This window comes from Melitaea cinxia, chromosome 17, assembly GCF_905220565.1.
Source record: "Melitaea cinxia chromosome 17, ilMelCinx1.1, whole genome shotgun sequence".
In the NCBI taxonomy this organism is placed as follows: domain Eukaryota; kingdom Metazoa; phylum Arthropoda; class Insecta; order Lepidoptera; family Nymphalidae; genus Melitaea; species Melitaea cinxia.
The window spans coordinates 4,929,695-5,001,783 of record NC_059410.1 but is presented as its reverse complement, the minus strand read 5'-3'; the positions used below and the strand labels follow the sequence as shown (position 1 = coordinate 5,001,783).

Here is a 72,089-nt window from a genome sequence, read left to right as displayed (position 1 = left end):
TTTGCTATTTAAAAGTGCATAATTAAGCGGATGAGATATGTGGCCATTGCTCAAGTGAGACAGTATCTTTCCTTACTCGCATTATAATATAGCAGTTGAAAGCCAGCCATGCCCCCAGCATTTGCATAAAAATTTGCCGCGTCTAACTTTTCTACGCAAACGATTTATTATTTTATATTCTATAAAGCCATTAAGTAGTAAAAGATTCTTAAAGAATTGTGATGAGGTTATATAATAAATGTAAATTACACTAACAATATAGCAGTTTGATTCATTTCTAATCATGTGTCATGGGAGGGGTAATTGGCCGAGTAAACTCATTTAATTCAAATCGAGGCTGTAATTAGCTCGTCATACATTAGAGACCGACACGACAGTGCGCAAACGTTGATTCCAAACACTGCCAATGTTGTTACATGTAACTAATTTGCAAACAAGCTATTACTGGGCTGCAGTCAAAAGCGGCAATAGAATTAAAATACTATTACGCCAATACAAAGTTGATTGAGTCGGCGAGGGGAGCGCGGTTGGCGCGTAGTGTGCAGGCAGCCGCCAGCCGCTTGCTCCGCTCGTGTAATTTGATTTGGAGTGGTGTGCGGGGAGAGGGGCCCGGGATCGATAACGCGCGGAGTGCGGGGAGACGCGGCAAAGGGGAGCGGGCGGGGTGCCAACCACCATGCGCGTGTTGTTATGGAAACCGTAGCTACCCTCGCCTCCAGATTTTGTCCCAGTAAATTAAACAAAGGATTTCGTTTCAGGTCCGACTTTGCGGTTCTCGTTCGGGTGACAATTGCTATCGGGGAAATCGGATAGAGCGATAACAATAAGTTAAATAACGTCACAAGAATCTTGATTAATCGCAGGAAGTCTTTGTCTCGCGTTCAATTTACTTAACTGGAAACTTAAACGATTGTTTAATCTTTGCAGAGATTTTGTCACGGCGTCTGTAAAGAAGGCAGGAACGTAATATTAGTCGAATATGCCGGTGAAATTTCAGACACAAAGGCCTATAAGTCCCTTTGGCGATGTGGTTCAGTGAGCAGCTTGCTCGTATTAAGCCCATCTATTGTGTATACAGATTGAATATTAAACAATTGATTAGACACTGCGTTTATGGTAGCATACGTTATAAGTAACCCATTGTTATGAATTATTGAAACACATATTAAATTAGTTACATTTAATCAATGTAAATAAGGTTTATACTTTAGCAGTTAATATAGTATTAAATTTTTTAATGTCTAATTATAATTATTACAAAACAAGATTTGAAATAAATGATAGATACGAAAAAGTATTTAGAAATAGCGTGTAATTCTGTTTATGTCGCAATACTTGTTCGAAAACTGGTAAGCGGGGCATTAACAATAATTAATAGGACAAATTATTAATGACTGACCTTTCTGCTAAAGTCGCAGTATTAATTAAATCATTTATCATACACTAATACGACTGAGTATATAATAAATGTTTGGTTTTCTTCACTCAAGCTTCACATTTAATGAAAGATACCTCAGAATATTAAGATTCTTAATCTAAATTATGTGAGCGGGAAAGCTCTTCTCCCCTATAAGATTTTTTTTATATGCATAAAAAAACTTCTGCCCGGACAGACTTCGTTCTGTCAAAAGTTCATAGTAAAAAAATTTTTAAATTTTTTTTAGTATTGAAACCTTCCGTGGGCCTTAAGGAACATACAAAAAATAAATTAGCCGAATTGGTCGCGCAATTCTCGAGTTATGCGCTGAGCTACATTCATTTTTTATTTATAAAGATTTATTCATAATATTACAATACACTGATGCGTATAAAATATTACGTCTATAACTGACCTTTTGAATATTTAAATTTGATAACAAAATACTTTAAGTAATCGTTTATAACTTCCATTAATAGGAGTAATCAAAATCAAAATATTATACTGCATGTAAGTCGACTTTTGAAAGCACTATTAAATCAGTTTACAAGCTTTTAAAGTTAATGAGAAGCTACCACCGCCGCGAAATACAGATTATGTTGAGAAAAGTAAGAGCATAATAAATTGTACACGAATATAGGAACTTATTTACTCTTTTTCAATAAAACTTAATGAAAGGCAATTGTATATATATAATTATATACATTATTGTGAAATTCTGTTATGAAAAACAGATCCATTGCTTCATAAGTGAAATATTGGCTGCGAAAAAAAATGCATTAGTTTTTTCAAAATAAATCTGTCTTTATAGATGTACATAACGTTTCTGTTAATAGTTATTCTACGAAATAGATATATTTGACTAAAACATTCCCTCAGGGAATATCGAGTTAAAAGTTTTATTAATAGACTGAATAGCTTTTTTGTTAAACATATTCAGTATCAATAACAGTAGCGTTACCCTACATAACAGTACAGTCAGTTTTACGTCTCGAGAACCATTATCTTGTTAAGCGATACGTGAAGTGCCGTTTGTGTTGCGTCACTTGCGACATGTAACGGCTGTCAAATCAGTTTCGTATTTTAATTATCGCCACTTTTATAAGAACATTGTTTGCTTTTATTTACAGTTGAACCGGTTATTAGGATTATAAGATTTGTGAGTTACTTGTTTAAATGTGTTTATTGATAAAATGTATAAATATTATAATATATACAAAAAAATATTAAGGACCATTAAATCTACCTTAACGATCTTACTTACCATTTGACTAAATTAAAATATTTTATTAGCATAATAACACAATATAATAAAGGTCATAAAACGTAAAAAAAAACAAAGGAATTAAATTAAAATCTTATCGTTAATTTCATCGTGTATAAAATTATATTGTTCGGCACCGTAGACCGTAGTACTAATGAGTACGTCGCGTTCAAGTCAACATGTAAAGAAAACGCCTAAGGCTCTCGTTGTACAATTGAATAGGCTCATTTAAATCGCCTAGACCGAAGATAAGCAGACATGAAAGGGCGGGCGATGATGCTAATACACTGAACTTAACCTGGCCGCCGGCACCTTGCGGCGTCCCGCCAAACTGGTTCTACCGACCTTCGCATCGTCTCACTCCTACATACTCATGTTACCCTGGTCTCTCTGATCGAAACATTCGATTGATTTCTTTAAATATTGATCGATCGAAGAATGCATAAGAATCATCACAATACGAGACCTACTTGACTTAGGAATTTAGTTTGTTTGAGCACTAAAACATAATTGAGGATAATAATAATTAATATGTATAAATTTTATGACTAGTTACTACGTATGCACATACGAATCATAAGGTCTAACTATAAGTATAGAAGTATCAAGTCCGTATAGCGATTTCAATGCTAATTAATAGAACGTTATTTTTGAACTTTTTAATCCAATTCTTTAATAAAATATGAGAAAGTTTTAAAAGCAATCTTTAAACGGAAAAAAAAGTGTTGACGAGTTAAAGTCACGACACAAAGCTCTGAAACGAATCATAAATTACAACACATTTGAAGTTAAAACTTTCTTTTAGAGCTCGTGTTAGTGTCATAGTCGCTTGAACAATACAATATTTTCTATTTGTTTGAAGAAGCGGCGGGTTTATTTGTTCTATTTTCTTCACAAATGTTTTTAGTTTCTACTCGGTAGTTTCGGTCTCAAAATGATCAGATCGTAGTCGATTTATATCCGCATTGTATGCGATAAGTGGGCGTATTATCGGTACGATCGAGCCCTAAGCCCATACCGCGCTGGTTTCAAATGGACTTGAGTAAGTACTTACATATAAAACACGCTAAAAATTTGTAGCTAAATAAAAGTGCTTTTTAAAACAAAGTGTAGATACTTGGCATGAATTTAATGTATGCCATTTATTTTTATTTTCATAACTTTGCTATAGGAAATTAGTAGATGTATTTGTAAATTAAATTGAAATACCTTGAACAATAAAAAATGTTAACGTACGCATAAAATATACAATACATTGTATATAATTAAGGATTAAAAAAGGTTTCTTTTTCGTGAGAAATTCTAAGTGTCTCTTTTACGAAACAAAGCTTTTAAATTTTGAAAAGACGCCACAATTCGCATGGTAATGAAACAGGCTTCGCTTTAAATGGAAGGGTTGTTCGAGAACGGCGACGGTAATCGCGTGAATGCCGTAATTGGCCTTAATCAAGCGAGATGGTGTGCGGCCTGGGGCTATGTCGCTTCTATTGAAACTATTAGTAATCTTTATTGCTTGAATAATTTCATTGTGAATTCGCTGGAATCTGAATTATCATAATAAAATTGATTTACATGTCTAAACTTAAAATACAATGTTAGTTTGAAATACTTGTTAAACAAATAGATGAACGTTACGAATATAATTTATAAAGTTTACTAGAATTTATCTGATTTTAAAGTTGTGTTAAAATTAATTTAAATTTTAGAAACGTACTATTCTTTAAATAATAACACATTTAAATGTAACATAAGTATATAGTTGCTCATCAAGATAAAGTTCATATTGATAGGTATCGGTTATTTACAGCGCTCCTAAATAGCTTTATTCATGCGGAGATAATGATTGTCTTTTGTGTTGAGTACAAAGTGCCATAGCCGAAACTTACGATGTTCAAAGAGACGCTCGAATGCGTTACGTCAGGGTCGTCAGTCTGCTAATGCGCCTGAGAAAGTTAGAGATAGGGAAACAAATGAGAGAGCTCTTATCTACGCATTACCGCGAACAGTGATTTATGAGACGGCTACCTATTCCACACATGCTCGCCGTGTACCGGTTCCGCGGAGCGAAAAGACAAAACCTGCTTGTGAAACAGACGTGAATTGAGTGTTAAACATGCGAGTCGAGACATTGCATAAATGGTTCGACATAAACAAGATTCGACTGATGGATGTCAAACGAACTGTAGTGATGTAGTCCGCACCGCGCTCGTGATTGACTAACTAGAACGCTCAAACGATAAATCGCTTTTGACAAATAGCGTTTACAAACATAATACAGTCATTATTTATTCGAAACTTGCATAATTTTAATTTAATTGAAGCATTATTAACCGACTTTAAAAAGGAGGAGGTTACTCAATTCGACTGTATATATATATTTTAATGTATGTTCGGGAATGACTTCGTCCTTTATGAACCGATTTTAATAGTTCTTTTTTTGGAAAGAAGGTTGGTACCATGGTAAGGAAAGGATCTGATGATGGAGTCCCAGAGAAATCGAGGGGAACCCTCGAAAATCGTAGTGACGACTAGTGCCTTTGTTAATTTTTTTTCGTCTACTTACGTTGTATTACTTGTCGGTGTAATTGAAGTCGGTTTTGTTTTCGTTTGCGAGCAAACACAATTAATATCAAGCTTAGTCATCGACTATATAAAGCAATAAGAATAAACAGTGATTCGCCTTTAAAAACTAAATACTTCTAAAAGGATTTATTGTTATTTGGTCAGGTAAACGTTTATCAAAAAAGATGATAGTCCTTCTGACTCATAACTTTGACTAATGACACTGAGGTTCGAATTTAGGTTTGCCATTATTAAAGGATGAGAAAGATATTGTGAATTTAATTCAATCACAATAACACATTCATAAATGCTTTTAAATTAAAATTATTTGCTTCATAACATAATCTGAACTAATTCACTATTTACTATTATTGCTATTACAACAATGAATCAGTCCGTGTATGTTAATTTTTGTTTCGTGAATCGAAATTGCAATTCCACGGGGAAATGCTGCCAGCATTCTTGCCACCATTCCAAGCGGACATGATTTATACCATAATTATCTGTTATATTAAAAGCTGACATCTTTATAGATATTGTATATAGTTTAATATAAGTAGAAGTTTAGTATTTTAAATATGATACTTAAAGCAAATTGTCTCTATAATACAGGTTACGTACACGGTTTTTATGAAATATCATTTGTTAACACTAATTGTAAGTTTCATTTATACATTCAGGGTTTCTTGTTTCAAATAAATAATGAAGAAATAAATAGTCCTAATAAGTTAATTTGTAATTAATTAATAGACAGGTTATGTCTATTAATTAATTACAAATTAATCATCATCGATTTTCCTCGAAGATATTTGTAGAATTAAGTTTAAGTAAATAACACTAGCACAAACGTCTCATTGAAAATTTGAAGTTACCCGTGGGCTGTGATTAAATGGAGCCCCATTACATTAGCATAGCGTTTAGTTGGAGAACACGTCTTTGAGTCGAGTATTCAATGCGGCGCGCCGCGGGCAGACGGCAAATTGCCAGTGGGCGGCGGCGTGATCCCGCGACCCCTCGGATAAATATTCCATCTATTGCGCTTGTATACCTCCCACCGGCAAAACATTTCAATGTCGAGAAACTTAAATCAAGACAAAGGCTAAAAAAAATCTCTGAAAAGTCTTTGAATCGAAATTAAAATTAATCCACCCGGAAAACAGAAGGATATGAAAAGTTCAACAAAAGAGACAAAAGAAAGAATTTAAAAAGGAATCACGAGAGATGAAGAAGCAAAAAGTTTTAAAATCGTTTGTAGAGAGAGCAGAACGCCCTCGCTCGGCGGCTGGCGGGCGGCCTGAACACCGAGTGTACCAGGAGCGCATACTGCGGGTGGAGTGTTCAATTAAACCGCGCCGAGATCTAATCAAGTGTGATTTTAATAGAGTGCTGCTGACCGAACAGGCGGAGGTTCGAGAACTGACAGGCGAGCAGATAGCGGCAAACTACGTGGAAGCACATTTTTTTAAATATCCTCACAAATCCTAATGAAGTCCGGTATAATATTAAAAACTTGGAAATAATCTAAGATGTGATAGGTAGTAAGTAATTCAATATTCATTTAAAATTTGTATACTTAGATGTTAATAAGTAAAAAGCTAACTTCAGTTTAGTTTTTATTTAACGGTTCTATTATTTTCATTTTCATTATATTGTTTCAAATTATAAATACTAAATATATTTTCTAAATGTATAATTAAAAGACGTAGCTCATTACAATTTTCTCTTATGATCATTTAATTATCGCAATAAACCATATTTAAATAATTAAATTTACTGAGCAATAAACACTTCAATAAACATTTAAGACTATCGAATCGTATAAAGACATGACAAGGCAACGGTTGTATCGGTAAGATGGCCGGCAATAAGTGCGCCTCGACGTCAATAACCCATTCCGAGCAAGGAATAGCAATCGTTTGTACACAAAGCCAGCGTATCGGTTTCGAGCTCGCCCGCAGCGCCCCCCGCGGCGACGACCGAAAAATCTTTAACAAAATGCAAACGGATTGAAGCCATCGTGTCATCACTCGCTGCACAGACACGATTCGAATTTTTCTCTTGTCTAGCCGTGATTAATTTACTCTGCCAATTCAGTTGGTTAGAACTACTTATCTAGTCTAACCTCTCGGCGTCATAACTTTCGTATTTACCTAGATTTACGACCAGATTAAGTACTGTATAAAAAAAAATAACTTTAATTGTTCCTTTTAAACAAAATAAAATTAAATTACAATTCATGACTCTAAATGGTAAAAAAGAATAATAGAATATTTCGGTGCATATACGTGTGTATTTTTTTACTCTTTACTTTCGTTAAACAAATTACTTGCTCATCACCCCATCATCTATAACTTTATTTGTTGGTATACGTCAACACATCACAAAACAAGAATCGTTAGTCGTGTCGTGTAGAAAGTTCAAGTGGCGCCCGAGGCGCGTACTAGTCGAACTGGCTTGGCAATACTTAATCAATTTCATACTTAAAATGCAGGCGAACGCCTCGAGTGATTGCTATCATAATCAACCATTAGGCACGGTTTAGGGTCCTATGTCCAGCGATACTTGGTCGAAGCCTCTTTATTACTCATTATGATTATTATAAAACTAGCTTAGAAATAAAGTTATTTTTTCGTGTACAGCAAAAAAATATAAAAGAAATAAAAGGAACTATTTTGGATGAAAAAGTATAAACTACACGTGTAGAGATTTAGACAATGGACCGTGTAATTTATAATTTGGGTCTTTTTTGCTACCGTGTTACATGAATAGAAAAGGAACATGTTTTTTTCACACATTGTTAGAGATTTCTTAGGAACTGAACTTCGTCAATTAATTAAAACAAATGTTTAGTAACAACATAAAAGCTTTAAAATGATATTGGTTGGTGGAATTTCAGCTTAACTACTCGTCCGTTAAATATGGTTGTAAACGGAATCCGGTTTTTTGACTTGTCTTACCATTGCGCGAAAATAATATAAACGATTTGTCAAATTAACATTATCTTATATTAAGATATGTTTACAGATTGTGCAAACAAAATCGTTAAAAGACATTTGGCACGATCATAAATTATAATTTTTTTATAGTCAAAGAATTTTTGTCACTAATTTTTCATACATGATGTAACATGTATGGGAAATTAGAAATTTGCATGTTTAATTAACTAACCGTGTGTAAATATTAATACATCATTTATTTCTAATTAATTCATCAAAGCTGTACGCTTAAAGGTGACTATAAAAAAACAACAATTATGATATCCTCTTAAAAAGTTTTTTTTTCGGACATTATGATACATTAGATATTTACACATTTGTCTTGATGTAGAAATTTCATTTTTTCAACAATCAAATTTAATACTTTTATATTTTATTGTTACTTTGTTATTTATCTTCAAATTGTTATTATTATACTGAAAGTTGTGTTACCTTAAAAGTAACAATCAAATTTGGCTGTGATTTATGCAAATTTTCCTTTGAATTATAATTACTAGTTTTAATATTATTATATTAAAAGTAAATAATTGTGTTTGCTCACAAACGAAAAAAAAAAACGGCTTCAATAACCGACAAGTAATACAACGTAGGTAGACGAAAAAATAGTCAAATAAAATACGCGTTATCGAAGTTACTCAAAAAGTTCTTACAAGCACCAACTATCGAGTAAAAAAAGAGTCATTGAAATCGGTCCACTAAATAAAATGTTATGAAATGTAATACAACAACGGTCGACGAAAAAATGGTCTAATAAAGCGTATTTAATGCATTATTACAGATTACTCAAATATTACATACTTGTCGCTACGCTACGCGACAAGTACTCAAAAAGTACTTGTCAGCAGGTCACAATTTAAATGGGACCATATGATACGCGCCATCTTTCGAATAAAAAAAAAATCGAAATCGTAGCCAATCAAAAGTTCTGAGGTAAAATTACATTAAAAATACAATCGAATTGAGAATCTTCTCCTTTTTTGAAGTAATGAAAGAAGCCAAAATCATATATATAATCATATAATTAATAGCCACAATCGTATAAATATTTAAAGTAGATATTATAAATTGCTATCTTTTAGATAAAAAAAGTCGTTTTTATATATCAAAACCAAAAAGATGTTTTAGTACCTATTCATAATCTCAATAGATATTAGAATTTTTAAATAGTAGACATTATATGGAATGTTATTAAACTACTTATATCGAATAAACTTGAATACTTGTATGAAAAAATACTAGTACACAAAACAAAACCAACTAATATTTGAGTGCCACTCAAAACGGTAATAATAATTTATTATAGCCCCAGCTGCAAATTGCTCAACGTTGCATCTCACTAAAGCCCCCTTATAAAAATTCAATTTAGATTTTCAAAGGGCGAGAACTAAACATTTTAGTTTAGAATTTATATTAATGCTAGTACTGTTGCTTTGTATCATAGGATGTACTACATAATATTATATTATATAGCATAAATTACATTTCATTCTAACTACGATAAATGTGAAGAATTTTATTTACAAAGTAATTTATATCAATGACTTTAGAGCTCACAAATCCTACTTAAATTACAAATACTTAAGTTATTTACTGTTTAAATGAGTTGCTCGAATGTAACTAATATAAGCTAATTTATCAAGTTCGCCTGGCATATTTTTACTAAACCCTAATTCTAAGAAACAATATTTAAAATAATATTACATATTACTTTAGCTAGTACATATTTGGAAAGTTAATTCAACTTGCAATATAAATTACCTAATTAGTTTGTTAAACATTAAATCACTATACAATAAACTTTGACGTCATTGAGAGCCAAAACTTGAGTGTTTGACGTTGAATAATGAACACTAAGGCACATGTTAATCCATGCTAAATAATCCTCTCGTTGTTGCTAGTCATAAAGTAAATTCAAGCACTAATAAATCGTAGCCGTATTGTACTTTCAAGGCAATATAAATGTAACGAGAGTAACATCTTGTTATGACTCCATTCGTTAGAGATATTATATATTTTTATTTCTGTTTTATGTAGCGTAATGTACTTTAGTTTCACAGAAACGACTCGAGTGTTTATCGTACATGTATGTATTTCAATGAGCTGCAGGTAGGTAATCTTCTTATCAATTACAAGAGCCATTGAAATCGACAGCCAAGTTTGAGACCCTCGATGCCCTCGACGAATAAATCTTTTTTGAAACGACGACGCCTTAATGTTTTGTGAAGATTCGGAACGGTGTTGAGGGTTATCTTTTAATAGTCTCAAGCTTCTTTTACTGAGACTTTTTTGTAGTATAAGAAGTGATTTATGAAATTTATTCTTTTTCTTTTTTATATAAACGTATTTACAATAACGTGTTCATTTAAGAAAACTCTTGTCCGTAAAGAATTTATTTACGTGTTTAAGTTTTGAAAGTTAATTTAAAAAATCGAAACATTATATGTAATGCAAATTGATTAACATGCTTAACTTACTTGAGTATTATAAATATACGCAAATATAATGGTTACATACAAATGTAATCGTTTAAGCAGTTTACGTAAAATGTTCAATAAAAAAGGAAACGCAAAGTTATTATTACTTATATTCTACAATTTAACTTCAGCTCTGGTCTTGAAAGTAATGAACATCTTCTAAGAGGTTGAATATAACGACTTAAAATTAACATACCGTTTACAAAATGGATGAGTTCGAATGAAAATGAGTAATTACGATGTCACAAATAGTAAGTTACGGTATTTAAAAGTACGTTGAAAAATTAAATTTTCGTAAACTAATATTTAATCTATACTAATTGTTAAGACTTTTTCAAGAGAAGTAAATATTAAATATGTTTTAAAATCATTGTGAGTACTATTATAGACAATCTAAGTGATTACAAAGTCATATTTATTTATTAAAAATTATGATTAACAAGGAAATTAACAAGTAAGTTCTATGTTAACAAAGGCTTGCTCAAAAAGATGGAAAGTTTTTTTTTTTTTACAACGATTATAAGACATTTAAAAACGGGTGTCTCAGTAAGAATCTTTGAGATCGTTGTGATTTTGTTATTGGATTGTAAAGAAGACATGTTCCGAATAATTTTGAAATAAAATTTTCCGTGATTTTCCACCGACACCGATGACGCCTTGGATCTCGGATTTAAGCTCAGGTTTTGTTTTTAGTTTATTAGCGGTAAACCCGTTTTTACAAAACCCCAAAGAAAAAATTCGAATGGCATTATTTTGCATGATTGCCAATTGACGGTAGTAATAGAAATAAACGACAACAAACAATAGACGGTAGTACCAAGTAATATCAGAATTTCTGGAGATAATTTTGTCTGGAAATCCAATCCCAATTGATGTTTTCGGATTTTCGGCGACACTCTCGCTTACAGCAGCAACGTTTTCAAGAGATCGACCCGTAAATTGACCCTAATATCCATAACCTAACCAGTTTTTTTAAATTTTTGACCACTCTTCGAATGGTTGACACATTGGTGCACTTTCTCGACTGAAAATTCTTCGAAATTTGCGAGTGGTCTCAGCATAACTTTCCAAATTTTTGTAATAAGTTTTCAAAATTATAAGGCGCTATTCTTTCATAACGTGCTCCATTTTCAATAATCGGAATAAACATATGTGACAGCCGCCAAAGTTCAAACTTGCTACTTGCACAAAAAAAATGAGACTAAATGTAAAAAAGTGCATTCTCTATGAGACACCTATTACTACTGTGAGATCTTCTTCCTAAACATTCTAATATTTTAATAATTGTTTTAGTATTTATACGTTACTGGTTATTTTATTTTATCTTAAATCTTATTACAAATTTACTTTATTATGTGGGTATTTTAAGTTATATCAGTAGGTTAACATTTTTCGTTCACGATTTTTAAGAATATAAAAATTATATCATTACTAATGTTTGTCATTTTGCAAGTAAACTGTTAATCAATAGCTAACCTTACCTTCGAAGGTAACTCCATGTGATCTAAAGTTTAGCAAACTGAGGACGCAAAACAAACTTCAGCAGAAATTGGTGTTTTTGTATTAAATTTTCAGATAATAAGTGCTTATGAAGTTATAATTTTTTATAACGTTTTGTCAAAACATTTTATTAAACAGAAACCCATAATAAGAAAAACTAGTGACTAATTTAAACATAGGATTGTAAACGCTATTCATAATTCGTCTATATGCCAGATAAGTTTAAAAGCAAATATTTGACAAATATAATAAACTTTTAAAATTCCCATATTTAATGTACAGAAAAAGTAAACCCGCGTATTTCTTTAAAGAATCGTAAATGTTATCTGGAAGGTTTTTATTAACCTATCCTTAAGTTTATATTTAAAACCGACCGATCGCATTACGGAATTTCTCATCTTATCACCCCCACAGCCCCTTAAACTATTGAGGTAGGTAACAGGTAACAAACCAGAAAAGAATTTACTAATGACGAAATTAACAATAATTAACAGCTGTTTAGTAAAAAATGTTTGTGAAAAAAAACATTAACAAGTATGCCTGCATTGTGTAATGTTAGTCTTATATTGATGTTAAAAATATAATACAAGATTCGGTTTAGATAATTATAATGGTTAAATATTTGAATATCATTGGGTTAAATAGAATGTCTTTATATTTGACCGGTTTATTATACGACATAAAATAATAAAAAGTACGTAGAAGAAACAAGTGCCAACCCGTAGTTGCTTCTGTTTCTTTTGTTCATTTATGTAATAAGCTTTTCCGTTTTCCTTTGAATAAAACCTACCGTAGTCTACGCGGTTGGCTAGCGCTCCCGCGTTCGAGCGGCGGTATCCATTATGAAGTTAATGATTATTCAAATAAGATCGTAAAATTAATAAGGTATCTATTACGGCGCAACATAAAGCGTAATAAGTGTCGTGTTAAAAAGACACTAGAGAAATTAGAACCGAAGACATCTTCGAGATATATTTTATTGTGACAATAAAGTATTTTCATACCTGTTATAAGTATTAAATAACATAAGATACATACAACGTTATTATAACATTTTGTGTGACCATCTTTCGACTCGATACCATCCTTTAAACGCCGTGGCATACTTTTTACGAGATTGTGGATTAGCCTCAGGTCTATTTTGCCCCATGTTTCTTGCGTAGCTAAAAAACAAGTCTTTGTTATGTCGTCGCCTTTATAAAAATTTCGGTTAAAAACAGACCACAGATTTTCATTACGTATAAAATCTAGCAACTTTGCTAGCCAAAACGAAGGTTTTATTTGCGAAGATGGGATTTTTTTTTTTTTTTTTTTTAACTATAACTAGCCGTAACTCTATTCTCTAGCTCTCTTTTGTAAAGAATCTTTATCTTGTTAGAAAATAAAGTTACTCTGGAGACCGATCCTTAGACTAATTTTCCTAAATTTTTATTAATAATGTAAATACAAACATCTGCGGCGGTTATTATGCCGTTTTCAAACTCCTGCTTACGCAAGACACCGTCACACTGCCTTCTCCGTGCATAACATTTTTCTGTATATTTTTATCGAGAAACCGGATAGGCCTTCATCCAGATGTTTTCTTATGAACCATTGATAACTATTTTCCAAAAAGGCTAATCGACGTGCTTTTTATGCGAAATTTAGACGCTTAAATGTGTTAACTTTTTGAATAAATGGGCGACATTGCTCAAAACTTTATTTTTGAAAATTATCCGGCTAGTAATTGTTGAATATTACTATCTTGCAATGCGTCTGTTCTCTTTTTTCTACCTCATATGTTTTTATTTACCACTACATATTTCCAATTCTTTAAAGTTTTTGGTTCTTTTTCTAACAACGCCTTCTGTTAATTATGTCTACTGAGTCCATAATTACAAGCTCGCGTACTTGGATAGAAATTTTTTACATTATAACCGTCGTATTTGTATACAGAAAATAGGCAACTGGCTAAACAACGTCAAATTTTTAAATATTACCATTGTTTGCTTTCCTCAGTTACATTGAAAAAAAACGGTGCGTCCTTATTTTTTGTTCGGTACTTATTTTATTTTTAGTTTTATTCGCAAACAAATACGACGTAACTGTTTATAATTTACTAGGTACTTATTATATTCCAACAAGGCTCTAATTTTGTGTGCCCACGGCCTTAACATGCCCCAAGACGACCCTGCGACTAAAGTATGCTTTTGTACTGTGATATAGCTATTAACATGAGCGGTACAACCACAAAAGTTTTAGAATCTCTGAGCCGTATAAATGCCGGCTGTCGAAGTTTGCCTTATCGGCTCGTCTAAATGGGAAGGCAAACAGCCCACCGTTTGTTGACACGGTGCGATTCGTCCGCTTTATAAATATTTCGAGCGCAACGACCACCAGAGCCAATATCCCATTAGGAAAGGCATTACTCTCTTTCAGTATAAAGCTATTAGACGAAGCCGATGCTCACACCATGCCGCTTAATACTAATATCAACTTGCATAACGAGATAAAACACCACATTAAAAAAGTATAACTGAACTGAAATCCATAAAAGCTTTTGAAGTGCGGAGCGATGCCTCCCCGCCCTCCCCTAATCCCCACATGCACCGGTTGCGTGCGACGTTAACACGATTCCTCGGAGTCAGATCCATTTACTACACACCATTATACAAAGAGCGCTCACCTCAAGCTGCACCGGTCTCCTCCACACCGCCAAAACAATCCTCGGCTTTGTTTCGATTTGCGATCGATACGCACCCACCGACCCTCTACACCGTAAAAGCGAAGTAATTTACTTTTAATCACCATTCAACACATAAATGAACACGGCCGACCCGTTTCACAATATTAGTCGCTTCAACTTCACATAAACACGTACAGTACACTTCACTATCGACAGTCAATCCTTAGGGCCATGTAATCAAATCCATAGTAGGTATAAACAAATAACAGTGGTGATTTCACGGTGGAAACACTAGCGTATCGCACGTCAGCGCCGCATCGAGTCGGCGGACGACCGCGGAACTCGATCGACGCGAGGAACACTACGTGTCCCCCGGCCGCGAGGCTCTGTTCGATGTGAGAGCGAATGAGATACCCTATTCGTAATGCTCTATGTTAAATAAGGATAAAAGATCTTTTGGCTTAGCACAAAAATGTGAGAAGGGCGCATACTGATTATGACCGGTGGCGTCGTCTGTCAACTCTACGTAACGCTATCGTAATTTGTACACGTACGTGTAATAATGATAGTATTAGTATATGGGTACCCGTAAAGCGGTACTTAAACTGTAACAAGTTATACGATAATTCGCGCACAATTAAGGTCATTAACCTAAGCGCCATGACAGGCTACAATAACTCTTGGTGTATTTGAGTCACTAGTTTAATTAACTTTTAGAATTAGGTTTTCATTATTATATTTTAATCATAATTCTTTTGTAATCTATATATATATTTATCGCTTCATAAATAGGTATTAATATTTATTTTTATTTTATTAGAATGTTAATATAATGAATATGAAAACATTTCGTGTAAGAAATCTTAATTTATTATTAATCTTTACACCTCTTTACTAGACAATGTTCTTTTATCTTAGTTGTTTGTGAGAGATCGCTGTTCAGCTACATAACTATATGGCCCCCTGACACAAATCGTACTTTTTCTGTAAGGTACAATTTTTTCCCTTTTTAATGTCAATAAAGAATAAACAAATAGTGCAATTTTTGAAATGAAAAAAACTTAAATAATATTTTAATTCATGCCCGACAATTTTTTGTGGACCCGAAGCCAGTGCTCAAAATTTGCGTGCAATTTTTTATTTTTAGGGACTTCTGTTCTACATGACGCGCCAGTCCCATTGTAACTTTTACAACATAATCGCAACACGTACAAAAAACTCAATTACTAAAGTGGTATAAAATAAATCAATAAGGGCTAATTTATAAAAATCAAATATTCTAGCTGATTCTGCTAAGAGATCCGATAGAATACTTTGCACCGCCCAACAACGAGCGAAGTTTTATATTACTAAACAATAATGGTCTCTGATTCTGCAATTTGACACATTTCATAAACAAGTTAGGTCTTAATTATTTTCTTGTTAATTTTACTCTAGAGATATAAATATATATTTTAAAAAAATTGCTTACTTTCTCGACTCAAATAGAAATTATTTTTGTCTTGAAAACTTGTCTCGATTGTTTAGTCAAGATTTCTTATTATTTATTGCAAAGCTGATTCATTGCTGCTTCGCAATTATTATTTTTAAAGTCTGTTTTACTTTTGATCTCTAGATTTTTACAAACATCGTTTTATTGCAATCGTTTAAGTAGCTTTGCATGAAAAGAAACAAGCATAAAACCTAATTTATATTTAATTATTATTAAATAACACAAGTAGGTCTTTTCTGGGAAATTATAGGAATTCAATTATGGGTGTAAAAAAATGCCATATTGATATTTACATTTATTGTTATTCTACATCATCTTATGCTTTATTTTATATTTTGGAAATGGGATCTCTATAAGTGTAGGTACCTCACAGACATTATAATACAATTATAAAAGTTATCCTATTTCTTATATTATAATAAATTAGAACAACTATTTTTATGGGATGATTTATTAAAGCTAAGAAACTGCTTCTCCGAGGATTTTGGACACGTTTTATGTATAAAAAGATAAAAGAGATAGCTTCAGAATTCTCCATATTTATCATCAAAACGCTAAATAACATCAAATACTTTATTCCATTTTGTTGTGAAAACGTATAAAGTAATATGAAAGAATCACTACCTCTGTATTATCAAAATTTCAAAACAGAAGTCACTTCTTTCTGAAAATTTTAATCAAATGTCAAATATTGTACAGTATTGCTATCATATGCAACTCTTATGTAACTAAATGCATAAAATAGATCTTTGTACATTACACAACGGAAAAAACAAAACACAATCTTTAAAATTAACTTACAGCAGCTTACATTTTCGTACAACTTAGCGCGAAATTTCAGATCGTCTACTACAAACAAAATAGGTGTTACTCGTAACAATATGAGTAACATTGTGGTAGGAATTTTTCGAAAGTCACAAAACATATTCTACAACACTGATTGTGATTGATGTTTAGAGTTATTATTTGAAACAATTTCTTTTGCTTTTTTGATGCACTTAATTAGGAATGTGCAATATGTTCCGAAAATCTTTTATGAAAATTTTGTTGATGACTGCTCATTGTCCTAAGTTTTTTCCTTCACGACACCATAACTCCACCATAGTTCTGCAACGCCGCGTGAGTCTTAAGGCGGTAGAAGTAGAACTTCTGGATATGAGGGCTGTTCGTCTTCAGAAGAATGACCGCTGGCATAGGATGGACGGTCACTCTTCTCCCTTAGTCAGTATCTGATAAATAATAACATGTTTAGTAAGTATCTAATTTTAAAAATAATTCTTATAAGTTACTTTTCAATTATTAATATAATAAAATAGGAGAAGCTAAAGAAGATTTCAAAATATGTCCATTCTAAAGAATAATAATAAAACCTTTTTATAGACAGAACTATCAATGTAAGCACGTAGCGGTATATCTTATTATCAGCTGGTACCCGTGACTTTGTGTGCGCAGGATTAGTAAGTACTTCTAGTAGCTTATTATCTTCTCAACGTCTATCGTTATACCTAAATTCATCAAAATTGTTTCTGCGATATGAAAATTCATGGAACTACCAAATGTGCATTAGAAATATATCAACAATTTATATTGTATTTATGGTTTCACTGTTTTGGCGATAATGGTTTCCTCATAAAAGATAGATATATGCTATCGCGGACTTTTTCGTAAGACTAATTAAGATAAACATTTCTCTTATACATTATATGTGTATACTCGACAGTTTTTGCAGCGTACGCCAGAATAGCTTGCAGATGGCAGATTTTTCCGAGTTATTTTACAATTATCGTTATATTATGGAACAATTCACACACTTTCTTTAAAAATTATTGACTGTGTTATTTTAATGTATAAGCTATATTATTATAAGCTTTAATTAAAATCCATTCAGTAGTTTTTGCGTTAAGAGGAACAAACATCCATACATACAAACTTTCGTGTTCATAATATTAGTAGGATTATATTATTTACTAGCTTCTGCGCGCGACTTTGTCCGCGTGGAACAGAGGAGCGCGCAATATTTCATCATTATTTTGCTGCGATGTTATTTTAAAACTGCGATATCTCCTAAGATACTCATTAAAACCGAATTATGTAAAAGGCTATTTTGTTTTAAATTAAATACTTGTGATGAATAACGTATTTATTATTTAGATAACCATTAATATCATGTTTATTTATTTATTTGTACAAAAATCCACAGCTACATTTTATGTTTCTTAAAGCAATACAGAACATCCAAACAAAAGCCAATTTCGGATTTTACATTATTTAAGTTACACAGTTAAAGTAGATAAAGTTGAATTGAGGTAGTAAAACACAGATACAATAAAAATGAGAAATATATAAAATGGAAAATATCCATGGTCAATAATGTGTAGATGTGTATGTGTAATTTTGTGAGTGTGTATGCCTGTGTATTTGTATGTAAGTGGGTGTGGGTATGGGTATGGATAAATGACTTTCTAGTTTATATATGTGCTAGCAAGTTTCTCTATTACAGCCCTTTTAAAGGAACTTCTAGATGTGGAAAAAAGGTCAATCTCAGAAAACAACTTGTCGTGGCAGTAGGCGACATCTTATTGAATTTCTGCTATAGTTTGAGCCACAACGGGGAACATGAAAGAGATTCGTGTGCCTGGTACGTGTGCTAGGAGTATAAAACTGTAACATATCTGATGTTAACTGAATGCAATTAATAGAATTAGAACAGATGTCATGTAATAACATCATATCCGCTACGTTACGGCGATCTTCCAAGGTGGTAATTTTATAATGAGCACACGAGGTATCATATTTCGAATCCCTATGTCCAGTGCGAAAATTTAAATATTGATGAACAAATTTACGTTGAATTTTATAAAAACAACTTCGCAAATAATGCATTATTTTAGAACAAACTTGGTAAGCATAAAAAAGGTTATAGTGAGCCAACCTTAAAAGATAGATATATGCTGTCACACTTTTTTTTTGAAATTTTAAAGAGGTTCAATTCGATCATGCATGATTTTTGCGAAACTTTAACTGTTTTCACAGCGCACGCAGCGGAAGCTTTCAAAAGGAAAAAAGAACCCCGATTTTGAAACATTCTTCATTGGTGCTCCGCTCCTTTTGGTCTTAGCGTGATGATATATAGCCTATAACCTTCCTCGATAAATGGGCTATGGGCATTCAAACAAACAAACAAACTCTTCAGCTTCAAAATATTAGTATAGATTTGTATTTTTTGAGGATTATTTCTATTCAGCTGTTTATAACTACCACTTTGTATAAAAAGTATTTTTATCTAGGACGATTTTAAGATAATAATAGTCAGGAGAAGATCATCTAGTGAACTATCTCTTATATATGACATTTATTTCGCCGCCTACCTTCGGTATGCATCATGAGATTCCCTTTCCGATTCTGCGTAGGGCGCCCAGTGTGACGGTGTGGCATCATTTTCTTCCGTATTATTACTTGTGCCTAAAAATAATATCTATTATAATTAAGAACATAAAATTACGTTTATTATGTGTCAGTATAGCCACCATCATTGTGTCAGTATAGGTATTATTAGTTAAAACACAAAGATATCAATAGAATCACAACAGAAGAGAAACGAAGGGGGAAAAAAAGAAAGAAGGGGGAGAAAGAGAAGAAGAGAAAAACAGACAATAGAAATATCAAAGCCGGAAATCAGAGGGGAATATGATAATAAATTCTTTAATGGGCTTTAAAAATTATAAAAATACAGTGTTATTTTTTTATTGTGCTAAGACAGACTTATCTCTGGAAGAGAATTCTTCCAGCTAACATGCGGTCATCATCATGGTAAGGCCAAAAATGGCGTGAACTCATGCGTTTTGCCCATAATCACTATGCTGGGCAGGCAGGTTGGTGACCGCAGGGCTGGCTTTGTCGCACCGAAGACGCTGCTGCCCGTCTTCGGCCTGTATATTTCAAAGCCTGCTGGCTGTTGGATGGTTATCCCGCCACCTGTCAGCTTTTTAAGTTCCAAGGTAGTAGTGGAACTGTGTTATGCCTTAGTCGCCTCTTACGACACCCACGGGAAAGGAAGGGGAGGCTATATTCTTAATGCCATAGCCACACAGCAGTAGTTAGACATAATATCATAAAGTAGGCTAAAGTGCAGTTGTGCTGTGCTTAGGGGGTAAGTGAGAGAAGTTTGTATAAATAGTTCGACTCGGTCTTCAATGTGATTATGTGTTCTTACACTGTAGCTATGCAACATTTATTGGTGTCAGTGGTCATCTGAGTAACACCCGTTATTTGTTTGTTTTGTTGTGGAGACAATCATTGACAAAAATGTCTAGTGCTTACAAACATGATTTTATTTTTCAATAAATAATAGGTTGCAATAATTGTCAGCTTGCTGTAGTTAGTTTTGAACTTATTTATGCTCATTTGTAAACAGGTTTTAGTTGTTTTTTGTTAATTGTTGTGCACACATTTAATTGAAATTAATGCCAATCAAGTGCTATTATTAATGTTTAAGCTTGTAGAATTAGTTTAACATGTATTTAGTTAGTAAAGTAAATAAATTAAAGTAAAAACAAATTAGGTTGATATTTTTTTTATATAAATGTGCAGTTCTTAGTTCTACTTGACTTTACCAATTGTCACGCACAGACATTCGTCGATTCTCTAAAAGCTTTACGAACACATGATCGCGCGCAAGACTAATTTGTTTAGTCGCTATTTGGTAACAGATTTAATATTTATCTACCAATTTTTTTTTAATTTATACGTATGTGGTGTTTACCTACATAAGTTGTGTACTTTGACTGAGCAGCATGTATGGTATGTTTTGTAATGAACGTTTTAGTGGCAAAGCAATAAATAAAGGAAAAGAGAGAGAGGGAGATAGAAAAGTGGAGATAGAGGCGTGTAGTGCTCACAGTGGTCGGAGACGGAGGAGCGCGGCGAGGCGTCGTGCGCGCGCGCGTGCGCGGCGGGCGGCGAGGCGGGCGCGGGCGGGGACGGGCTGTCCAGCGAGATCACCGCGCCGCCCGGCGAGCGGTAGCCGCTCGACGACACCGCCTCCGCTGCGACACGGCCGTCATATGAGGTATTATAATACACTTAAGCTATTAATTTTAATAAGCACTCGGACCACAGCCAACATCTGTATTGCCATTACAAATGTATGCCATTAAACCCACTACCGCCAGCGCAACAGCTATGAGCCAGTGCTGTTAGAGTTCTCATAAGCAGATCACTAGTGTCACAATTAGTTTCACCTATCTATGTACTAAGTTTCATTATAACCAGTTCGTTAGCTTCTGCATTTAAGAAGAATAAAAATATACAATTTTTATAAAATAAATTCAAACAGTATATAGGCAACATATACGGGAACTTGTCAAGTTATTGAACACTAGCTTCTGCTCGCGACCTCGTCCGCGTGGACTCCACTCCGTATAAGCGTGATGATATATAGCCTATAGCCTTTCTCGATAAATGGGCTATCTAACACTGGAAGAATTTTTCAAATCGGACCAGTCCCAAGATTAGTGCGTTCAAGCAAACAAACAAACCAAACTCTTCAGCTTTATAATATTAGTATAGATTCCACGATACAAACAATTATTTAAAAACATATATATATCTCCATACCACTTGATGTTGTATATGTGTCGTCTGATTTTATGGTTGTTTCTACAGAAGGTGGCGAATTCTTTGGCTGTGGAACTTTTCTCTTGAGAGGCAGCTCATCTTCAGAATCAGATGTGAGGTCCACTAGTACTTCCGACGGTTTAGGCGTTCTTCCATCGCCCACGGCCGCGCGTTTCGCTCCACTGTTACTGTTACCGTCCACAGGTATCACTTCTGTAACAACATAAAATTAATATTTTAAATTTATAAACATTAACTAGCTGACCCAACAGACGTCTTTGTCTGCAAACTTTTAAAAGCGAGCAGTTAATATAATCATAATGTTTTCTGAAATTTTCCGATATTTTTAAATTTTTGTTCTGTAGGAAACTAAGAACCTATTACAAATAGACCAGTGTCAATAATTCTTGAGACAAAAAAAAAATAAGACCAGGATAAAACCCATTAGAAAAATAAGAAAATATAACGAAAAAGGAAAAATAATTTACGGGCGATTTGAGGTCGAGAAGTGGGGAGGGGGTGAGAGGGGGTATGTGGGGTGTACCGAGGTCATCGGAGATGAGCGTGACGGGCTCGGCGGCGGCGGGCTGCACGGGCGGCGGGCGCGCGGGCGGCGCGTGCGCAGACCAGCTGCCGTCCGCGTGCAGCTGGATCTCGTTGCACTCGCTCGCCAGCCGCGGCGACGTCAGCACCTCCTGGAAGTACCTGCGGGGACACGGGGGTTATTAGCGTGCGACGATGCGACATTAGACTGAGAGATTAGTTGCGACATTAACTTAGGGAGGCCTATATCTAGCAGTGACTGCGATAGGCTCTTACGAACGATTGAGACCTTTTGCTAGATGTGCTATTCTTAATTACACCCAACACGCTTAGCACGCCGAAAAACGATGGTTATGTAAAAATGCTCAGCAGTTGATGTTTCTGGCTGAATCAATCAAGCAATCCTGTAAATGGGTAACATACATGTGATTGTACTAAAATTTGTCAAAATTCTGGAGTTGCATAGTGCTTTAATTCAATTGGGTTGTTAGTATTCAATGTGAAGTTTAAGGTTTTACAGTCATCTAAAGTGTTGTTCTCAATAGTAACCACATCACAAAAATTCAGTGGAAGCCAATAGTTTTCTGCTTTCTCTGAAATGTTGACATTAAAATGTTTATAAGTGGCCAGGATGTATTGGACTACATTATATTAAGTAATATTTTAAAAGGCTTCTTTATATAAAAGGTTTCAATGCATTTGCGTTAGGACAATATTGGAATTAAAATTTGTGGAACCTTTATAAAAGCTACATTACAATGTGAAATAATTTATTTGTGTAACCACTACCACTAATGTTAGGTTTTGTTTCAAAAACCTCTATATTCATTATAAACCTCTTACCCGTCAACTACCAAGGAATCATAAGGCGCGGGACGGTCACAGACAGGACAGAGCCAAGTGGGTTTTCGCTCATTCATCTGCAGGAACAGCGAGGCATCAAAACACTGCAAGTGAGGGCAGTTGGCCGGTCGGCACGGACACGACATCCTCATCTTGCCCAGCGGACACATCAGAGATACCCTTAGTGACGTGGTCGCTATTTCATTGTCATAATCTTCTGATAACTTTTCCTTAACTAGAAAAGAAAATACAGAATTACTTCTCGTGTTTATGTTCAGTGTTTTTCTTTTTTTGCACCATAGAATTTTATAGTATGAAACTTTCATTGAAAACAAGTTGTTGTTGTTTTAAAATTTATCCCCAATAGGAAAAGGCAAAGGACTATAATCCATACAGCCTAGTTTGAATTTGTAAGTTTCGTTCTGATATATCAAAAGGCCGGAGCCAAGTCTGAAGTAACTTTATTTTTCTTCTGATTCGATGACAGGTAAAGTAAGGCCGAAGCCAAGTCTGTAATTTCACATTGAAAACAAGATTAGTGAAAGTCATATTTTCTTTTAAACACAACAAGATTGACGGGTTGAAATAAAGAAACAAATAAATCCGCGTATTAGTATGTATTACATTGATATTTATACTAAATATTTTATGTAATATTTTAACTAGAGATGCCAAAAAGTAATTTGTAACGATATGTCGAATCGTAATGTATCGCAAGCGTTTTTACCGATACACAATATCATCGAATCCTTTTGTATCAATTATATCAATACATATGAATAGTTTTGATAAATTGTTTTTGTGATTACAAAATGATAAAGATATAATTGTATCTTTTGCCAGCTGCGACACAACACCAAGGTAATGCACCAAGAATATTGGACAAACCTAACTACCTTCAGGCAGACCAAGGAAGCTCTTCCGGCGATCAACCCAGGATTGTCCCGCAAACTTCGCCGTTATGGGAGAGTTCAGCTACGACTACCGGTCGGGGCTCTTACCGGACATGCCTTGCTTAACAAGCGCTTACACAAATTAGGTGTTACAGACAGCCCGCTATGCAGAGCGTGCATGGAGCAGAAGAAATGGCGTGCGAAACGGGTAGTGTGGCGAACTACAGGGCACTGCACCTCGGGGCACCAAGGTCGCTCCAGGAAGTCGTCGGCAACGTGAAGGGTCTGCTAAGCTTCCTCAAGGAGCTTGGCTGGCACGAATAGTGCCCCCAGCCAATCACGCAAAAAAGGCGCACTAAGACGTCGAGTTGCGGAAAAGAGCCCGTGCAAAACAACAACATAATTGTAGCTTTTTACTACTCTCTTAAGCAAGCACTGCTTTAGTAATCATTTAAAACGGTCGTTCAGTTAAAAAAATGAGTAAGGGATGTGATTTTATAATTACGAAACAAAAATATATCTACATTCACAAGACGAAACAAAAGACTATGTTTTTAAGCGAGTCAAGATATTTTTTGTTTCTCTTGAAACCATTTTCTGGGGTAAAAATCATGCCAACTTTTTAATAACAAAAAAAAAAAAAAAAAAATTGTCAGAGATATATAGCGTAGCGTTTACACTTTATCGTTATCCGCTTTAATATAATAACTGGAATTATTTTAACCGTTACTTTTAACATGGTACCATAATAAAACGCAAATCGGTATTACTCAAAAAGAACAAACAAGCAATGAGCTTTAAATTTAAACAAAGGTTTCGGTACATATAATCTAATAAAGATCTCAAGTAATTCAAAGATAGTAACAAAAAGTAAATAAAATATGACTTGTGGAGTTCTCTGTTACTTGTTTAGTTACGTTACAAGCATTATAATAACATTTTCTAGTATTATATTATATAAATACAAATACCTTACCTATACCATACACATATAGTTGTCTATTTCTATTAGCAAATTAATGCTTGTGTTGTCATAGGTAAATGCCGACTAACATAGCTAATTTTTTTTTTTCTAAATACACATAGACATATTACATTTTAATAGGAATACGATATATTGCAGAGAATCGTACGGTTTTAATATCATATTATATAGACATTTCGATATACGAAAAAGAATCATCAAAATCGATACACTCACAAAAATGTTATGAGGTATGATACAACGTAGGTCGACGAAAAATTAATAATAATAATAATATATTCTTTATTGTACACCAAAATATAAACAAACAGTAGTAATTAAAAAAAAAGATGTACAAAGGCGATCTTATCGCTGAAGAGCGATTTCTTCCAGATAACCTTTGGGCACAGGACATGATATAGTAGTGACGGATAGGAAGTGTACAATATTCTTAAGGATAAATAAAAATAGTGTATGATAGATTCATTAATTCATGCACATACACATATAAGTACAAATATTAGTCAAGTAAATACGCATCATTAAAGATAACTCAAAAAATACTTGTAAGATCTCGATTTAATTGAAATGGGACCACGAGACACGAACCACCTTTAGATTAAAAAAAGTATCATCGAAATTGGTAAACAGTTATGAGTAAATTGATAACCTCTTCATTTTTAGGTTGAAAAAACTAAGCTATAGGGTCAATAAAACAAAACACAGCACATATTATGAAACAAACAAGCAATCTATTATTAGCATGTCTTACTTAATGATCTTGTGTAGTCTGCATTTTTTGTGCCCTTGTTTTTCAACCTCTGCAATAGTTCCGCTGACGTCAGCTTCCGAACCATGAACACACCAAGCGCAAAGCCTCTAGTGAAATCTGTTGCCCATGTCACGTGGATTGTGTTTGGCACTGTGGGAGATAGTTTCACTAAAGAAGAAATGTTCACAGGCCGAGGTGGTCGTTTCGGCTCTGGTGTTGGCTTGTTTGTTGGTATTGGATTCTGTAAAAAAAAATTAGGTAAATAATGTTAAATGTTAATTTCCTCATTGTATTTTTTTTCTTATTCCTGAATATATAGTAATACTTACTGGTAATGGACACATCTTATTATTAACTTTAACATTAACGCTAGGTGGGAAGTGATCTTCTTGTTCACATGAAGTTTCTAGTAGACAAAATCTTAGTTGGGCCTGCAACAAGATGATCAAATTTATACTTTATTTAATTTTTGTCTAAAACTGTTAATAATTCATAATTTAATTAGGTAGCAACATCAAATCCTGCACACTAAATGAGCATAAGCAATAAGACAACTAAGGTACGCAGTGGGAGAATGATCTTATTGATTATAATCTGTTTAATTATATGGTCTTAAAATTATAGGACATTTTTTCAGTAACCATCTTAATTTATTTATGCTAATATTGTAAATAATAAATAATCTGTTCTTTTCCTTGTTGCTAATAAGCTCTTAAGCTACAAAACAGATTTATTGCTTCAATTAAATTTTTCTATAAAAAATTACTCCATTAAAAGGCGAAACAGTAGCCACAAGTAGTTGTGTTCTAGTATTATAGCTGTACCTGTATAACATAATCGAGCTTATTACTAGTTCCGACTATATCTTTTCCCGACGCTATCTCGGTGGCCTGCTGCGGAGTGAGGTGGAAGACGAAGGTGCCCTCCTGCATGCGGCCCGCCTGCATCGGCATCATAGTCGACGGCTTCATCAGCTCAGCCAGCACGTCGTAGAATGGTAACCTAGTGGAAGATAGATGTTTGTTTTATATACCCTAAAGGCCTGTCTCATCAGCTATGGATAAAGTTTATCTTGTACATAAGCTTTGAATAAACTTTAATGGCAGGAGATAGAATAGTCCATAAGGATCTGTTTCTCCTCAATTAATTTATTTATTTATTATTTGGCACAGTTACACGATAGAAATAATTACATTTATAAAGTACAACTTTTGGATTCATATTTGCAAATAGAAATATCTCATAAATAAAGTGAAAGCTGTATTCATTCTTTAATCTCTATTAACAATTAAATATTTTGACTTTCGTCTTCTCTTCCAAAGCAACCATTTATTTCATTTCTAGATAAAAAGTAGCTCATCTTTCTAAATTTCTTAGTTTCAACATGTTGCGCGGTCAACATATAGACCGACAAACAAAAATTAAAAAGTTTTAGCATCAGTATCGGCTTTATAACGTATTCAATTTATTTTTTTCAAAATATTGTGTGGGACCTCGTAAATCGGACTTTGGACCTGTTACACTTTTATTATACTTTTCCATAACAAGCTAGCTTTAGACGATTGATTTTGAACGTTACTTTTAACGTCATTAAGTCTAATTCAAAGATAAAAAGCTGTATAGAATATTTCACTATGTGAGACTCATTACTATAAACATTAAACCATACTCATACTATCTAACATTAAACCTGGTACGGCAAAAGAAATAGTCATTTGGAAAAACGGCTGTTTGTCATCTGTCTTTTTTTTTCTACGTTTAATAACATCTAAGCGGAATTTTCCACTGGCCATGAGACTAGGTTTTAGAATTAAGAAATTTAATTCGATATATTTTTCACGTATATCTCATGACTAATAAAAACGAACGTCATACGATAATACAAGTGTTTCTAATATTTATAACGTTATTAACTATTAAATTGAGAATAATTTAAGTTTTAGTCATATAATTTGATGTCATAGTAATTTGATGCTTTAAACAAATTGGAATATAAAAAATATGATTGTACATAATAATGTTCACATTAATTGTGTTTGCTCACAAACGAAAAAAAAAAAACGACTTCAATTACATCGACGAGTAATACAACGTAGATCGACGAAAAAATAGTCAAGTAACTACGCGTTATCAAAGATTACTCAAAAAGTAGTTATCAGATCTCGATAAAATTTATATGTGACCACATGATAAACATCAGCTTTCGATTAAATTAAAAATTATCAAAATCGGTACACCCAGTAAAAAGTTATTGCAGATTTTTGAGAGTTTCCCTCGATTTCTCTGGGATCCTATCATTAGATCCTGGTTTCCTTATCATGGTACCAAACTAGGAATATCTCCTTTTCAACAAAAAAAACAATTATCAAAATCGGTTTATGTAGTAGAAAGTTATGCGGTATAATACAACGTAGGTCGACGAAAAAAGTGTCAAGTAAAAACGCATTATTAGATATAACTCGAAAAGTAGTTGTTAGATCTCAAATAAATTTAAATGGGACCAATTGACACACACCACCTTTCGATAAAAAAAAAATTGTCGAAATCGGTCCACCCGGTCAAAAGTTCTGATGTAACATACATAATTTCAAAAAAAATACAGTCGAATTGAGAACCTCCTCCTTTTTTGGAAGTCAGTTAAAAATGTTTGATCACACAATCACAAAAATGTAAATTATGAACGCGTGTATACGCGTGTGATATCGTAAACATATCTTGATAAACTCTGATTGGAAACGCGTTTTGAAATTCACATTCAATAAAATATTTACGGTTAGGTGTGGTTGAAAACATTTGTGATTTTACGATTTTTTTAATTTAACATTATTATACAGAGGCTCTAAAGTGACCATACCTTTCGTTAACATCATGCATTACGCTTATCCTAGAGGCGATTTATTACACAAGACTTGCAGATCCAACAGTCCCATGATTTCCAAGTAATGTGACGACCGCTCTGGTGAAGGGGTGCATGTGCCGTGTCGGCGGCGCCTAAACACCGACGGTCGCGGGTTCGATTCCTGCTCGGAGTGGATATTTGTGTTTGTACAAATATTTGTTTTCGGTCTAGTTGTTAGTCCTTGTGGGTCTCCCCACCGTGCCTCGGGAAACGCGTTAAGCGGTCGGTTTCGGTTGTTATCGTGTATACCTGATAGCGATCGTTACTCATAGTAGGGAATATATCCACCAAACCGCTTTGGAGCAATGTGGTGGATTAAGCTCTGATCCTTCTCCTACATGGGGAAAGAGGCCTATGCCCAGCAGTGGTGCATTACAGGCCGAAGCGTACGGGGTCTTTGTGTACTTACTTCTTAAACTTAACGTCGGGGTGTACCGGGAAGGGCGGCAGCGGCGCGGTGGGCGAGGGCGAGGGCATGGGCGCGAGGGTGGCGCCGCCCGCGCCGCTGTAGCCGTGGTACATGCCGCTCGCGTACATCTGGTTCTGACGAGCCTGTTTCGTGTATACGTTTTTACTGTTCCGTTGTTCGTTTCAACTATTGAAGGTTACGCGTTGTTTGATATTGTGCAACAAAGTATTGTTGACAAGCGTTAATTCCGCCGACAAACTGTCACGCAGTTTGGCGAGTTAAGATAAGTATCTGGTCCAATAAAGAATTTATTATTATTAAACAATGCGATGTTATAACTTTGCACATACAAAGTTATTCTAGACCATTTTTTTTTTTACAGAAAGGTTCACCTGCGGCTGCAGTACAACGGCGGCAGGGAACAATGGTTGGGTTTCGAATGTTTAGGTTATAATTTCACACGACGTTGCCGTTTAATTGTAGTATCTGAATAATTCCTGGTCCTTAAACCTAGTAGCCGGACAGATTATCCAGTTTGGCTCGACATTTGGTAAAAAAAGGCCGGACACATTAAATTATAATGGATTTATCTTTTTTTATTATTAAGTTGATCGAGAAAACAAGCGTACGGCTCACCAGATGGTAAGCGAATACCGTGGTTTATAGACGTCTGCAACACCAGAAGCTTCGGAAGCGCGTTGCCGACCCAGTTCTCCCCCGGAACTCTGGTCATCTTACTCACCAACATGAACACAACACTACTTGAAAACAGTGTTATTTAGCTGTGATCATATTGTTAGTATTAATATGAACAACAACAAAAGTTTTGTTGGTAAAACCTGACTTTTTTAATTATTTGGAATAATCTTCTTGAATTTTAATTACGCGACACCTGATTGATATTTAAAAAACCTGACAAAAGCGGACACTGTTTAATTTGGTCGGAGACGTGTTCAAAAAGCATAACTACGGCTAGCTTTATCCAATTACTCCTAAATACTAATAATAATAAAAAGTTATTCGTATTATAGTTATTATGTATTACGACTACGTTTTTTTTTACTGAAAATATTGGTTCGGTTTTGCATGCTTAGATCATAATTTCACGTGACGACGTTGTAACTTGATATTATGAGTATATAAATGTATTACATTATATATAATTATTAGTAGCATTTGGCGCTAAAAAGGTGTGTCTCGAGTTCCGACAAATGGCAAAACTGCATATCGGAAACCTTAAAATTATTCTTGAAATAATTTTTATGAGAGAAAATTGAGTGAAAATCAATGAGGAATTAAAGCAAGTCGGTATTGAGGTAGAGTACAGCAGGATATATCCGGCGCAAAATCTGGAGCAGAATGACTAGGGAAGTACCTCAATGTCACCGAGGATCACAGATAAAAAACACTGGTCTCAAGTAGTGTTATGTTCTTGTGGTAAGCGGCTAGAGCTCATGGAGAAGATTCGGTGTAGGGTCGTCAACGCGCTTGCGTAGCTTCTGGTGTTCCAAACGTCATGGGCTACGGTGACTGTACGCTTGTTATTGACCAAGTATTATGAAAAGAAAATCACCGTGACCGGCATGGACTGCGAGCGCGAGTCCTGCGGGTTGTAGCCCGTGACGGCGGGGTGCTGGTACATGGCGCGCGAGCCGGGCAGCGCGGGCGCGAGCGGGTCCTTGCCCTGGCCGCCGCTGCCGGGGCCCGACGACAGCGCCTGGTTGTTCCTGGCGACCATCACTCGTTACCAATATTTAAAAGAGACGTTTCTACGTTTACTATTAGTCTAAGATTCGGCTTTAGGACTACTCTGACTGAGTATATACTCATGAGTTTAATGAAGACGGTCCAGTACATATACAAGATAATTCTTTCATTGTTAATTATAGTCGTGGTTACGCGCTCATTGGACGGGCTATGCAGCTAATTTACCATCTTAATTTATTTATATTATTAATTAGTTAACGTTGTTTGGGAGCGATTTCATTAGGCAGCCCCCCAATCAGATATATGTCGATATGTGTATTATCTTGCATATGTACTGGACCATTTTTATTAAGCACATGAGGGTATAATTATATTTCTTAAGCCACCTTTCGTACTATTATAACAAGGGCCTGTTCAAGGTTTTATGACATATTATTCTAAAACTAAAAACTTCTTAAACTATATTTAAGCATATTTCTATTCGCAATTATGAATCAAATTGTTGTAATTTTTTAATTAACACTTAACAGGTCCTCATGACTTGTTTTACCTCCTGGTCTTTAAGTCTATTCATAACATTGGCAAGATAAATCTGTTAAGTTGTGGATGACAACTGGTACAGCAGGCGCTAAACACTATTAATTCTTTCCACATCATCTCTTCTCTACTCGAGTTAAGCTCGATTAGGCCCGATTCCCACTAGTGTCGATCTCAGTTCAGATGAGAACTATTTAAATTAAACGATGTACTTATCGATATTTCAGTGAAAACTGACTGAGCCGAGAACGACCATTCACACTATCGGGACATGTCGCTACAAGTTCAATCTCGTTCAGTCAAATATTCATAGACAGATCGTAGCTGGAGTGTGCATTGATCGGAACTTGACTGTTAGGGATAGTGTGAATACCCTTATTGTTTCTCGTTTAACAATATTTAATCGGATCGAGATCGGACCGAGAATGAACTGAGATCAGCACTATAATATAGATCGAGCTTTAGTATATTCAGAAAAATGTTATGCTGACGAACCGATACAATTCGAAAGTAAAACGAAACGTTTTCTGAATTAAGCAAGCGGGCGTTCATCTGGCAAAAACCTTAAACCCACTTTTTCTCGAGAACTTTTTTAATTCACATGGTTCTTTGGAAGCATGCATCTTATAAATCTTAACATACAAAAAAATTTTGTATCACAACATTTAAAACTTTTCACCGACACCACAAGCTCATCGTCATGCACGTCGACGGATAAATATAAATTTACTCTCTAAAGCTTAGTCTAAACTATCAAACAAACAACGAAATACCCTGAATCTTTTCAACATATATTTAACACATATTTGTATTGTTTCATTAGAAGCGAGGCCTTCTTAAAATAAAATTTAAATAATTATTTAGTGATAATTCGACGAATCTTTATAGGATATAGATAATTTGAAGATTTAATATTTGAGAAGCCCTCGTTACGTTTACTATCGAATTTAGTACTTACGCAAAGCTTTTAAACAGTTTATCTTTGTAGCATTATTTTTTACTAAGACTTAGGTAAAATGTCGTTTGTTAAAAACAATGCCACAAAAATGAAATGTCGCGGAAAACAATAGTCACCTACTATAACAAAGGACTGCTAACTCATTAGGATCATGCTGGTACAGCTGCGAGAAACGCGGGAAGACGTGACACTTGCCTAGTTGTTGTGGTCTTTTGCGAGCGCGGCCTGGGTTCATAAGCTTTTACCCGTGAACTAATTTCGGAAGTGTTTCCATTTGCGGCAGGCTCACTCTGGGCAGCATTGACTACTCTTGCTGAAGATCGTGTTTTAACCATTGTTGACGACCGAGTGTCTCATGTCAACTGAAATTAGGAGTCCAAAAATGGACGGAAATCACTATAAAATCGACGTCAACCTAGTGAGATTGTCTGGAAAATTTCTTAGACACACCAAAAATGGGAATGTGTCTCCTTATTTCTCTTACCACAACCGGAGCGGGACTTGGGGAGCTAGAATCATCTGCAAGTGAATAATTACCCATTTAGTCTACAATGGTTAAAACATGTCTTACAGCTTGTACTAGGCAAATCACGAGTATCCAAAACATATGTATGATTCGAAACAATGCTGGCGGTCCCATTATTTTTTTTTAGAGATCAATTATTCCACTGCAGCTGTGGAGTGTCACTAGGGAAAAAATCGATTAAAATTCTAGATTTTGACAAAATTAGAAAAAGTATTGGGACGACAGGATCCGGGTAGTAAGAGAAATAAGTTGAATGTCCTGTCAAGGAAATTTTCCAGATGATGCATTATTTTAAAAAAATAAATAAAAACATTTGTATTAAATTCAAATTTTATCAAATCTATGGGGGTAGGACCACCTTTATAAAAATACTAATACTAACTACCAAACTACAAAAGTTATTTTTACCAAAACACTTTATTTTTGTAATAAGGTAGCAAGCACTATTTACAAATGACAAAGAACCAAACAACTTCTCAATGATAAATCAATCAATTGTTATTATAGAAAACATTAAAATTTAATTATTATGTGTAATAATTAAATTATTAATGTGGCATATTAAGTTTTATTTGTCTACTTTATGAATTTCAGATGTCACACTACTTTCAGCGATACAAAGTTATTTCTTAGGACTACTTTAAAACTAATTTATTTAATAAAAAAATATTTTATAATATTTCTTTTTCCTTTACATAGTTAGGTGTAGTTTCTTCTCAAAATACTAATATTGATTACTAAATATTTATGGAAATAACCAATTTATTTGCATTTTACTTATGAAAAGTAAGTAACCTGTTGTTACTATTAAAACTAAAATTGTGATTTTTGGAATATAATACTTTAGATACTAACTTTTTAATTTTTAGTAAATTATAATGTGACTAAATTATAATAAATGAAACAATTCTTTATAAAAAGTAATAATGTTATTTCCATAAATATTAATTAATACTAATAATAGCGTAGCGAATAGCATAGTATCTTTACAACCACGCCAAGTAGCTTACGTTACGGTAGGGTAAATAGCCTCAATATTAGGAAACTTACTTATCTTTTACAGAACCATGATAATCCACACTAATATTAATAAAAATGTTATTTCTCAAAGCGTGAAAATATTATTTATTATTAATAAAACTGCAAAGTGTTTCTGACCATAATCCATTAAACCGGCAAATAATAAATGAAAACTGAATCTCTGAGAAACATTTTTATAATAATTTAATTTTTAATGCATGTTATTCTGTTAAACATATAAACAAATATAAATAATATTTATAAGTTAAAACGTATACAGAATTTTTAAACAATATGGATGTCACTCGTTTTATTCAATATAACTCACCATGATATAGCGTTACCGTAATCGTAATATCTGTTCATATTAAATTTAAGTTAAAAAAGATACACTGATAGTTAATAACACATATATAAACTATTTACGAATGTCTTGCACAAAACGCCATAACTTGACGCTCGTTGGTCAGTGTGCGGTAGCCACATTGGTTGGCCATAGACACATATTTTTTTCCTGTACTTGTTTTACAATCAAAAGGACCGTTTACCGTTCAAATGATTTTTAAGTGTATATATAGTATGTATAGTGTTAAATATACTGCTAATTGGCTAATAATTGATTGACAATTCTAAAAAAAATTAATAAATTAATCATTATGGTCTATCTTTTAATGTAATTTGAGATTACGTAGAAGAGAATGGCCATAAATAAGAGGTTTGTGACGTCACATCCTTATCCTTTTCATTAGGGTTGAACAGAAAAGTTATTAATATTATTTTATTCATTAAAATCAGAAGTATATAATGGTCAATTCTCGGTTATATTTTGAAAGAAATTATTAAAATAAGAAAAAAAATATTATAAGTATTTTTGATGATAGATAATTAGATCGCGATGTGCAAAGGCCTCCTCTCCGTGAGAGAACAATTATAGCCGTTACGCAGCTGGGCAGGTAGGTTTTCTAAGTTGTTTTAAAACACTTGAATACTTAGTCCGAATTCAAACTTTTTTTTATCCATAAGTCCAAAGTTAAGCTAACCAAGCTAACTTTGTTTACTTTAATAATTAGGTGGTATACTTAGCGGCTCCACATAGAATGAGAATACTGTGTGGAATGACAGACATAACTAGCTTAAATACTCAGAGTACAGGCTACAGCCAATTGTAAGTTAATATTTAATCAATACGAAAGGGCATCCTCAATACTCATATAGGATAAGTAGTGTAAAAACACTTTTTTTTCTTATTTTTGCCTTTTAATTTGTATTTTTCCTTTTATGCGTGTTACAATACGTAAAGTAAATAATAAATCAACGACTTACACTTAATGACCCACAATGCAAGAATAAACTTTCACGAAGACACCACAAGAGCCAATATGTGACGAGCCTAGAATGTTTTTATCTTATAAAGAAAAATATTTCTTATAAGCGGAGATGGATCCAACGATTGTGCAAGTATCTTAACGCAAGTACAACGTCTCATACCTTAATGCAAGTAGAACGTCAACATGAAATTATATAAATCACATAAAACCTTAATCTAATATCAAGCAAATTCAACCTGAATAAAAAAAAACGATTATGATTCTGTAAGAGTATCCAATTTACAAAATTTATCTTCTAGAGTATCCGAACGTTTCGTTCAGAAATAGTAAAATAAAACGTAATTTCCTCCTATAATTTTAGAAGAAAAACAATTTATTTGACTTTTAGTAGTTTTTCTTGCTATATTTTTCAAGTTTTGATATATTTCATACTTTACGTTACATAAATATTTTATTCTATAAACAACGAACTTAAAGCCAAATTATTTGTCAGTTTTAGAACGTTTTTTACGTTGGAAACGGCAATTGCGTTTATTTCGTCACTACCGTTTCCTCATAATTAGGGTTGTGCTAAAGTAACTATTACGCTTTTACTCAAATGGCTGCTATGATTTACGGACGAATAGTTTAAAAGCTAAAAAGTTTACATTCTTTATTTTTCAACCTACGGAATCTATTGATATATTAGTAGCTTAATTTATGTTATTATATTTATACTGTTGAAGTTATAACAATGTATATTTTAAATAATTTTACAAAGTTTTACTATAAAACAATTGATAACTGTAATGCTATCAAAAATGTATTGAAAATAACAACTACGCCTCATATGCAGCTCTATTAATGACCATTGACTCGATTTTCATTCAGAACTGCTTATTGTATTTGTAAGCATATTTGTTCAGGTATGGGTAAGCCAGGTTTTGCCCAGCTAAATAGCTGGGAAAATCGTCAACCCGGACTTTTATTATGAACTATCGGTGTGGTGAACTTCGTACTTGGTGCTTTTCGTACTTTTACATTTTTTTTCAGAATAGTTATTTTTTATTTTCTTTCATTCAAACCCTATTCTCATAATAACAAACAATAAATAGATTTAAAAAAATGCTATTCATTTTGGTACAGTCGTACGAAAGTTATGCGCGTACATACATTTCGATAATTTTTTTATTTTTATTTTATACTAGCTGTGCCCGCGACTTCGGCCTCGTGGAATTTAACAAAAAAAGTTATTTTCAATTCACAAAGTTATTAAATAAACAAAATTTCAAAATAAAAGTCGCCTAAGTTACTTCTTACTACATCAGCTATCTGCCAGTGAAAGTCCCGTCAAAATCGATCTAGCCGTTCAGAGATTAGCCGGAACTAACAAACGGACAGACAGACATACAATTATTGTAAAAAATGTCATTTATTTATATATTCTTTATTGTACACCACATAATTTAATATCATCGCAGTAGTCATTTTGGTATATGTACCGTCTAGTTAGTTAAAAGCGGTTGTTTTAATATTACAAACAGACACTCCAATTTTATTTATTTGTATAGATATAGATAGATTTTCAATCTGGATAAATAAATTAGCCGCTGACACGTAGTAGAGCAGCGTGGCAGATTAAGAGTTAGCCCTTCTCCCACATGGATCTGACTTTTGTCCAACATTTCCTGTGCATGTTCAGTTATTTAAATTTGACGATATTACAATGAACATTAAATATGTGAGTGTTATTTATACAAGTAAAAGTGATTTTAGATGTTAAAGTGGCTTCTTGATTTAGTAGTTTTATTGGCAGTTTATGGATATCTCGCTAAGGGTTTTATTTCATTATTAAATAATTATAATACATACTAGATATTTATTACAAGAAACCTCTCAATTTAATAAGTTGTTAAACAACTTCAAAAAAGAAGTAGGTTCTAAATTCGAATGTATTTTTTTATTTGTGTTAGGTACCATAACTTTTTACTGGGTGTAGAAACGGTATTGATGATTCTTTTTTATTAGTAGCTGGTGCATGTCATGTGGTACCTTTTAAAATCGAACGAGATCTGACAAATACTTTTCTTCTTCTTCTTTATAGGGTTAATGGCTTTCAATAGTGCCAAATCAAATACTTTTTGAGTAGGGCGCGAATACGTATCTATTTAATTGATTATTTTTTTCGACTACTTACGTTATATTACTTGTCAATGACACAATTGATATTAAAAGTTTTTTAAATGGCTGATATTTTGTTACTGAGAAGGTAAATGAATTTATTAGTATGCCTATAGTTAACAAGTTTGTTTTTTTAATGCGAACTTGATAAAATGTGTTTTTTATATGTAATAAAAAAAATGTGAAATTGCAATGAATAAATTAACTATTAAAGATACCAAATTTCAAAAAGGTTTCTTAATTAATATAAAAGGTATCACGTTTTTCCCTTTTATAAGCCTCTATTGTAAAGTTCACTTTTAAGAGTTAGCTTAGTATAACTTGCTGGTGTCGTTTTATTTAGACGGTACATATCGCGATTATTATTTTGATTTTTTCGATATATATTCGGCGACGTTGCAGACGCACAGTCACGGGACAATTCTGAGGACGGCCAAGCACAAAGTAGTCGCGGTAAGTACCATTTAAATAAAGAGTTAAGATTTTAACAATAATTTTGAGTGCACCACATAGACCATATTGGAGCATATTTAATACCACGGTCATTTAGACGTGATCTATGTACATCTAGTCGCACCTGCACGAGATGCGTCGCACTTTCTGCACTGTCTGACCATAATCGTTCACCCAAAGCTGCCAGTCTCGGCCACACTCTTGCTTGTAATCCTCCTGCTCCTAATAATGAAGACCACACTGTTGCTTCTCCCCCTATCACATAAGCCATGTTTCTCCAAGACCAAGGCCTATATTCGTACACGCGTTGCCATGAGTTATAATTTACACCACCGGTATCCATATACCATTCCCCATAACCACTATTAAAATCCCATGCATCTTGATATGATATTACTGTGCGTAGCCCGGTAACGTAATTTTTCATCTGAATATTAAGGACTTGGACACCTAATTTATGAAGATATTTCTTTAAATCAATTTTTATTCGATCGGACAAATGCGTCGACCATAGAAGTATCAAGTTTGGTAGTTTTTTATTCTTAGATTCTAACAGTTGTAAAATGTTGCGAGTTATTTGTAGTTTTAATTCTATAGGATCTGTTCTATTCAAACTTTGTAGGCAATATTCACAAATATCCTCACCGGCAAGATGAAAAATATCATCAATGCCAGTAATTTCAATGATTTCGGCGTATATTTTTTCGATAACATCATACAGATGTGAATTGTTTTGATAAATTTCTCTACACAAAAACTCATTATTGTATTCTCTTGAACATTCCACATCGTCGCGTATTAATTGACCAAGTATATTTGATCCACAGTTCCAAGCATTAGATGCGAGGGATGACAAATCGACTTCAATTAAAACTTTTATACCCCGCTTACGCGCATGTTTTGCAATTACGTGTACTTCTTCCGGAGTGTACACCGCACCTTGCTTATATAATTCATAATAAGGTAATTGTGATAAACTTCTAAAATGTATAGACAAACCTTGCGAATCAGCTGCACGCCAGTGTAGTGTATTGAGTTTAGTAGCGGCCATGACATCAATGGTTTTACATATTTCGTTGACGGGGAAATAATTGTGTACTGTGTCTAACATAAGTCCACGGTAACGAAATCGTGGAGAATCTTCGATGTTAGCTGTGTCCAATATTAATAAAGTACCCGCATATGGATCAAACCAAAGCAACTGCGACAACGTTTCTAAAGCGTGTCGTGCACCGCAAAATGAATTCGAAGCAATCTCCGCTATGAGACACCCAGCCGATAAATTAGCAGTCAGTTTTAATCGATAGCTTTCATCTGTATCGAAAAGCATCCTAGGGTCATTGTTGCCACTTTCATTTATTGCAACCCGAATTTCAACAGGGCAATGCGGTTCAATGACACTTACGTTGTTCTCCATCTTATACAAATCTTGTCGAAATAATTCAAATGCATCGATGAAATTTTTTCGTACATGAATTGAAGGAAAAGATAGTATTTTTAAATAGAATAAGTCAGCACGGACAGGTAGAGCTGTTTTTGATAAAGAAACTGTTCCTGTGGGTTTCGGCCACAGTTGTACAGACGTACAAAGCATGTTACAAGTGACTAAGGACTGTAGCCTCCCATATTTTGTTGCTTTTGTAGATATACATTTATCGTCAATACAGTCCCAGGTCCATAGCGGAAGTTGCTGCCTGTTTAATAAATTAATCAGCATTTAAAAGTATAAATTAAAATAAAATAAAAAAGATAATGACAAAACATGATTACCTTTTAAATGTTTCAGTAAGAGTTAAGGTGTTGACTAGGAAAATAAAAATAATTTTACTTAAAGGACTCATAACCTTACAAGAACCTTTTAAATTTGTTTAAGTTTTTCATTGTTAATTTTAATTACATACTCCTACTCGCGCTGTCAGCCGTAAAAACAACATACATGTTGTTTTTCATATTAAATTCTAATGACAAAGTGACATAGTAAAAAAACATAGAGAATATATAAACTAAATATTGTGTGACTCAAAATAAATAAAGGTTTTAAAATAACGAAAAACAAGTCAAAAATATGAATCCGAAAATAAAAAGTAAAAACAATTCTAGTGATTTTGTATAATGTTAAAAGAAATACTAAACAACTAAACCGTTGAAATGGTTTTATAATCGATTCACGCATTAAGGAATAGTGAATTCTTTACAATTTACTTAATAGAGTGACGAATTAAAAGCCTGTATCTATTTGATTTTAAGGACTAGTTGAGAAGATTTGGTTGGTTGGAAAATGGGTCGCGAATGTTATTGAATTGATCTGTTTCTTAGTTCACATCGGATCCCTACCTATATTGACGATGTGCGTTCCTAGGATAGTTCTCGCGTAATGATAATTTTGTCTTATTCGCTCTTTTTCTCTAGGTACTTGTCTAATTTAATATACACAATACATGTATATAAAAATAATGTACCTACCTATATCACAATCATGCAACAAATTAAGGCGTTCCCAAAACGAAGCAGTTAGAAAAATAATATTAAAAACACTATAAATTCTTCAGTAACTTTATTTCATAACACTTTTTATTTTTAATTTCAGTTATCAATACTCCATGTTATTATTAAGAGAATGCAAGGAGAACACTCTGACGTAAATAAGGTAACCACAGAGCGCGACTCCAATCACCCACGATGATGCGCCGAAAATAACTATTATTAAGTCTTTTATTAAATAAAAATTGTATTTTCCATACTGATTTGGGTATAAAATACACAATTCCATCAAAGCAGGAAAAACTAGTGCTAATAGAGTAGTACATAAGTTTCCCACGAATGCAACAAAAGCTCCTTGAATTGGCACCAGGTAGCAGACGAAAACTGTAAAAAATCAAAGTAATTATGTATGAATTAATGTAATGTCGTTAGATCACATCATTCCAACTATTTTGAAATCACATAGGTAACGATTTTATCCATTGCTTAGATCAGTAGCCAAACTCATAAGTTAAATTTTTTACGCATGTTTCACGTTAGTTTATCAAAATACAAACATAATTTAACAATGTCCATTAAACATTTTTAATAATAATAATATAAATCAAAAGAAGGAGATTCTATTAAAAGTAGCTGTAATAAATGTAAAGGCCTTAGAGGAGATGGGACACAAAAATATTCACTTGTATAGTTATATACATAAAAGAAAAAAAATGTTGATATTATTGATTTGTTGTTTTTAATGTAAGACGAAAATTACTAACAAGAGGTCAAAACAAAAAGTGGTCGTGCAACAAACTCTACCATCTTCAAAGTTTTTTCTGAGGGCGGGAAGGGTGTATCTCTATTTTTTATTACTTCAATTATAATCTGGATCGCAGGATAGCACTGGATAGGATAAACAAATGCTATCGACATTAAGTATAGTCCTATCGCTAAGATGGCTGAACTGAAATAAGATATTTATTTTAATAAGTTATTACTCGGTTTTGCTAAATACTATAAATCGCTGAAATAGGAAGATTAGGGTAACATTTGAATGAAAAGATTGAAGACCAATAAAAATTAAATGATTTTTTTTAAAAGAAGAGACTTGACTCATATATAAGAAGATACTTGACATATATATATACATAGGTATAGTAGTTATGAGGTCTAAGAGGTCTTTAATTATTTGGGAGAAAAAGTCATAGACCTCTAAAACAGTTATTTATTGTACCTATAATACTTAATAAAATATAACTCAGTCAATATAAATCAGTACCTACAGCCAGAAGTTGTGACTTATGATATGAAAGGGCCAAAAATATATAACGCGTTGGCGCAGCGGTCATAGGACTGGCTGTTACGCTGGCGGTTGCGGGTTCGATTCCCGCTCACGACTTACATTTATACCGATCATATAGATGTTAGTCGTGGTCTGGGCGTTGTGTTTGTGTATTGTTTGTGTTTCCGGACCTCCAACACAGGAGAAAAACCTACTGGGGACCGTTGAGTGTAAAGCGTTTATTTATTAACTTTGACAAATTCTTCTCAATTAGTAATTGTAAGACGATTGACTTACAGAAGAATACGTTTAAATGTAATTTAATGTTCATATATTTTTTCTAAACTAATCCACTATCTACTGCAGCTTTGAAAGTTTTTACTTTAGTAATAATTGTGAATTTGTGATGATACATTAAATATTTTAACACACTTATCGTCGAAAGGTAGCGATCTCAGCACGTTTTCCTCCATCGTACCGAAGGACCAGTACCCCAGGACACCGAATACCGTTAAAACTATAGTGGCCGTTAGCATACAAACGTAAATTACTCCATTAGACTTTGTAAGAACACGAGGATCTTTTAAGGCTTTGTCGATAGATAAAACCTGAAAAACACGTTAAAGCTAGCGTAATTTTTATATGTTCCGAAGCTTGATTGATTTTCGTTTGCATGCATGCATTCAGCCTGTATCATCTCACTGTTGGGTATAAGCCTCTTTCTCCACGTAGGAGAAGGATTGGAGCTTAATTCACCACGCTGCTCTACTGCAGGCTGGCGGACCTTCAAGGACAAACATCCAAGCAGGAAAGAAATATTTGTACAAATACAATATTCATACAAATATCCATCCCGAGCGGGGTTCGAAAACGCAAACCGTAGGTGTTTTAGACGACTACACGCATCACTACACGATAGTGATTGTTTATTTTCGTTTATATGTTACTGTAATGGAATATTCGTAAAGTCTGTTTTAATATGTTTATCGATAAATTGGAGAAAATTATAAAATTCTTAAAAAAGGACTTTTGGAGTGTGACAAAAATAAGAATATTAAGCAGTGACGTAGCGTGGTTATCGGTCGCCCGGGGCGGAAGTTAATTTTGCCGCCCTCTTATTTAGAATTTTTTTGGTTTATATATATTTGGCATATTATATTCGAAGTTCTATATTTTAAAACTTACAACAAGAAAAGAAATATATTAAAATATTCGTGTGTGCTACAATCTATTAGTCAGTCAGATATTTCAATTTAATGTATACATTACATACATTGTTATAGAGAACTTTTCCGCAAAAACAGTCATCATTATTTTGCATTGTACAGGCTATATCTATGCATCTATACAAATAAAAAAAATTGGAGTGTCTGTTTGTAATATTCAAATAACCGCTTTTTGCTAAATGCATATGGATGGATACAATACATGGTACGCATATCAAAATCACATTTTTTTTACAATTTTTGTCTGTCTGTCTGTTTGTTCTCGCTAACCTCTGAAACGGCTGGACCCATTTTGACGGATTTTCACTGTTAGATAGCTGATGTAATAAGGAGTAACTTAGGCTACTTTTATTTTAGACATTTAATTTAATTTTATAACTGTGAACTGAACAAAAACTTTTTTTTAAATTCCACGCGAATGAAATCGCGGGCAGAGCTAGTTTTAAATAAAAAAATTCTCCTCGGACGCATAGGCCAGTCGAGTGAAAGAGAGATAAGATGCGGCGCAGGCGTACAATGAGCATAACGCTAAATGAGTTAAAATTGTCACATCAAAAGGCCTATTAATATTTTAGGTGATATACCGGCTTTTTAGACAGCGCGCCTATGCCGTAACGACCTTACTATTAACTACCTCACTATTTTCAGAGTAAAAAAAAAATTATATAAATAAATAGAGATAGAGTTCCGGGAGGCGAAATTTTTATTCGAAATTTTCTCCTCTTTCAGGATCTTTTTCAAAATTTCTCGAATATCATTATTTTAGATTTTATTAATGAAAAACTAAATACCTTTTTATTTTATTTTGTAAATAACAATCGCAATTTTTTATGTGCTAGTAAACCCTTAAAAAACATTTTTCTAGATGGCATTCCGAATAGAATGTGCTATCATATATATTTTTAGGAGCTTTATTTCTATTTATTACGTTTTTGAACTTGTTGACTAGACTATTTGTACGAAACCCTGGGTACGCGAGTGTAAAACTCGCAAAATCTTTTTACTTTGCCAGTATACTCATAACAATATTCTGAGTTTAGGAGTAGTGGAATTTCTTGTCAGAAAATTTTGAAATTTCTCAATTTTTTTGGTAGTTTTATTTTTGTCTCGTCACTTTTTTACGTGATTCCAAAGTCAACAACGATATTTGTTTGGCTAGAATAAGTGCAATAGAAATAGTTATTAACCGCAGAATACGATTTTAGATGAATAAGAGCGATTTTGCACACACCGGAGAGATATAAAAACCTCCAGATCTTAATCTCTATGGTTTTGCGATAAAAAATTCTTGTTCTCTGATACTCAGAATAATGGTCCAAATTAATGGTTTAATTAATTAATGGTTTTAAAAGGATAGCTGTTACATCTTGTATGTAATAGAATTCATTCTCGCTGATTATACAAGTTAAAACGTTTCCAGTTGCTACAAAATATCATTCAAATAAAAGGGATTCCCCGACTTCACCATAAAATAAGTAATTAAAAATTCCGAGCTCCTTTCAATCGCTTCGAATTTGTAGTTGCGATAAAAATAATGCAACAAAACATGGTTCAAATATTTACAGAATATTTTTATTATTTTAGTATTGTTAAATTTTGCCGCCCCTTAAAAAGTGTCGCCCGGGGCGGGCCGCCCCTGCCCTGCCATTACGCTACGCCACTGATATCAAGAGTCCGAACTCGAACAAAGCTGTCTCTAAAATTAAATTTAAAGATAAAAAGTTTAAATTACGGATGATTTCAGATTATTTTGGGCTTATATGTACCATTGACAATCTGTAAATATCAGAAATTTTGAATAAAACATAGGATTTAAGCATGCAAGGGCAAGGGCTTATTTATTTGTTAAAATTTTATCATCAGACTAGCTGACTCGGCAAACGTTGTCTTGCCGCTAAACGCTATTTAAAAATAAGGGTGGACTACCCTTAACATTTAGGGGGATGAAAAATAGATGTTGTTCGATTCTCAGATCTACCCAATATGCACACAAAATTTCATGAGAATTGATCAAGCCGTTTCAAACACCGCGACACGAGAATTTTATATATTAGATTTTATTATTTAGCGTTTTATAATCAGTCAAAACATTTACGCGCTTAATGAAAAATAGAATAAGATATTAAATTACCACACCGACAGCACTCAGATTGAACAAACAAGTTCCTATCACGAAGTATAGAGCAACGGCGTCTGTGGTGGCGTAGATCAGTACTCCGTGTGGTGCCAAAAAGATGTGATACGTTACCAAAACTAGGCCAACGAGGTTCAAAAAATTACCTTGAATTAAAAATATAAAACACTACTTAAATCATTTATCACTAATTATAAGTTACATCTATTAAAATGGATAATTAATTTTCAGTGCGGCTTTTCATTATGATTTTTTAGACAATTTCGAATGGAACTAATTAAACCTTTTAGGCCTTATCTCTAATTCTCCAATAACTATAAGACAATTTCCGATTGTCTTTTGTCCTGAATTTACGTACCAATTTTTTATAGTAGATATTACCTAATCTTAATATACATAAATAAATCATGCATCACGTTGTATGATATAGATATGTAATTATCATATTTAAGAAAAAAAATAAGGCGCTACGAAGTTAATAACATCAGCTTACATCATATAGAAATGTATGAAATATGGGTCAGACTACTATATCTCATTTAATTTAAAAGCCAATTCTATAGTTGACACGGCTAATTAAATTGAAACAAAAAAACCATATATACCTAGGTAATAAAACTCAAATTATAATATTTCATACCGAGCATGGATACATAACTGACGATTTTAAGAGTCTTCATGAAATATTCAAGTAAAAGGTAAGGCACAAGTAAAGCAGCTATAGCAGGTCTAGATGTCTGCCAATCCATTATCTGATGAAAGAACAATGCAGAGATCAAACTAACGTAGTTATGTAATACTAGCTAGTATTACACGCGACTGTGCCTACTAGTATGCATAAGAATTAAAAACGGACAACTTTAGTAAAACTACTTTTAAATACACAATTTCCGAAGGATACAAATATATGCAACATAATAGGAATCGGTCATTTTTCAAAGATAACGAGTTTTAAAGCTAAGTAAAGCTTTATCCTAGAGCTATTCTAGAGTAACGTCTCTCTCTATCAAAGTTCATTCTGATCTATACAGCAAGTCTGATACCACTGAGTAACGAACATCCATCCATCCATCAAAAAATTCGCATTTAAAGTTGATAAAAAAGTTTGTAATAAACTAACATCTCGTAAACTATCTGTAGTAAATATAACAAAAACCGTACATATTCCGAGTTGACTTAATATCATGAATGTAGCAATAATGAATCTGTAATTAAAAAAGTTATCTGTGTAGCCTGATTTAAAGATAATCACCAGACAAATTATCAAATAATAATAATTGAACGTCAATGACCATAAAAAAAAAAACACGAAACTCACGGACCCCGATATCCAATACCATGCAGAACTGATGGTCCATGCAATAAAGCTAAACGAAAACCGTATCTGTATGATATGTTAGGAATCTTAAGTTGTCGACTTATCTCGTTTAGACACCACAACTGAAATTATTTAGGAACATTTGGCTCAGCCGTTTCTTTTAATTTTATTTGTTTGTAATATAATGATCTGTTATAAAGGTTTAAAAGTGTCTCATTTCTGAGCAAATGCTTACTCTCCTACTAGGAAAAAGATTGATTCTGGTCCACTGTAAAACGACGGAATTCAAACCTTTTCTTACATAAGGACCGTTCGTATCATAAAGAAAGTTCGTACTATTTATATTTGTGTTACCCACATCACATCATCATCACATCAGCCTTTTGCAGTCCACTACTGGACATATGCCTCCACAAGTTCGAGGCAAAAATGACGTGAACTCATGTGTTTTGGTCATAGTCGCCACCGTGTGCTATCCACACAATAGGGAATTCTAAACATTTTTAATATAATATCAAAAATAGACCTTTCCAGCAGGGATCGAACCTGCATCTCCGACTCACCGTGTCTGCGCTCTAGCCAATTTAGCCATGGAACGATGTACCCGTTAGATCGAAATTTTGAGATGATAATTTTTCGGTTATAAGTGACCGCGGCGATAGTTTCTGATTAAAAATCTTTAAGCCGTTAAAGTTATTAGCCCAGATTTTAATTTTTAACAAAAAGCTTAAAATCCGTGATGCATTTAATGAAATGTATTATGAACTACCAAAAAACTGATAGTCTGTTTTTCTGTATCCTTTTCATATATTAAATAAGTCAATGCTAATGTTTTACTGAACTTTACGAGACGAATACTTGGTAAGCATTATCATTTAAATTCTGATTTACTCTAACTATTACGTAAAAACTTATACCTACTAAAGTTATATGCATATGTATTATTAGCAGACCTAAGCCCACAGACATTATAGGTCCAAGTATTATACCACCCTGGCTAACTGCTAAAGGTAGTCCCAATATACCAGCACCGAAAAAAATTCGTGTGAGATTGAAATACGCCATGGATAACCTGAAAGTAGTATCAATTTAACAATGTTTTCATTTATCAAAGATATAATCGATTTAATTGCAAACGATAATCCATTATAAATTTATATATTTTAATATTAATTTTAACATTATAGATTTTAACTGAGGTAGGGCACATCAGGAATTTTTAGCTCAAAATATGGAGCAGCCCGACTGGAGAAGTACCTCGACCCTACAGAAGATCACAGCTAAATAATACTGCTTTCAAGCAGTATTGTATTCCTGTTGATGAGTAAGGTGACCAGAGCTCCTGGGGGGAATCGAGGATTGGGTTGGCAACGCACTTGCGATGTTTCTGGTGTTGCAGGCGTCTATAAGCTACGGTAATCTCTTACCATCAGGTGAGCCGTTCGCTTGTTTGCCGAACTAGTGATATAAAAAAAAATTAATGTAACAGGCCATTCTTGTTTGAAAAGCTAGATTTTAATATACGACTTTTAATAACGCTTAAGTTCTAAGTACATGTCAAATGTCATGAAACTTTTTACTTTTTTTTTTACTTGAGATTCATGGCCTTTACTAATGTAGAGTCATTAGTGGAAAATTGCAGATACTGCGGTCATTAGCCCGCATCAACACGCGTATCTTTCAAGTTGGATCTAACTGCACACTAATTTTTATATCACTATCATCATCATCACTTCAGCCTAACGCAGTCCACTACTGGTCATAGGCCTCCACAAGTTCACACCAAAAATGGCCTGAAGTCATGTATTTTGCCCATAGTCACCACGCTGGGCAGGTGGGTTGGTGACCGCAGGGCTGGCTTTGTCGCATCGAAGACGCTGCTGCCCGTCTTCGGCCTGTGTATTTGAAAGCCAGTAGCTATTCCGCCATCGGTCGGCTTTTTAAGTTCCAAGATGGTAGTGAGAGTGTGTTATCCCTAGTCGCCTCTTACGAAACCCGCGGCAAGAAAGGGGGTGGCTATATTCTTTATTGCCGTAATCGCATAGCAATTCTATTGTACCTATGCAATAAGCAAATATTCGTGTTTATCTGACGAGACCAACTGAATTAATAACGGACGGAATGATCGTGCCATAAAAGATATCCTGAATATCCCCATCAAACACCTTCACAGAATTATTTAAAATTAAGAAATGAAATAATCACGTGACGTAATTAATGAACACATGGAAATGACATAAGGAAGGATGAATATCCGAAATGTTATTGATGTTAATGAGCATATATAAGAACTGGAAAGTATTAATTAAACCGCATAGCACCACTTCTTAAACTAAATTACATTAGCCAAAAAACTAAAGTTACCACAGATACGCAGGCTTAATGTAACAACGGCAGACGGTGTCCCAAGTGCTATAGTTGCAGCTTCGTATGGGCAAGGCTTTTTTTATAGATCGGAAAATGTAATATACGCACTAGCACAGCCGCCGAAGCGGCGGGAGTGTGGAGTTCCCAAATTATCCACCAAAACTCCATCTGTTGGCAACATAATGGAGCGCCGTGGGATCGTTTGCGCATACGACACTCTGGTGTACGGCCTCTAGTCTCACTGGAAGGAACACTCGACTGGTTGCTAGTCAACCCCTCCACCGCCCAAGCAGACCAGGGTCCCAGGACCAGGAGCTTCCCCCACCGCGAGAAAGGACTACCAGTAACCGCGTACGTTCACAAGTCCGCTTTGATAGGGCCAGAGAAGTACCCGGAGCGTACTCCTTACGAGTCAGCCGTTAGCCGCGATTAGCAGCAATTCCCCAACTCAGGAACTGCTCCCAATCCCATTGCCCGGGGCGCACCGTGAGGAGGTCACCGACAGTTGACGTTTAAATCGAGATAGAGCTTTGAGCTGTGGACGAAATCTTTTTTATGTCATTAGAGTAATAAGCCTACACTAGGAAGAGTATCAGGAGGATCAGGTACCGACCCTACGCAATTGACTTGGTGGTATATGAAAACAATGTCACATGGATTAAGCAGTCACAGCATTCGCTGTTACTTTAGAGGTCGAGGGTTTGAACTCCGCTAGTAACAAACATTTGTATAGGCCAAGCCACAGACCAAGTACATGTTTTTCATTATCTGGGTGAATGTCTTTGCGGTGTTTGTTTGTTGTTGTACGTTGAGAATATGGTGTATATTTTTATTATTATGACAAAAAAAGTACTTAATAGGTTGTTTAGGTTCCCTGTGCTGCGAGGGATCATAGTCGTCTAAGGCAGGCCTCTCGCGAGGTAGTCGTACATATCTAACATCAATCATAGACATTCGATCATGAGGTTGTAAAGTAAGCTTACTAATTGCCTCAAATGCAGCCCTGCAAAATAATCAATTATTTAACTACTAATGACCTATTTCTTACTTCGACATTACTTGTAACGTTAGACAACTTTGTTATTTTATAATCAACAATAATAAAACAAAAATTTCAATAAAAACTCACATATTTTAGCTAACAATTTTGCTTGTAGTAAACTTCAATAATAAGTACCTATATACGTAACATATACACTAATAATTCCAGTAAAACTATATTTCTTTATTGTAAAAACTTTATAGTGATATAATCAGCATATAAAACGCACAATAATTTTATAAATGTCTTGCGCACTTCATAGTGACAATTATGAAAAGGGCTCTTCACTAGTTTGTAGTATCTTTGTTATCTATTTTATATCCGTATGTATAGTTACATTAATTACCTACTACACCAAATAGTTCCAGTTACATACATATATCGGCTAAAATATAATTTTTCACCATTTCATATAATGAGAAACCACGGTCTTCTATACAGGTCTTGCAACAAAAGTGGGGCGGGGGCGGTTACATCGGCTTAACAGTTGCGTTTTTCTTTTCAATTTACGGCTGCCATAGGCATGGCAATAGATGGGTGTGCTGTGCAGCGAAGATAGAATAGCGTTCTGTCTTTTTTTCTATCACACGTAACGCATTTATGTTTTAAAATATAACCAATTACAATGAATTGTCACTCAACCAGTTTGCGCAGTGCGCACTGTGCACCGCACCACATGACCGCACACATCGATAGCAGTGATGTACAGCGGCGTTGACGCAAACGAAAAGTTAAGACACTGTCGTATTAATCTTTCAGCATTGAAATTGGGCTCCGTTGTAAGACCTGTTTATAAGACCGTGGTCTACAGTCTACACCCATAGATTATACACTTATGTCTACACCTATAGAATTTGACATCGGTACTTACATTGTCTATTCTTGTAAATGACAGCTCGAAAAGCCAGCGATAGTGACCTAAGGCGGAATTATTGCATTTTGTAAAAACTTTCATGTGCAATTACTATACAAACTTGATTACATCCAGCAATCATGATGTCTACTACAGAAGGAGATCTGGATATCGAAGTGTCCCACGAACTTGAAGACGGCGAGGTTTGACTATTACCTTCAGAATATATTTTTCTTGTTCATTGTGTAACTTAATGCATTTAACCACACAAATAACGTCTTATATGAGCGTTATTCTCTGCCTTTTCCATTGTTGTTAATTCAGAATAGCAGTCAATTCCTACTAAAATTCGCATCACCGTTATTATCGTAACTAATTGCTTTCGTCGTAGTTGGAAGACTCAGATGTGGAAGAGGGCACTTACGTCCCTTTGGCGCGACCTGAAGCCTTCAACCCGCCGTCTCTCGTAAATATGCAGATTCAGGATGAACAAAGTGACGAAGATTCAGTTCAAGAGTCGTCAGGATCGGAATCCGATGATGAACCTCATCGGCGACCGAAACGAACTAAACTAAGACTGCGACCTCCACAACCGCAGACTCAGGCAGCAAAGAAGGACAAGTACAATATATGGTGTAAAGCATTGCAGGTATTTTGACACCTAATTGTAAAATTTGTATTCGGATACATCCAAAGCAAGTTGTAAACAACTTCTATTGCTTATATATTCAGTAATAAAGAAATTTAATATTTTAATTCTTTCAAGTAAAAGTTCATTTTTGCTTTATTCTTACAAATAATAAATATATACTTGCAAAAAAGACACAACTTACAATTTTAATAAGTTTCTTGATATAATACATAGGCTCACTTTAACTACCTCCCAACTAAACAGTATTTTGATACACTTGTTTTTTATTATTATTTTGATTTTATAATTTAAAATGTCTTGTTAAATTTCAGGAAGATCTTCTAACCGAGGATATGGTCACTTGTGATTTAACAAAAAAGAGTAGATATGGCGTTGAATCATATGACTACACAATTAAGTATAGATTAAATGATGACTATATTTCCAAAAAAGTATTTACAAATAACTCTGAATACAGGCCTAAGGATCAAGCCACGAATAAGAGAAGTAATTCAGATAGAGGCAATGTAAAGTTAAGACTTGGCAAGAGGGTGAATAGTGAACTGCCCTTGGATGAGAAACAGGTTCCAAGAATTTTACCAGATTTACTCGTATCATTAGAAGACCCAACAGAACTAATAGCTAATGAAATTGCAGAGAAGTTGACTGAAGAGAAAAAAGATTTAGTTGGTAAGTTATTCTTTTATTGCTTTTTTTTGTTTGTCAATAAGTAAATATATTCAACATGCACATTTGTTGCTAAGGTAGACAACTTGTGCGACTTACCAGCTGACTGATGTAGCAACATCTTTTTTTATAATAAATATACACACAAATAATATATAAGGATTACACCCAAATTCTTGTTATTTTATTAGGATAAAAGATGTAAGTAGCAGCGGAAGTAAATTTTGCCATCTAATAGTAAATGATGTAATTTACTTAACTTTTTACAGGTAGGATTGTTCAAGTCATTGGTGCAAGCAAGGCTATAGATTTGTATAAGGAGACACAAAAGATTGAAGCAGATGGGGGAATGCTCGTAATGGTAAGTGTACTATATTTTTTATAACAATCTAAGGGCCCATCCATAAATTACCTTACATGTTAAGGGTAAAGGGTAGAGTGTTGAAGTGCGTATAATAACTGTACATGACGTAACTGCACATAAGATTGCTTGTTATCACCTATATACCGGGTGTCCCAGGAAAGACTGTCAAGCGAAAGTCCAGACCTAGAACATCCTCCTTGGGGATTTCAAATCACTCTTGTGTATATGATCCGATTTTTTATAGTTTAGGAGATATGATTTTTTTTTTCCAATGTTTTTCGACCTTAGCGATAAGTTTGCACTGAAAGTCCTTAGGGAAAGCCAATTCGTTGAGAGTTCCAATTACACAAGTCCAAATCGAAATGTAATCAAAAGTCCTGTGTGAAAGTCAATTATTATCCCTTTAATGAGTAACTGCTTGAGAAGATGAATCGCTATCGTACTGTAAGAAGCCTAGCAGAGCAATGTGACGTATTCAGTTGCTGTCATCACCACTAGCCACAGATTGCCCCTATCTCACTCTAACACTAGTTCATTAACTCTATTTGTCACTTTCCGAATAACTGGCTTGGCTATCATATCATTTAGCTATTGTGTAGAATATAAAAGATTCCCCTATCTCGTTCTAACACTAGTTCATAATTTTCACAGTTTAACACTAGTTCATTCTTTAATTAAAAAAAATATAATGTATTTCTTGATATAATAATGTATCTCTTTGATTTAATACAATAATTTTTGTATTAATCTTAATTTTAATTCTAATCTTTGACTTATTTTTAAATTATAATCCTTTCATTTGACATAATTGACACGTTCGACTCTTTTTATGACTTTTTTTTTTATAAATCACATACATTTTTATATCTAAGTGATTTTTTTTTTTTGTCTCCTTTGATAGTTATTTTAATTTAAATTATGTTAATTGATTTAAAATTACGACTTTTCAAATGACATGTCTGTATATTAATGTTAGTGGAAACTTTAGTGATTAATGTGTTTTCGTAAGAAAATTAATTGTATGTGATTTTTATATAGTATGTTTCCCAAATATATAAAATAAAATAAAAATAAAATCTATTTGTCACTTTCCGAACAACTGGCGCGGCTATCATACCGTATAACTATTCCTTGGAATACAAAAGATTCAGATAGGAAGTGTTTTTCATCTGTTTTCATAGTCATACTCCCAGTAAACACGACCAAATTTATTACAATTTTTTAAACTTAAGTTTTCAAATATTAATAAGGTCGAAAAACATTGAAAAAATAAAAAATAAAATCATATCTCCTAAACTATAAAAAATCGGATCATATACATAGGGGTGATTTGAAATTCCAAAGCGTGTTCTAGCTCTGGACTTCCGCTTGACAGTCTTTCCTGGGACACCTGTATAAGCCTACCCATTTACTAAAAGCTTTTATTTAAGATGCAATGTATTAAGTACGAGGGTGGATCCTCCAGCCAGCCTACTATGTCCAAAGAAAACATCAACAAAGTGTGTGATCTCATATTAGAAAACTGCAGATTGACTGTATGGGAAATTGCAAACACTTAAGGCATTTCATATGACCGAACACAAAATATCATTATCAATGAACTCGGATTTTCTAAGGTACTCAATAGGTTTTCGCTCTCTCGCAAATGTTTAGAAATGTTTGAAGCTCAACCGCAAGACTCTTTGAACCGTTTTATTACTATGGACGAAACCTGGATTAATTACAGTGCAAGCAGTCGAATAAATCGGAACCGACCTCAAACAAAGGAAAGGCAATTTTATCAGGTGATGGCATCAGTTTTTTGGGATGCTCGTGCATTCATAATGGTGGACTATCTTTGAAAAGACCAAACAATAAACTCAGCATACTGTGTCACCCTACTGCGTCATTTGCTTGAAGAAATTAAAGAAATCGTCTAGGATAACTAAGAAAGAAAGTGTTTTTTTACTAGGATAACGCACCCGTTTACACTTCTGTCGCAAATGAGGCTCAAATTCGTGATTTTGGTTTTATGCAAGATACTACTAATTTTGTACTAAAACACAGTTTATATATTATTTTCAAAACAGTAGCTGTGGAGTTTCCTGCTGATTCTTCTCTGCACATTTCGAATCGGAGATAGCTTTACTTTTACGAAAATAATAATCAATTTTAAATTTTAATTTATAAAATGACGATTCGAAAGTGCTCTTGGTCTATTTGAATAAAGCTGTTTTTGATTTGGAACCTGCTGCTCCACCTGGTTTATTCGCCTGATTTGGCATCTTCCTACCTTCATCTGTTTCCTTACCTAAAATAACACCTTGATAGCCATACATTTTCGTCAAATGAAGAGGTTGAAGCTGCAGTTTACCAGTATTTTTCAGACCTTCAAGAATCATTTTTCAAAACCGTTATAGAAGCTTTGCAAAACAGATGGAAGAAATATATTGAGTTAAATGGAGATTATATTGATAACCAAAAATATTTTTATATGTTATTTATTTTGTTTCCTAGTTGAGGCCGCAACTTTCCGATCCACCCTCGTATGCTACTCAATTTTGAAGAACAGATTGAACTGAAATTAAAACGTTTTGTTCGAATGACAATGCATGTTTAGCTATGTGACGTCATTCTAAATCCTACATGGATTCCACACCCAAGATGTTCTAGTAGTTATTTTTAATGCACTCCTACAAGACGGGTCAATGATCAAATGAAAAGACTTGCTGAGAATAGCTCGATACAACAAGTGAAGTCACTCTAAATCCAAGATGTCGGATTAAGTTATATTATATATGGGTATTATATGATAGGATTTGCTGAGAGTAACTCGAAAAATAAAGAGATGTTTCTCTAAATCCATTATGGTAGACTTCTTGAGATAGTGGACTAATTTTTTTTTTTTTTTTGTAATGTTTTCCTACATAATGGGTATCAAATGAAAAGATTTGCTGAAAATACCAGATTGACAAATCCTTTAACTGAGGTAGGGCACAGCAGAAAATTTCCTGCTTAAAATATGGAGCACTGACTGGGGTAGTAACTAAACCTTACAAAAGATATTTTGTGTTCCTGATGGTGAGTAAGGTGACCAGAGCTCCTGGGGGTAATTGGAGATAGGGTCGGCAACGCGCTTGCAACGCTTCTGGTGTTGCAGACGTCTATAAGCTACGGTTATCGCTTACCATCAGGGGAGCCGTACGCTTATTTGCCGACCTAGTTATATAAAAAAAAACCTGACCAGCATAAATAAAAATGAAACAAAAAATTAAAGTCGAAGACTAAGTTAAAAAACAAGCTTAATTAAATGCGCTAAAAAGAATAAATTTTTTTTTTTGTTTGCGAGCAAAGACAAAATGTTACAATAACTTTCATATTAACATTTTACAGAATGGCACAAGAAGACGCACACCGGGTGGTATTTATTTCTTTTTATTAAAAAGGGATGATGATATCTCGCAGAGTATGATAAATCAGATATTCAATGAAGATCGAAAGGAAACTAATCGCAAGATTAAGAAAACACGAGCCAAGACTCGTCAAAAAGTAATGGAACAGTTGAAACAGAGTCTCACAGGTACGCCTCACATTATGTAAATAGATATAATACTATATTGCACATTTTGAATTACATTAAAGAAATTAACAATGTAGCATATATTTTTAATAGCGCCTGGTTTCGTTCCTGCTGATGTATAATAGCACAGTTATGCATTAGCGTTGCTATTTACTTTTTCTAGGCGACTGATTTAATTTTGGAATGCCCTCGTATCGTATTACGTTGCGATTCATCTTAGGGGGTAGTTGTGTCGCGACGCGCTGGGTTTGCTGTATATAAGCCTCGGGGCGAGTGTTTGCGGGCCTTTTTGCTCTTTTCTTTTTTGGTTTGGATTCTCTCGCCGTCTTAAGATCTGAGTGCAATTTATTGTGGGTGAGTCATTGTAGTTCTTATAGGTTTAAGCTTTGCTTTAGTGTAAGGTGATTTTGTGTGTTTTGAAAAAGAAGATTAAGATTCTGTAGGATTTTTTTTACTCTCTCTCTTGTGTCTCGTGTTAGGAGTTGTGGGTGTCTCTCTAACCCAACGAACAATTTTCTAACACGTAGCAACAATATTCTATCTTAAGTGCAAAAGAGTTATTAATAAGATAGTGATCTCTTAAAGACAACTCCTATCAAGAAAGGAAATATTGATAACATGAAAAAACTAAACAAATGGAGCAATTAGCTTAGAACCTTACCTATTAAATATAATGAATCATTATTAAAATATAAATTTCTCTAGGCTTAGTACGCAAACACATAATACGCGCGAAGTTTAAGAGCCATTTCACAAAAATAGGTAACAATCCGCGAAATTGTAATATTTTGACGTCGTTAATCTCAGTGTTGGATGCAATAATGTAATTTATATTCTTGAAATATAATAAAGCAATCTTTGTTGTAGTCCATAGTCGGATCAGAATTTTGATTTATATTATGTGTATAAAATTATTAACCTTTTCATCAGCCTCCTCCCTGGGTAAACGGTCGCAATGTATACTTTGAAGTCCTACTTTTCAATAACCTCTACGTTGAAACCATTTTAAAAAAATATCATAATATGTGGAATATAATTTTGTTGCGCACTATCGCAGATTTTTATTCCATTTGTATCTCTATTAAACGATAAAAAAAAAATTAAAGTTACGAATATTTTCCAAATAAGTACAATTTTAAAAGCGATATTTTTCGTAGAAAACTAAGAAATTTTAACGAACTATCTTCATCAAAGTAAACTTACATCATTAAGGAATACAAAAAAAAAATAATTAAAAGATGTAATCATTTTTAATACATTTTATATTAAATAATAAAAAGATAGTATATATTACCACGCATCAAGCCCAGTAAATCAGTCGAGCGCTAGCGCTCTTAGAGGTAAGGTCCACGCCAAATTCTGCGCAGCCGTCTCTTTCGCTCACACGCGCCAAGCGCCTGTTGTTATAGCGGATAAACTGCATTTGATACTTTCGTAATAAAATATAAATAAAATAAACATATTACGAAAATGACTGTAAAATAATATAATGATAATTTCTGTAAACAAATGTATAATTTAATTTTCTTTTCTCACATTATCAATACAAATAGGCATTTCAATCTGTTTGTCTTGTTATTTGTTAATTAATATGTTTGTCGGTGTCGATGTCATAAAATGCTATTTTATTCATATCGTAAATATTAGATTCATTCGTAAACTGAAAAAACTAAATCAATTTAAACAAATTTGTTTCATAAAATTGATTTTTTATTTTTATTTTAAATTTATTGACTGTTGTTATATAACATACTTGAAATTTTTAACAAATTAATTATGTAAAAAACATTTTATACCATAGTTATAATTTTTATTATACATCAGAAAATGATCAAGATGGTCTTTTGGCTGTCACACTATATTTACTAGCACAAAGATGCGACCAAATTTACCTAAACTTGCAGAGCGTAAAAATGTGAAATGGCTCTTAAAGAGCTATTAACTTTTCTCGTAATTTTCCAATTTTATGCGCAATTTTAATTTTCAAGTCATTATGTAGTTATGGCGTGACCAAGGGAAAAAAGGGATTAATATATATACATATATATATATACAGGTATGCTTAAATAGAATTTACTCGTAGATTCAGAACTACCGTCGCTACTCTCTCGGGGCGAGGCGACAGTGCAGTCGGAACACGGCTCCAACCCGCCGCCGTCCCCCGCGACCGACGCCCGCGACGGCTCGAGCGACACTGACGCACACTCACACACAGAACTGCCCTCCTCCCCGCGGTCGCAGTCCCCTCTCCCCGACCGAAAGTCTCGCACCATACAGGACTATGAAGACGATGACTTCTTAGAAGTGATGTGCAACGATGATATGGAGTTGTTCTAATGAGGTGCTTCTCCTGGTGCTGTTTCTGCCTCTCCCTGTTAGACTAATAGTATGTAATCTGTTTATTACCTTAGATATAATCTGAAAGTTTGTTGTCAAATGTGTGGTGCGGCTTATTGAAAATCGTAGTGTGAAGTTCTGCAGCATGCATTCCCTTTTTGCATCTAAAATGTGGCTGTGAATTTTTACACTCTTTACAAGAATCGAAAATAAAATATGCCTTGAAAATTGTTACTGCTCTTTGTGTACTGTGTTTACTAGTATAGCAATTGGCACGTATCTTGAGCATTCGGCGACAAGTAGGGACAGTTTTGTACGATGCATGCAGAACTCGCAAATATTTTAGTTTGTGATGCATGTAAAGTGCACATCAATACTATACATATTAAAATAAATGGGAAAATGATAGAAAATAGTTTAATAAAGAAAATAAATAAAGCCACTTTGTCATAAGTAAAGTCATAATAGCAATATAATAATTAATTTTTAATCGAGGCACTAAATTGTAAAAAAATGGTTTAGCGCACATGTTATTAAGGGTAAAGAATTCATCACGAAAGGCCTACGAGTGGAAGTTTTAACTCGAACTGACCAGTCATTGTACAACAATATGATAATCTCGCCCCTGTGCCTCACTTCACAGCATCAAAGAGATACAAAATTCATTTTTGCGCTGGATGAGGGTCAGCACTCAAGATTCGTGCTGATAACTATAAATCTAATCAGTATTGTAAATAACGGTTTTAAAATAATGTGTCCTAAGTTGCAGTCTTTTTTTTTATTGTTATAAATGTAAAAAGTATGGCTCTGAGAATTGAAGTATGCTTAGAAAAACTAGTTTTTACAAATAAAAGTGTTCAGGAGGTAGAAGTTGATCCTGACCTTCCTTCCTTTTTTTGGATTCATGTCGGTCTTAATTTAAAGTCTTTAACAGTACTTTTTAATCAAACAGTCTTTACTGTGTATAAGAAATTCCTTGCTAAATAAATGTTTTTTACGTGTTTAAAAAGTAAATTGAAAAAACATATTGTCACGAATATTTTTCTACAGACCCTACAAGCATGTAGTTTGGAATGTAATTATATATATTCATGATGAAAGAAGAGATTTTTAAAATGTCATACATATGAATTTTTAAATAGAAATATAAAATTCATAATGGCAACTTCTGTATTAAAATATAATATATAACTTAAACAATATAAACTGTAATAGTGTAGTCAATGTAAACTTTACGATTGTTTTTAGTACATTGGAATCCAGATTATATAAGTAAACGTAAAATATCACTATTTTTATAAACAGTCTGAGCAGCCTTATATAAAAAGGGCTATTATTACACATCCGCCTATAAATATTTTTTTATAAATACAACCATGTCTCGGTGGTATCAAATCTTGTGCTGTAAAAAGAGCCTGTAGACGTAGACAATAATAGTTACTATTTCATTAGGTTCATAGAAAGTCAGTGTTTGATTGAAAATACAATTATTACATTTAACATGTATGTAATAACTGGAAAGTGAATATATATTATATAGAAAATGTTACTTGTATCTGTTGTTTGATTTAACATATTTTTGCTAATATGTCAATGAAATACTAGCCATCTTTAGTTATATATCATAATGTGAATGTTTTAACTGTTATGACGATCCCTTACTACATAGATCTATTTATATTTTTTATCGCTGTATTGTCGTGAACATTGTTAGTGTACAATCTATCTACCCCAAACAAATTGTCGAAAAATAATAATCAGTAACAAACCACGGCGTGATCTTCTACTATAATTTTAAATGTGAAGTGTGAATTATGATATGATATTCTTGTGATGTTAAATTTGTCTCAGAATATTCAACAATAGCCTAAATCAATAAATATATGTCTATTAAAATTATAAAAAAAAAACCGATACCAACGCTACAGTGAAATATTTAGTAGGATTTTCGCTTGTGTCGGGTGTCCGGAAACACATACAATATACAAGCATAACGCCCAGACCACGACAAACATCTATATGGCCGATACAAATGTCTCTCGTGAGCGCCAGCGCAACAGCTAGTGCTATGACCGCTGCGCCAACGCGTCGTCGAATTGTAACTGAATATTACACTTTCTTTTAATAATGATCATCTTGGTCATCTAAATCATATGTTAATTTTAGAAACACTAATTGTATATACCCTTTACTATGTGGAATGCTGTGGGATGTTATAGGATGAATAAAAAGTCAAATATCAACTATATGTAACAAAATCTTTTTTAAAAATATTTAGAAGTATATTGTGACTCGGTTAAATTAATCGGCACCTTGTAAGAACTATTTTGTTAGACAATACTATAAATAAATATTGCCCGAGTTTGCCCAATGCTATGTGCATAGTTAGGAATATGACTGCTAAGAAACGCGGGAAATGCTTTTTTTATAAATATTTTTTCTCTTATTGCATAGTAAAAATAATTATTGTTATTATAAACCAATAATGCCAATTTTATTTCTATAGTCAAAAACATGACAAACTATGGTTTGTACTAGTTATTGAATTGTTTTAAATTTAGTATGAAAAAATATGAGGAGTAAAATTTACTGAATGAATGACCTCGTCACGTTTCTCGTAACGCCACCTATCGGAACCTAATAGGAGGATTTAAACTCCAGTAAACTCCGTTTTTTTAAATTACATTATGGGCTTACACTTGACTGGGGAGTCTAGCTCTAGAGCAGACACGAGGTCGAGGATGGAGCTCGCCCAGAAGAATCCTGTTCACTCGCACTTTAAACACATTCGGGTTATATGTACTCGGAAATACAGAATATCGTCGTGCATAGGAGTTGACACACTTTTTTTATAAGAAGCAGAGTCGGATTTGGAGGTCTGGTGGCCCTGGATCGCTTTAAGGAAAGGAAGGAGCAGAGAAATCATTTAAAAAAGAAAAAACAATTGAATAGATTGCAGTTAAGATGAATAGATTGAGTCTTCTATTCAAAAACAATAGAATTATGTCTGCATAAGTATTGTATTAAAAATGTAAAAAAAAAAGATTAATAAAAACAGAAAAGCTGTTGAACTTTTGCTTTTTGAAGCTGTATTGTGAGGGTAAGCTCTATCGTTTGCAGGATTTGGGGCTACAGGCCTATATATACTTCCAAACCGATCGTTAAACATACTAGTAAACCTGTATGGCCAAAACAAACGTTTGTCATGTGCGGGCATCGAACCCGCAACAGCCAGCGCAACAGGTATAATCCATGGTTGTGACCGTTGCGCCAACGCGGCGTCTAAAAAACATACTATTGCAAGTGCCAAATTAATTTAACTGTAGTAAGTGTGAGACGTAAGTGTTTTTTGTATTTTCTTTTTTATAAGCTTGTATTTATTTACTTAGTTAACACAATTACTGTGACCTAAAAACTTACGAAAATATTTTTTATTGACTGAAATAATGTGAATACTTTATCTGTAACTAGGGCACCGTTAAGACCCTATTTAGCTTTATGCTCTAGCGTTATTGTTTATGAATAGGTATTGTATTTATTAGTTTTAGTAGCCTGGGGTTGATGTTATTCTTTTTTATGATAAGCCAATATTTGTGTAAGAACTTGTACACTTCTCCGAGTCTTACAGAGCGATAACTGAAACATTTGTATAATAAAGTTTCGTAAAAAATATGTTTTGTCTTAAATATCTACATTTACCCGTTCTAACTGCACTGACAGACCTTATGCTGTCTTAGCAATTAATATTTAATACTAATTTTTAAAAAAAGTTAAAATAGTCATTAGGTTTTCTAAAACTACAGTTTTTTCATTTTTAATTCTATGAGATCCTTCTACAGGTTCTATCTATCCAATAAAAATATTAAGAAACTAATTAAAAGATTAATAAAGTGGGTTGCCATTCTATACTCTAAGGTCTAAGTCAAGAGCAAGTAAAACAATGCATTTTTTATAAATATATATAGTTATTGAATGCCTCATTTATTACGAAAAATTATAGTTGCTAATCACTGAAAATAAAAGGGATTACATAACTAATACTAATAATAATAACGGGAATATAGGGAAATAATAATAAAGGGACTACATTTAAAAGTCATAAAACAACTTTTTTTGAATTCAATATATTTACAAACAGTACTTTTGGCACTTACCAAGCATGTTATCAAATAAAATACAGTTAAATTATCAGTTTTAGTAAAAAGATAAGTTATATGATCAATTTTGTTACTACAAAACTAATGATATTTTAAATGGTAGTAATTTAATTAAATTAAAATTAACTATACTTACAAAAAATATCTTTAACATATTCAACTTATATATATAGGCATTAACATAATTAATAGCTGTAAGAATTAAAGTGCATTATAATTTCGACCCAGATACTGTTGTGTTTCTATGCCAAATTTTACAGTAATATGTAAATATTTAAAAATAAATTAATCTTAACTAGCATAACAAAACTAAAGTACTCTTTTTTTTTTTTTAAAGCAGCTTTACTACATTTTAAATTATTTTTTTGAATGTTAATGAATGGAAATTCTCGCAATTTGCCAGCCCAATTGATAACTATGGAAAGTCCAACATCTGTAACAAATAAATAATAAGATATCAATTTATTATACAATAAATAAATAAAATCATGTAAAACTCTCACAAAAACTACAACTAAAGAAGGAAAAGATCAATTAATAATTAAATGAATACTATTCTAATATGGGATACATACATTAATAAAATAGTACCTGGTACCTTGTAGTAAATCGTGTTTCTTGGAAATCATTATTTATAAAATATGAATAATATTTTGTTTACCGACAATGATAAAAATAAAAAAAATAATTAAAAATAATAATGATAAAATATTAATTTACCGCTGCAGCCTGTAATATCCCACTACTGGGCATAGGCCTCTTTCCCCATGTAGGAGAAGGATCAGAGCTTAATCCACCACACTGCTCCAATGCAGGTTGGCGGATATATTCCCTACTATGAGTAACGATCGCTATCAGGTGTACATGATAACAACCGGGAACGATGGCTTAACGTTCTCTCAGAGGCACGGTAGGGAGACCCACTAGGACTGCACAAACACCCAGACCACGACAAACACCTGTATGGCCAATACAAATGTTTGTCATGTGCAGGGATCGAACCCGCAACCGTCAGCACAACAGGTACAATCCATGGCCTGACAACGCGGCGTCACAATTGCGCAATAATATAATATTTTTCAATTTTACATACATTATTAAATAACAAATAACGAGTGCAATTACAAAAAAAAAAGAAAAAAAACAATAATCGACAGAGGATTTGGATGGTCCTTTCGATTACGACCAGTCGATTTCCCACCTGAACTATTACAACTTTACTGACAATTGCGAAATTTACCTTCATATTCTAACGATATTTTTTCATTGTCTAAAAACTGGGATAAAACGACATTTCCTAAAAATAAATCCTAGCTAGATTTATTTATCTCCCCCGAAATTCCCAGCATACTAAATTTCATGAATATCGTTGGAGCAGTTTCCGAGATTCAAGTTATATATATTCAAGAATTGCTCGTTTAATAGTATAAGATTAAAGAATAATAACAAGATATCAATTTAGGCAATTTACAAAAAAGAATACAACTTTTTCTAGATTTAACTTTTTTGAAAAAAAATTTAGACAAGCTTTGGAATACTTTATTCTTATCAAAACAAGTTGAATATAAGTTTCTAAAACAAATATTTTAATCATGTTTCTATCTTTAAATTAGCCTACACACAAGATTATTTCAAAGTTTTGATTATTCAAATGTTTTTATAGTGGCTTACCAGTTGTGGCAGACATTGTTCGACATGTTTTAAATCTATTTTGTCACTGTTTTCGCTCAAAGCCTCAGTTGAAGCTCTCAAACAGGTCTCGGTCACTAGACACTTCGCTATTTCAACTACCAGGGTCAAAGCATCATTACCCAACTTCGTTTTAGTATCTTGAAATGATCCATGCAACAGTTCTTTAATAATTTCCTAAACAAGATATTATTAATTATGGTATTATTTAAATTCATATTTATTGATTAGCTAATCAGTATTATAACCGACGGTTACAATTACACTTACTTGTTTGATATTAGATTCTATTTCAGATACTATAGCCGCGGGATCTATTTTATCTTCATCGTTTTCATCAGTATATTTAGCCATGTTTAGATATAAATGTTATACATATAATTTAGTTCCAATTTTGTTAACGCACCATGCGTTACGCATGTATATATTATATTATAAATATATATGTAAATTTTTGAATTAAATACTAAAATTTGGCATTGTTATTATTTATCAAGGTTTAGGTACTTTAGGTAGAGACAAAGGTACATAATTATACAGCCTCGTCTGATGTGTTTTGTCCAATTCTACAATTAAAAGGTCATCGACCATGTCTTTTGTTAAATTTGTCTATTAATCATTAAATATGGATCGTTTTTCTTCACATATAAGCCGGAATGGCAACGTTTATACCATGTATCTAGGATGAAGTATGCAGTATGCAGTTATGCACCATGTATATACTAATCTATGGTTTATGTTCCCTACTATTACAATGTACTCTGTGGGTTTATGGCATGTTTATGGACAGCCGCATGGACAGCCGACACTCGACAGTATCGGCACAGCGTTGCAAAAGCTACCGATTTTTCGGTAGATCTACCGATTTTGGCCCTTGTCTACCGATATACCGATTTAGCAGTGCTATCTACCGAATTTTTGGATTTTCAACTAATGTAAAATAATTTTCTAAAAAAAGGTAAAATAATATTCTGAATACGGTAATACTAAAAGAAAACGGTAACACAAAATCAATGCACGGGGACTTCCCGATCCAAATCCGCGGTGTGTTAAAACAAATTGTACTAACACGTCATATAATAGAGTTTATTATTGTCTGGTGAGTATACAAGGGAAAATCCCTGAAGATAACTTTCTTCGGGTTTGTTTCTTGAATTAGGTATAGGACTAGTGATGGATTATTTTTGGATTATATCATGACATGGGAAGATTCAATTCGCATTTAACAAATTAAATGTAGTTGCGAAATTTTGTGAACTGTTAAGCGAATTCATCGCTAATTCATACTTCTTTCGCGGCAACGTGCTATTCTATCGCACCTACGGGAAGTCGACGGGTGACTACTTCTATAATTAATGTTTCTTAGTGATAAAACGTATTTATTGCTTTTGAGTACTTTCTTTTTCTGTAATGTAAAATAATTATAATTATAAATGGAATAAAAATTTGCACGCCGTTTGAGGTAGATTATATGAGACATTGTAACTAATAACACCTTATGTATTAACTATATTCATGCAAATAAAGAATTTGATTTTATTTAACGGAACAAATTTAAATAAATTAACACATTATTGACTTAAAATACTTTTGTTTTACTCCGAGTAAAAATCTACCGATTTCTACCGATTTTTCGGAGCCAAATATACCGATTTTTTATTTTACACTTTTGCAACACTGTATCGGCACGGTATTGCCAATTCGAAGTCCACAGATCCCAATAAAATGTAATTCGATTTATGTCTTCAATAGTGCACTTTACAATAACAGTTTTCAATTTTTTTTATTACAGCAAAATAGATTTACACAAGAAGATTTTTATTTCACTTAAATAATATCTAAGTGCTATATACAGTACTGTTATAGTCCTATATGTGTAGTAATATTTTTTAGGGTGCAAACCTATTTCTAATGTCAATACTGTAACAAATGCAGAATCAGCTGTATTAAGAAAAAAAAAAATCGACAAGTTAACTATTTTGTATACTAGTTAATACCTTCAAGTGTTTTTCAAAGAAGGTAATGACTTAATTATTTTGCGTTGAATTATATTTTGTTAAATGGTCCTATAGTGATGGAATAGCAGATTTAAAAGTCATTAATGTTTTGTTTACGTAATTGCTTAACCTCAGATATTTTATTTAATAATAGATAGTTAAGAAATGATAATATCTAGAAAAAAAGGTATAATATTAAAATAATTTACGTATGTTAGCGATATTTCGTCTTCGACTCTACGTTACCGGAAATTCAGCAAACCCAGAAGACTAGAAATATGTAAAAAAAAAAAAAATATACGACGGACTCTGTCGTTAAAAATTACTTTTTTCCAGGTAAAAAATGTCCCTTTCACCGTTTTTCCGTTCTCCATTTACTGATCTAACTGGTGGTATGATATCGCACCAGATCTTGGGCCAATGTCAGAAACAAGAGATGAGGTATATGGATTGCCTCGAAGCCTATGGTCTCGACCGTGGACAGGTCAAGTGTGGACAACTGTTTGAGGAATTTCACGAATGTCAAACAAAAACGAAACAGTTCAAAAGATTTATGGTTAGTGTTTGCTTTTTTAATATTTTAAACGTATAATTTATAAATGTTTTTGGCTTATTTATTATTGTTAGCTATAGTGTATGTAAATTTCTCTCTAGATGATCATCTTAATGTATATAAATCAAATATCATGTATATAATCAAATTTGCACACAGTGTGCAGTTTGATCCAACTTGAAAGATAGGCTATATTTTATTTTGATATAAAAAAATATTAAATAAAAAAAATATTAATAAAATAAGGCAACACAAAGTTCACCAGGCCAGCCAGTGTATGTATATAAAAACAAAATTTTCTTCAATTACTATCCCATATAAAAACAACGAAATATAGGTAGTTAAAGATTACTTAATTTTTTTACGACATCAATCAAAATATTAATATTTTAGACATATTTAAAAAAATGTATAAAATGCTTTTAATTATCATGACTTTTTTTAAATCTGGTTATTATGTATATTACTCCTGTCAAACAAATTAATAATAAAACACAAAACCAAAACTAAATATGTAAGCCAATTAATTAGTAATCAATTAAATGTGTATTTTACATACAAACGTTTAATATTTTCAGGCTATGAGGAGGGAGAGAGACAGACAGATAGCAGAGGGAAAACTAAAAGGAGATGAACAATATTTGAATCCAAAAATTGACAGTTTTTAAATATAAGGATAACTATGTAGACATGTGTACAATATAAATAAATTGAACATTAGAGTTTATTATTTTATCATTTAATTTAATAAGTTAACTTCATTTTTTGGTAATACTTAGATATTGTCAAAATTGTAATATCTTGCTACAATCATGGCTTGCGCACTAAAATTGGGTGGTGTTTATGTAAACATCACTATTATCGCATTATATAAATATATATAAATTAAAACTATTAAAATTTATAATTTGTTTTGTATTTTGATATCATCAAATTATAAGGTACAAGTATAATATATATAAATAAGAATGAAGTCTATAATTTGAATAAGGCAAATTAAATTAAACAAAATAATTAAATTTATGAAGTTGCAAAGTTGTGTAGTGTTGAAAGAAGTGAATGTTTGCAACTTTATTTATGAAGAATGGAGAAGCGTCAGCGATAGCCAGGTCCCCTCCATTCTTCATCTATAAGTTCCCAACTCCACGCCCCAAAAGACAGTTTTCGAACAATCGAGAATTCCTGCAACGGAAAACTACCAAAGAAAGTGCAAACAAACCAAACTGTGCTAAAGATCGGAAAAGTCTTATGCAGAAGTAACAAAATCAGGGTCGAAACCGCAATTATATAATGATAATTCCACTAGTAATGATCAGAGTATACTTAAAGCCCTTCGAACTTTAAACGCATCAATGCATACTCTTATGAACCAAATAATAAAGATGACCCAAATCCTAGTAGACTTCATGTCCAGAATGCCAATGAATTCGCTGCCTTAAAGCTATGCGTATGGAATGCTAATGGGCTAACCAAACACTCGAATGAGTTAAAAACTTTCCTCAAATTGAATAAAATTGACATAATGCTAATTTCGGAAACTCGCTTCACATCCAAGAGTTATTTCAATATTCCCGATTATAAACTATATCATACCATGCTTCCTGATGGTAAAGCATATGGAGGGTCAGCTATTCTTATCAAAGCTAATATCAGACATTACCAGTGTCAATCATACTGCAAGAACTACATCCAGGCAATCAACGTAGTAGTGTATGATTAGATTAACAACATTACTGTGTCAGCTTTGTACTGCCCCCCAAGACATACAATTAAAGAAAGTCAATTTTGCGACTTCTTCAATATCTTAGGCCAACGCTTAATAGCAGCAGGTGATTACAACGCCAAACATACTTTTTGGGGGTCCAGGTTCGTCCAACCAAGGGGCCGGACAACTGTTAAAATGTATTCAAGCAAATAGTATGGATGTTATTTCTACGGATCAGCCGACATACTGGCCTTCGGAGAGAATTAAAATACCAGATCTTATTGACTTCGGTGTCACTAAAGGAATTGCGAAAAGTAAAATGTCGTGTAATAGCTGCTGGGATTTATCATCAGATCACTCGCACATTATTATCAATGTTGAGTTTGAAGTAAGAGCGACCGCAAGAAAATGTTCATTACACAACAAGAAAACCAACTAGAATTTATTTCGACACCTCATTAATGAAGCTTTTAAAGTAACACTTCCTCTTAAAATAGAAGTTGACATTACAAATGCTGTTGTATTCATCATTACAGCCTATACAGTCCACTGCTGGACATAGGCCTCCACAAGTTTACGCCAAAAATAACGTGAACTCGTGTGTTTTGCCCATAGTCACCACGCTGGGCAGGCGGGTTGGTGACCGCAGTACTGGCTTTGTCGCACTGAAGACGCTGCTGCCCGTCTTCGGCCTGTGTATTTCAAAGCCAGCAGTTGGATGGTTATCCCGCCATCGGTCGGCTTTTTAAGTTCCTAGGTGGTAGCGGATGTTGTATTCTTTAACACCAATGTACAAAATGCCGCATGAAACTCAACTCCATTAGATCCATATAAACCCGATGTCCAATATGTTGCCCCAAACATATTGGACTTACTTAAGGAAAAAAGAAAAACGAGAAAATTATGGCTACAAAATAGATGTCCTGATACGAAAAAACGATTAAACCACATAGTAAAAGAACTGAAACAAGCACTGGAACAAGATTGAAACGCATCGTTTCAAGCGCATCTGGGGGTTTTGATGCAACAGCAGCTTCAAACTACTCCCTTTCGAGGGCCACTAGGAGAATTAAAAGACCTGTTGTGTCAAGCTCAGCAATCAGAAAAACAGATTTCAGTTGGGCACGTAGCGACCTAGAAAAGGCGGATATGCTTGCAGAGCACCTCAATAAGGTTTTTCAACCCCATCCATACGAGGGTCCACCCAAGCATGAAAAATAAATAATTGAATTTATTGATTCCCCTGACAAGGATGACATCGAACCCGACCCATTTACTGAAAGTGAAGTAAAAAAATAATTAAAATATTAAAATCTAAGAAAGCTCCTGGATATGACCTAATTACTTTACTCTAATTGCTTTCGATTAAAGTAAAAATTATCAAAATCGATACACCCAGTAAAAAGTTATTGCGGATTTTCAAGAGTTTCTCTCGATTTCTCTGGGATCCCGTCATCAGATCCTGGTTTCCTTATCATGGTACTAAACTAGGGATATCTCCTTTCTAACAAAAAAGGAATTATCAAAATTGGTACATCCAGTAGAAAGTTATGCGGTATAATACAACGTAGGTCGACGAAAAAAGCGTCAAGTAAAAACGCATTATTAGATATAACTCGAAAAGTAGTTGTTAGATCTCAAATAAATTTAAATGGGACCAATTGACACACACCATCTTTCGATTAAAAAAAAATTGTCGAAATCGGTCCACACGGGCAAAAGTTCTGATGTAACATACATAAAAAAAATACAGTCGAATTGAGAACCTCCTCCTTTTTTGGAAGTCGGTTAACAAAGTCTTACAGGAATTACCAAAGTCTGAGATAACATTTCTCACAGCAATCTATAATGTCACAAAACAAAAATTCATCCCACTTCAATGGAAGGTCGCACAAATAATAATGTTTTTGAAGCCAAACAGCAACCAGGGGACCCGAGATCATATAGGCCGATTAGTTTATTACCCATACCTGCGAAAATATATGAATTGCTATTATTACTCCGACTGACACCATTCATAGAACAGCACAATTTGATTCCCAAACACCAATTTGGATTTCATCGAAATCATGCTACCGGTGAACATACACATACATAGGCTAATTAGCGAAATTGACAAGGCCTTTGAATCTAAAAAGTACTGTGCAAGTGCTTTTTTGGACATATCGCAAGCCTTTGATAGGGTGTGACATTAGGGCCTGTTGTAAAAACTAAAATCATTGCTCCCTAACTATATTTACAAATTCTGAAATCGTTCTTGGAAAATTTTCAATTTAAAGACATTTTCTGGTTCAAAGTGGCGAGGCGCTTTCATGCCTCTGCCCTATTAAAGCAGGAGTTCCACAGGGTAGCGTGTTGGACCCAACGTTGTACCGTATCACCACAGGTACCTTTGCTGACGACACTGCGATTTTGGAATCTCACCCTGACCCAGCTACGGTGGCAGAACTTTTACAAGGTGGACTTAATGACATATCAATTTGGTTAAAAAAGTAGAGAATTAAGGCTAACGAAACAAAATCTATTAATGTTACCTTTACATTAAGAAGAGGTACTTGTCCACCCGTCAAACTCAATAACTTAGAAATCCCACAAGCAAACCACGTCAGGTATTTGGAATTGTATCTTGATAAACGACTTACCTCGCAAAAACACATTTTCACAAAACGGAAACAAGTAGGGCTACAACTACGTGGGCTCTATTGGTTGATGGATCGCCGGTCACAACTGTCGCTAACTATCAAGCTTCTTCTCTACAAAACGATCCTTAAACCAATTTGGACCTACGGAATACAACTCTGAGGAACAGCTTCTCAATCCAACATTGAAATCCTGCAACGATTCCAAAACAAAATATTACGAATGATAACTGGTGCCCCTATTCGTGATAAACGAGCAACTACATCACGACTTGCACATGACAACAGTCAAACAGGAAATACTCTCTCATACAAATATGTACAAGAAAAGAATCGCACACCATCCGAACAGCCTGGCCAATATTTTGATGGAGGAAAGCACAAACTCGTAGATTGAAACGGAAGATGCCCCAAGACACACTTAAGTTGTAAACGTAAAGTAAAGTAGGATTCTAAGCATTTTTGAATATCATATCAAAAATTGACCGCTCCAGCGGGGATCGAAGCCGCGTCTCCGACTGACCGTGTCGGCGCTCTAACCAATTAAGCTATTATGGAACGATGTACCCGCTAGATCGAAATTGTTGATATGATGATTTTTTATTTTCGGTTTAACCGAACCGTGGCGCCCTTTATAGTGAGTTCTTTACAGAGACCCGTAACTATTCAAAGTTTCATATTACAATGAAAATCTTTGACAGGAGACGACACCATGCTATTTTTAATATGTACGATTTTATTTTTGTGTTACCCACTCATTAGGAATTCTAAAAATTTTTGAATATCATATCAAAAATTGAACGATGTACCCGCTAGATCGAAATTTTTGATATGATGATTTGTTAATTCAGTATATAATTTATATAACTGTGATCAGTGATACCTGGTTGAATTCAGAAATTCCATTTAATAATATATCAACAATTATGAGGATAATGTTATATAAACAATTATAGGATTTTTAGGGCTGATCGAGATGATGGCTATGGTGGGGTTTATATTGTTATCCATAAATCTTGTACAAGCTCAGTTATGTCACTTGAATCATCCAAATACAGATATTCAGATTTTCAATCAATCATTGG

The 72,089-nt window shown here is 33.6% G+C and overlaps 5 protein-coding genes across 5 annotated transcripts; 2 read left to right on the top strand and 3 right to left on the bottom strand.

Moving 5' to 3' along the window:
• Nucleotides 1–19,734: 19,734 nt before the first annotated feature.
• Nucleotides 19,735–34,556, bottom strand: LOC123661579 (E3 SUMO-protein ligase PIAS3). Its single transcript, XM_045596531.1, has 11 exons — nucleotides 34,386–34,556; nucleotides 30,883–31,036; nucleotides 29,310–29,452; nucleotides 26,826–27,003; nucleotides 26,331–26,432; nucleotides 26,002–26,242; nucleotides 23,373–23,607; nucleotides 22,531–22,691; nucleotides 21,987–22,199; nucleotides 21,269–21,415; nucleotides 19,735–19,832 (listed from the first exon to the last, which is right to left on the bottom strand). Exons 1-11 carry the CDS (start codon nucleotides 34,421–34,423, stop codon nucleotides 19,735–19,737), a joined length of 1,710 nt encoding a protein of 569 aa, XP_045452487.1. The 5' UTR covers nucleotides 34,424–34,556.
• Nucleotides 34,557–38,029: 3,473 nt separating this feature from the next.
• LOC123661822 (chitooligosaccharidolytic beta-N-acetylglucosaminidase-like) lies at nucleotides 38,030–47,489 on the bottom strand. Its single transcript, XM_045596762.1, has 5 exons — nucleotides 47,346–47,489; nucleotides 42,179–42,354; nucleotides 41,244–41,428; nucleotides 40,664–40,863; nucleotides 38,030–39,688 (listed from the first exon to the last, which is right to left on the bottom strand). The coding sequence occupies exons 1-5, from the start codon at nucleotides 47,487–47,489 to the stop codon at nucleotides 38,030–38,032; spliced, it is 2,364 nt and encodes a 787-aa protein (XP_045452718.1).
• A 3,215-nt stretch (nucleotides 47,490–50,704) lies between these two features.
• Nucleotides 50,705–58,694, top strand: LOC123661575 (phosphorylated adapter RNA export protein). The gene is made up of 6 exons (XM_045596527.1): nucleotides 50,705–50,889; nucleotides 51,078–51,335; nucleotides 51,650–52,007; nucleotides 52,274–52,365; nucleotides 55,741–55,927; nucleotides 58,011–58,694. The coding sequence occupies exons 1-6, from the start codon at nucleotides 50,827–50,829 to the stop codon at nucleotides 58,262–58,264; spliced, it is 1,212 nt and encodes a 403-aa protein (XP_045452483.1). The 5' UTR covers nucleotides 50,705–50,826; the 3' UTR covers nucleotides 58,265–58,694.
• A 3,536-nt stretch (nucleotides 58,695–62,230) lies between these two features.
• On the bottom strand, nucleotides 62,231–64,576 carry LOC123661720 (centromere protein X-like). Its single transcript, XM_045596665.1, has 3 exons — nucleotides 64,381–64,576; nucleotides 64,093–64,287; nucleotides 62,231–62,854 (listed from the first exon to the last, which is right to left on the bottom strand). The coding sequence occupies exons 1-3, from the start codon at nucleotides 64,462–64,464 to the stop codon at nucleotides 62,837–62,839; spliced, it is 297 nt and encodes a 98-aa protein (XP_045452621.1). The 5' UTR covers nucleotides 64,465–64,576; the 3' UTR covers nucleotides 62,231–62,836.
• A 1,414-nt stretch (nucleotides 64,577–65,990) lies between these two features.
• LOC123661719 (NADH dehydrogenase [ubiquinone] iron-sulfur protein 5-like) lies at nucleotides 65,991–67,387 on the top strand. The gene is made up of 3 exons (XM_045596664.1): nucleotides 65,991–66,129; nucleotides 66,444–66,663; nucleotides 67,239–67,387. The coding sequence occupies exons 2-3, from the start codon at nucleotides 66,451–66,453 to the stop codon at nucleotides 67,326–67,328; spliced, it is 303 nt and encodes a 100-aa protein (XP_045452620.1). The 5' UTR covers nucleotides 65,991–66,129; nucleotides 66,444–66,450; the 3' UTR covers nucleotides 67,329–67,387.
• Nucleotides 67,388–72,089: the final 4,702 nt, after the last annotated feature.

Coding starts and splice junctions, on each gene's coding strand:
- LOC123661579 (XM_045596531.1), bottom strand. CDS start 34,423: ATGAACAGATATTACGATTACGGTAACGCTATATCATG. Junction 31,037..34,385: donor TACGGTAACGCTATATCATG/GTGAGTTATATT, acceptor GATGGTCGCCAG/GAACAACCAGGCGCTGTCGT. Junction 26,243..26,330: donor ATAAGATGTGTCCATTACCA/GTAAGTATTACT, acceptor TTTTTTTTACAG/AATCCAATACCAACAAACAA.
- LOC123661822 (XM_045596762.1), bottom strand. CDS start 47,489: ATGGCGTATTTCAATCTCACACGAATTTTTTTCGGTGCTGGTATATTG. Junction 42,355..47,345: donor TACATATGCATATAACTTTA/GTAGGTATAAGT, acceptor CGTGTTTTTCAG/GTTTTATCTATCGACAAAGC. Junction 41,429..42,178: donor TCGCTACCTTTCGACGATAA/GTGTGTTAAAAT, acceptor ATCTTATTTCAG/TTCAGCCATCTTAGCGATAG.
- LOC123661720 (XM_045596665.1), bottom strand. CDS start 64,464: ATGGCTAAATATACTGATGAAAACGATGAAGATAAAATAGATCCCGCG. Junction 64,288..64,380: donor TAGAATCTAATATCAAACAA/GTAAGTGTAATT, acceptor TATCTTGTTTAG/GAAATTATTAAAGAACTGTT.
- LOC123661719 (XM_045596664.1), top strand. CDS start 66,451: ATGTCCCTTTCACCGTTTTTCCGTTCTCCATTTACTGATCTAACTGGT. Junction 66,664..67,238: donor AACAGTTCAAAAGATTTATG/GTTAGTGTTTGC, acceptor TAATATTTTCAG/GCTATGAGGAGGGAGAGAGA.
- LOC123661575 (XM_045596527.1), top strand. CDS start 50,827: ATGATGTCTACTACAGAAGGAGATCTGGATATCGAAGTGTCCCACGAA. Junction 50,890..51,077: donor ACGAACTTGAAGACGGCGAG/GTTTGACTATTA, acceptor CTTTCGTCGTAG/TTGGAAGACTCAGATGTGGA. Junction 55,928..58,010: donor GTTGAAACAGAGTCTCACAG/GTACGCCTCACA, acceptor ATTTACTCGTAG/ATTCAGAACTACCGTCGCTA.